The following is a 72,089-nucleotide window of genomic DNA, read 5'->3' as shown; positions in this document are numbered from 1 at the left end:
TAAATCATAATGTGAGTGCTGGGCTGTGCTGTGCTTGCGTAAGTCTTCATACCCCTTGTCTGTGGTAAGATGGCCGCCCTGTGCGGACGTTCTGGAATACGCGGTGAGGAATCTAGTCTTCTATGTAAATCTATGGCTCCACCCACCTGGTTTCGGCACCACTGTGGTATCTGACCAGGTGGGTGGAGCACAGAAGCACAGCAGGCTAGAACTGAGGTCACAAAAACTCTTTTTATTCTTAGCTTTTCAGCTTTCCCACACTCTCCCAGCCATGCGTGCACACAAGTGTTCTGGTTGGGGAGAGAGCTCCCTTTCTCTACTCTCTCTCTCTCTCCTTTTAAAGGGCGCGGTCACTGGGGAAGACACACAAACACAGGTTAATTCCCATCAGGTGCAATGATTCCACCACTTACCTTCCCTGACTCCGCCCTCCATTCACAGACCGACGCTTGGTCACGCCCCCACTGCCACACTTCCATAATACGCTTGCTTTCAATGAAGCCAAATGGGCCCCACAGTCTTGCCTTCCTTTCTAGCCTGCTCAATTTTTGGCCACAGTGCCTGTCTGGACCGCCAGTCTTCTTGGGTCAGGTCTTCAGCAAAGCGGATCCCTTCTTTGCAGACTGGGGAAGTTCTCATTCGCTTCCAGATGTCATCCCTCACTGCCCGCCTTGCAAATAGAATAATGATTTGTCGATACCTGGTTTCCATCGCTCGACCTACTCTGTGGACAATGTTGACCGCATCATCCATCTTCGCCTCCAAGTCAGGCGCAATTTTACCCAGGAGCTCCAGTGCCTCTGCTCTGATGTTCTCGATGGCTTTTTCCTTTTTTCCTTTAATGGGAAGGTACCATCTTCTTTTGTATCTTTCTTGGTTCAATAAACGTCCCTTCATGTCATCATTTTCCTTTCTAAGTGTTTCCATTTGTGTTTGCAAGTGTTTTATTTTCGTCTTGCATTCTTTTAACTCTTCTGAGTTGAACTATACCGTTTTAGATATAGCGGCTAGCATGGAGCTATGTTGTTGTATCTGCTTATTAATTTCCTCCATGCGGTCGTCGACACGTTTTCCCAGTAACTCGATAGCTTTCAATATAGTTTCAGTTGATGCATTTGTTTCTTCTTCTGGAGACATACCTTTCGTTTTCTTGTCCAGGTGTGTTTTTTCAGGAGGATCTGTTAGCGCTGTCCCTCTATCCCGTTTGTTGTTGTTAGCTGTTTCCATGGGTGTAGCATGCTCACTCAAATTTCCCTTGCTTTTAAACGGGAGACTTTTTACTGCCTGGGGTTTCATGTTAATATTTTTCTTCATTTTCAGGCTGAGTTTTGGTTAAAAGGTACAGTCAAGTGGAGTAAGACGCTTACAATAAATTATACATCGGGACCTCGTTGAGGAGCTCAGAGAGATGCAACTGCTCAACACGCCATCCCCTGGAAGACCCACACGTAGAAGTTATACGCATTGGAAAGATACATGTACAAGCATGGTGGATGGAAGATCTTCGAATTGAGTTGGAAAAACTAAATGTCGATACTTAACTGATGCTAACCCGTGCATACCAAAGACATCGAGATGATGGTGGTTGGAGACTGAAGTACTGCCCTTTGATAATCCAGAAGGGTTTACCTCAAATAGTGATCAAAACGTCGAAAACACAGCTGTTATAGGATGTTTTCAAACAGCAGCAGCAACAGCGCTTCCTGCAAGGCCAGCTTGTGACCTAAGTGATGAGCAAGTTGATCAGAATGAATCTTCTCAGCAACAGACTAGACTTGAAGTAAGTACAATTAATTTAATGTTTTATTCTATAAAAACTATATTGTAAAAATAAAGCAATTACATATAAATAAAGCTTAAAAATAAAGCATTATTTATAACGATTATCTAGGTGTAACACACAAACCTGGTTATAAATTTAATACATTTGAAGTTCTTCATACTCATATAATGTATGTAGCCTCAAAAAATAAGTCTACCCAGTTAATTCCATTGCTTATTATTTACAGGCCCCCGGGGCCATATTCTGAGTTTCTTTCTGAATTTGCAGATTTTATCTCAGATTTGGTTATTTCCTTAGACAAAGCTTTAGTTGTCGGAGATTTTAATATTCACTTTGATAACCCAGAAGACCCTTTAAAAACAGCGTTTGTGTCCATCTTAGATTCAGTCGGGATTAAGCAGAATGTCATAGGACCGACCCATAATGGTGGTCACACCCTTGATCTAATACTAACATTCAGATTAAACGTAGACAATATAGTCATACTTCCACAGTCTGAAGTTATCTCAGATCATTGTCTCATCTCATTCAAAATATGTCTGAGTAATAATATATGCACCTCACCACGCTACTGTATTAAACGTACTTTCACGTCAACTACTGCACAGAGCTTTATAAACGATCTCCCAGAGCTGTCAACTTTGATTGGGTCACTGTCAGCCCCTGCAGAACTCGATCAGGCAACTGAACGCTTAGAGTCAACATTCCGCCATACTTTAGATAATGTAGCTCCTCTAAAAAGGAAAATGGTCAGAGACAAAAAATTAGCACCCTGGTATAATGATGACACTCGCACATTAAAACAGACCACTCGAAAATTGGAACGTAAATGGCGTCAAACAAAATTGGTAGTGTTCAAATTGGCGTGGAAGGAGAGCTTCCTGAAGTATAAAAAAGCTCTTAGTGCTGCGAGATCAACATATCTCTCCTCCCTAATAGAAGATAACAAAAATAATCCTAGATTCCTATTTAATACTGTAGCAAAATTAACCAGGAATAAGTCCACTATAGACACATGCACACCTGCAGTATGTAGTAGCAACGACTTCATGAATTTTTTTAATGACAAAATTGAGAATATCCGACAAAAAATTCAAACTACTAATTTAAGGTTAGACAATGAAAGTGAACTTGTAGTTAACAATATAACTGTATCAGATCATCAGTTAGAATGTTTTACTCCCCTAAAAGAAACTGAATTACTCTCATTAATCTCTACATCTAAAGCCTCAACTTGCATACTAGATCCCTTACCAACACATCTATTCAAACAGATAATGCCTGGAGTAATTGAACCGCTTCTAAAAATAATAAATTCTTCTCTTATGATTGGCTATGTACCCAAATCCTTTAAACTAGCAGTTATCAAACCCCTGATTAAAAAACCTGACCTTGATCCCTGTCAGCTGTCCAATTATCGGCCAATATCAAACCTCCCCTTTATCTCCAAGATCCTTGAAAAAGCTGTGGCACAGCAGTTATGCTCATATTTACATAGGAATAACATCCATGAAATGTATCAGTCAGGATTTAGACCTCATCATAGCACAGAGACAGCACTGGTTAAAGTAGTAAACGACCTACTGTTGGCGTCTGATCAGGGCTGTGTCTCGCTACTTGTGTTGCTTGACCTTAGTGCAGCATTTGATACCATTGATCATTCCATTCTTCTGGATAGACTAGAAAATGTTGTGGGAGTTAAGGGAATGGCCCTCTCCTGGCTCAGGTCTTATCTAACTGATCGTTATCAGTATGTCGATATAAATGGTGATATTTCTAGACGTACCGAGGTAAAGTTTGGTGTTCCACAAGGTTCTGTCTTGGGTCCACTGCTTTTTTCTCTATATATGTTACCTTTGGGCGATATTATTCGTAAACATTGTATTAGTTTCCACTGTTATGCTGATGACACACAGTTGTATGTCTCTGCAAAACCTGATGAGAGACACCAGCTTAATAAAATTGAGGAATGTGTTAAGGACATTAGACACTGGATGCTTATAAATTTCCTTCTGCTTAACTCTGACAAGACTGAAGTACTTGTGCTAGGACCACATAAAGCTAGAAGTAAGTTTTCTGATTACACAGTAACTCTGGATGACATTTCTGTTTCTTCACGTGCAGCAGTAAAAGACCTCGGAGTGATTATTGACCCCAGTCTTTCATTCGAAACTCACATTGATAACATCACCCGGATAGCTTTCTTTCATCTCAGAAATATTGCAAAGATAAGAAATTTAATGTCATTGCATGATGCAGAAAAACTAGTCCATGCTTTTGTTACCTCCAGGTTGGATTATTGTAATGCCTTACTGTCTGGATGTTCCAATAAGTGCATAAACAAGCTCCAGTTAGTTCAAAATGCCGCAGCAAGAGTCCTTATTAGAACTAGAAAATATGACCACATCACGCCTGTCTTATCCACACTGCATTGGCTCCCAATCAAATTTCGTATTGATTATAAAATACTACTATTGACCTTTAAAGCACTAAATGGTCTCGCACCACAGTACCTGAGTGAACTTCTGCTCCTCTATGACCCGCCACGCCTACTTAGATCAAAAGGTGCAGGCTATCTGCTGGTACCTCGTATAGTGAAGGCTACATCAGGGGGCAGAGCCTTTTCTTACAAAGCCCCACTGTTATGGAACAGCCTTCCAAGTAATGTTCGGGAATCAGACACAGTCTCAGCATTTAAGTCTAGGCTGAAAACATATCTGTTTAGTCAAGCCTTTTGTTAATGGTGTTTATGAGGTAAAGGAGTAGATCTGGAGGGTCCTCAGACATAGAGTGTTTTGGTAAACTGGGATGTATGGATGCTGTCAGTCCCCACTCGCTTGCTCACTCGAGTTTGTTGACGGTGCAGTGGCTGGCTGCTTTATGTCCCGGGGCTCCCTCATGCCTGTGTTACCTTCTGGCTCTCTCCTTTTAGTTATGCTGTCATAGTTAGTTGCTGGAGTCCCTGCTTGTACTCGGTGCAATATGTATACTGTTCCTACTTATTCAGGTGACATTGGGCATACCTAACCACCTGTGTTTTCTTTCTCTTCCCCCCCCCCCAAAATCTGTCCCTCTGAGTTACATGGAGTCAACAGGAAATCTTTTGGTGGAGACGGTGGGGACCTCGACTGGCTATCGTAGCCTGCAGGGAATCGGCCGTCAGACGTTCTGTCGCATGTCCCAGACCCGGTGAAATGTAACTGAATTGTCTTGGCCAGGCCTAAGGGTCCCATCTGCATCTCATCATTGCTGAGGAGTGTGCTCCCATCACCCAATCAAGCATCCAGCCAGAGCAGGTCATGATATATTTTTTACCATATTAACATGCCATTGTGCGTCATGCCTGATGTAAAGACTCTCGTCTCTGCGAGCCTACCACACAGATTTAATACTTGTCATTTTTAGGGCATACCTAACAACGTGTTTTCTTTCTCTCCCCCCCCATCTGTCCCTCTGAGTTACATGTTGATCCTGGGATTGAGATGCTGGCCTCTTCTGCCCCTCGGACCTGCTTGATCCATCCTGGTGCCCTGTGTCTGGTCGGAGTTTTATCGCCCCACTCCTGTGAAGGACGGCCCCATGAGGACAGTTGAGGGTTATACCTGTTAAAACTGTTAATATTATAGTCAGGCTGTCTGTTGTTGCCCAAATGAGGATGGGTTCCCTTTTGAGTCTGGTTCCTCTCGAGGTTTCTTCCTCATGTCGTCTGAGGGAGTTTTTCCTTGCCACCGTCGCCACAGGCTTGCTCATTGGGGATAGATTAGGGATAAAATTAGCTCATGTTTTAAGTCGTTCAAATTCTGTAAAGCTGCTTTGCGACAATGTTTATTGTTAAAAGCGCTGTACAAATAAACTTGACTTGACTTGACTTGACATGGAAATACTCAAACGTATTTCCATGTAATTGCTTTATTTTTACAATAGTGTTTTCACGTGACGTTATCAAACTGGAAGTCGGCCATATTGGAGGCACTGGACACAATGTGTCCATGGCCGACTTCCAGATTGATAACGTCACGTGAAAACAGACACGTGTCCGACACATCAACAGCAAAGCAATCTTTGTGAATTTTTTGATGGTGAATTACTGCAGAGTTTTGGGTTGCCATAATCACTCAGATCATGAAAAACATCTGCAATTCTACCGATTACCTAAAATAATCGAAAATCAGGGGGAGGAACCAGCTTCTGTCTTGCAAGGTTCTTTGGCGGATGCCATTACAAAAATTGCGATTTTTTTTTCCTGTTTGGAATGTAAGCGTTATTTGTTTACAGAAACCAATGCTGCCAATATGGTGCACATGCGGGACTTTCGTGTTTTGGTGACGTCGGTGAAAACAATAGAGGAAGACAAGCTCACGTCATAGCGGCTCAAAACAATGGAAGGCTGTTCAATTTCCCTCCCTCTGCAGAAACTGACTGGGGGTAGCCTATTTAGCAATTTTGATATTTACATATAAGTTAACTGACAATATTCGGCTGATTATACTTAAACTGAGAGAATGTGTCTTTTAGATGTGTTTTAATAAGCAAATTTCTCATTTCTGCCTGTGTTCCCCCAATGCTGAGGGAGTAAGGTTGTTGGAACAGCCAGGTTTGCCTTCCTCTATCCGAGGCAAGCATTATTGTGGGAGGTTTAAAAGCCCTTTATTTGCTGTATGCCGTACAGAAGATTACATCGCATATTATATGATGGCAGTGCCAGTATTATTTCGGGAAGAAATCTACATGCGGAGTGCGGGTGGCAAACGTGACCTTTCACATTTTGCAAGACGACGGTCACCATGTTCAGATTATTAGTAAAATATAAATAGCTCATTAATATGCTGTTGAAAGAATATATAAGTTAGAACTTTTTTTTTTATTTCAGCTCTCAGTGGAGTCTTATGATGAGAATAAGACTCGTCATTCCGATGAATGATGAAAATGCCGATCGAGATTATCAATCTGCAGACCCTCAGGTACATATCCACATGAAGCATTGACACCTAATAATATTTTAGTAGTTTAGCTACATGTATGCTAATTAAAATAACTTTATATGGGATATTGTTTATTCACTCAATGGATGACGAGAATTATATTTTTGTGTTTGAAACAGTTATCAATCGTCAACAGATCTGCAAAATACATAACCACTAATACTTTGTGTATTGTTTTTTTACAGGATGATTCCTCAAGTGGATCTTCATATAATGAATTTCATGATTTCACAGATCGTAATTGTTGGGAACCGGACATTCCAGATGCTGACACTCCCATTTATCAGGGTTCCAGTGTAACCAGAGGACAGGCTATTACAACATTAATAGCGTTCATTCTACGGCATCATTTGACTGATGCAGCAGTTGGTGATATTAGACATATCGAGCTCTAGACCCTACAGAATCGCTGGCAATTAGTAGGTTGTACGGTGAACAGCCTAAGAATTTGAAATGTCAGGTTTATGATAGCACCTCACATAACTCCATGTACCTATGTTCATTCGGTTGTAAAACATCAAATTGACACTGTGATGATACTATACAACTACGAGATAAATCTGTTATTAAGATGCACTGTTGGAAAATTTATGTGCACCTGTGGTTTTTAATGTAGCAATACCTGTGAAAATGTTTTATTTCTGGTTAATACTTTGGAGAAATCAGCCGAGAGACCGATAGTATCAGATCAGCAACTTCATCTGTCCTGCAATACATTTTTGATTCACACAATTCAAAATCCTGCAACTGTTTGTATTAAATCATCACACTTAATGAAATGTTTTTGATATCAAAAGAACAGTCATTTTGTAATACCTATACCAACAACACAGGAGATGGATAGATGATTAGCTTTTTAATTTTGTTAGTTACACTGTTTCTACGCTCAGTGACTTTAATACAGCTTTTCTCAACCGGGGTGCCGTCTGGCTTCATTAGGGGTGCCGTCAAAAAATTATATATTCTAACATTGAAATAAATAAAATGGATTAAAATTCCAAAAAACGATAGTTACACTAATGCAGATCATCGCCGCCTCATGCATCATCAAAATTTGTCTCGCGGCCCCCTTTCCCATGTCACAACGTCACTGCCGGGTTCAGCGTATGGTCAGCGTGACTGCGTATATTTTATATGGGGGTGCCGTGACTAAAAAAAGGTTGAGAAACGCTGCTTTAATATGAACTCATTGACTAGATATAAAAGTTATATTGTGGATGATAGTCCCAAAGACGTACTGCTTTCACTGTGTGTGTCCGATCTTTGGTTAAAATTTTTTGGTTGCACTTTTTCAAGAGCTTCCTGAAACATTTATCAACAAAAGTGACATCTTATTGGATGGAATAGGTCTTTGGCTGCAATCCTATGTAAAGTTCATGCCTTTTAGTTTTTTTTTTTCAAATTATAGCTGTTTTGGGGCGGCACGGTGGTGTAGTGGTTAGCGCTGTCGCCTCACAGCAAGAAGGTCCGGGTTCGAGCCCCGTGGCCGGCGAGGGCCTTTCTGTGTGGAGTTTGCATGTTCTCCCCGTGTCCGCGTGGGTTTCCTCCGGGTGTTCCGGTTTCCCCCACAGTCCAAAGACATGCAGGTTAGGCTCTAAATTGACCGTAGGTGTGAATGTGAGTGTGAATGGTTGTCTGTGTCTATGTGTCAGCCCTGTGATGACCTGGCGACTTGTCCAGGATGTACCCCGCCTTTCGCCCGTAGTCAGCTGGGATAGGCTCCAGCTTGTCTGCGACCCTGTAGGACAGGATAAAGCGGCTAGAGATAATGAGATGAGATGAGCTGTTTTGGACTTAGACCTATTCAGGCTATTTGCTGATATAGTAGATGCAGTGGTTTATTTCTACCAAAATACAGTTATTGCAGGTGGTGTGAAGTTTCAACTAGTACGAAATGTATAAATTTAATAAATGACCATATTTTCCCAAAGAAAATAAACCTACAACTAATTTTTGTTGTTTTGATTTAATATGGGGTCAACTGTGCAGGAAAATGGGGGCTGCAATAGTGAGGTGAGAAAGAGAGTGCAGGCAGGGTGGAGCAGTTGGAGAAGGATTTCGGGAGTCATTTGTGATAGGAAAGTGAAAGGTGAGAGGTATAAGACAGTAATGAGACCAGCTGTGATGTATGGATTGGAGACCGTACCCTTAACGAAGAGACAGGAGGCAAAGTTGGAGGTGGCAGAGTTGAGGATGTTAAGGTTTGCAATGGGAGTGACAAGGTACAAGCACATCAGAGGGACAGCACATGTGGAGAGCTTGGGAATTAAGCTAAGAGAGATGAGATGAGACTGAGATGGTATGGGCACATCCTGAGAAGAGATGCAGAGCATGTGGGAAGGAGAATGTTGAGGATGGAGCTGCCAGGCAAACGAAAACGAGGAAGGCCAAAGAGGAAATATATGGATGTGGTGAGAGAGGACATGAAAGTGGCAGGTGTGGTAGAGAAGGATGTGGAAGACAGGGAGCAATGGAGACGAAAGATCTGCTGTGGCGACCAGGCCAATTGGGATTGGGAGCAGCCAAAAGAAGATGATATTTTGATTTAATACATCATTTCATGATTTGTGCATCTCTTACATGTAAGCTCTTATTTGTTAATAAATCCATATTGTATTTAAAAAATTCCTACTCCAAATAATTCTGGTGATTGAGTTAAGTTGAAAACAGTTGGCTGAGGCACTGAAATTTCATGACATTTTAACCATACTTACAACCTAAAGTTCAAAAAGACAAATCATATTGCATGCCAGCAAGCTGTATATGGTCTAGGGTCCTCTGGATTCTCTCCAGTTCCTTTCGTATGGTTTATTCAACAGTGGTGCCACCACTGTCATATAAAGGAAATATGCTTGAGCAGACACAAAAACACCAAGCCAATAAATAATGTTCAAATATAGATTTCCTATATAACTTGAGTTTTAATAGAAACTTTCTGTCTGAAAGAACACACTTGGCAAGTTCTATAAAATGCTGAGAAAAGCCTATAGAAACTCTTCCTGTTCTATAGGACACAATTCAGTCTCCTATAGAACACCAGAGTTCTATAAAAAGTCCTATAGAGGTCCACTGAGTCCTACAGAGATTCCACAGGACATTTTTGCATCAAAATATAACCAGATATGGCTTTTGAGCTCTTCCTTAGTGACTTGAAGTTTATATTAAATATAAACATCTGAATAGTGAGCTCTATATTCAAATACCCATGCACAGCCCTAACAAACGCTGGATATCCAGCCCTGCAACGTACAGTGGTGCTTGAAAGTTTGTGAACCCTTTAGAATTTTCTATATTTCTGCATAAATATGACATAAAACAATCAGAATTTTGCACAAGTCCTAAAAGTAGATAAAGAGAACCCAGTTAAACAAATGAGACAAAAATGTTATACTTGGTCATTTATTTATTGAGGAAAACGATCCAATATTACATATCTGTGAGTGGCAAAAGTATGTGAACTTCTAGGATTAGCAGTTAATTTGAAGGTGAAATTAGTGTCAGGTGTGAGTGGGCACCCTGTTTTATTTAAAGAACAGGGATCTATCAAAGTCTGATCTTCACAACACATTTGTGGAAGTATATCATGGCACAAACAAAGGAGATTTCTGAGGACCTCAGAAAAAGCATTGTTGATGCTCATCAGGCTGGAAAAGGTTACAAAACCATCTCTAAAGAATTTGGACTCCACCAATCCACAGTCAGACAGATTGTGAACAAATGGAGGAAATTCAAGACCATTGTTACCCAGTTACCCTCCACAGGAGTGGTTGACCAACAAAGATCACTTCAAGAGCAAGGTGTGTAATAGTCGGCGAGGTCACAAAAGACCCCAGGGTAACTTCTAAGCAACTGAAGACCTCTCTCACATCGGTTAATGTTCATGAGTCTACCATCAGGAGAACACTGAACAATGGTGTGCATGGCAGGGTTGCAAGGAGAAAGCTACTGCTCTCCAAAAAGAACATTGCTGCTCGTCTGCAGTTTGCTAAACATCACGTGGAAAAGCCAGAAGGCTACTGGAAAAATGTTTTTTGGATGGATGAGACCAAAATAGAACTTTGTGGTTTAAATGAGAAGCTTTATGTTTGGAGAAAGGAAAACACTGCATTCCAGCACAAGAACCTTATCCCATTTGTGAAACATGGTGGTGGTAGTATCATGGCTTGGGCCCGTTTTGCTGCATCTGGGCCAAGATGGCTTGCCATCATTGATGGAACAATGAATTCTGAATTATACCAGCGAATTCTAAAGGAAAATGTCAGGACATCTGTCCATGAACTGAATCTCAAGAGAAGGTGGGTCATACAGCAAGACAACGACCCTAAGCACACAAGCTGTTCTACCAAAGAATGTTTAAAGAAGAATAAAGTTAAATGTTTTAGAATGGCCAAGTCAAAGTCCTGACCTTAATCCAATTGAAATGTTGTGGAAGGACCTGAAGCAAGCAGTTCATGTGAGGAACCCCACCAACATCCCAGAGTTGAAGCTGTTCTGTACAGAAGAATGGGCTAAAATTCCTCCAAGCCGGTGCACAGGACTGATCAGTTATCAGAAACTTTTGGTTGCAGTTACTGCTGCACAAGGGGGTTACACCAGACACTGAAAACAAAGGTTCACATACTTTTGCCACTCACATATGTAATATTGGATCATTTTCCTCAAATAAATTACCAAGTATAACATTTGTCTCATTTGTTTAACTGGGTTCCGTTTATCTACTTTTAGGATGTGTGAAAATCTGGATTGTTTTACATCATATTTATGCAGAAATATAGAAAATTCTAAAGGGTTCACAAATTTAAGCACCATTGTACTGTATGCTTCACTCACCCCCTCCAACAGATGCTGGTTTGTGTATTGCTTGACTTGTGTAACACTGGATGAAGTGCGTCTGCAAAATAAAGTTTTTCGTGGTATTGAATTGTCCTTGGTGGTTAAAGGTAATGTAGAGGGTTAACATGTTTAATACACAAGTTAAATGGCATGTCCTGTCCTTCTGAGCGTTTCCAAAAGAATAGACAGAAAATCTTGCAACATTTATTAACAACCTTCATTTACTGCATCTGTAGCATACACACAATTTTCCCTGACAGGAAGTTTTTCCCTTTAAATGAGGAAACATTTACTTGATCACCAATAATGGAAGCATATAAGCAGTTTTTTACACTTGACTGGACTGCAAACTTAAAACTACAACAACTGTTCTCAACTTTCTCAACAGTGAAACAATATAATAAAACACTCATTCTGGTCAAATATGCTTTCCTTAAGTTTTTATTAAGCATTTCTGACACCATTCTGCAAATATGCATCACAAACATTAACACTTTTCCACTACTTTTAGATTTCCAGTAGGAGGAAGGGTTCAGTTCTCAGTACAGAGGAAATTGTGTGCATATATACTACAGATGCAGTACAGATATTAAAAACTAGAGTATTCCTCTATTAAAAAGGGAACATCAGAACACCTTAAATATAAAATCCAACAAGAATACCCTCCAATAATGCAGCCATGCAGGCTGGTACATCTCGTCAAACAACAATGTTCATGTAGTTATTTTACAACCACAAATCAGAAAAAAGATGGGACTATGCTGAAATTGAAATTAAAAATGATCCGTAAATAATCTTTGACCTAGATTGCACCAAAATTCCTCCAGATTCCTTGAATCGTTTAAAATATATATATATATATATATATATATATATATATATATATATATATATATATGATACACCATAGAGGGTGACATATACAAGTTCCTTCCTATCCGTTTTTGAGGAGCATCATTTTTCAAATTTCAATAAATTTTCCTTACACATTTGTTGACAAACTGGAGATCCTCAGCCCACCTTTGCTCCTCAAAGATTAGGCCTTTCCTGGCTATTGATTTTGTACTAAATCATGATTACAAAATCACCTGTTTCAAGTCACTAATAATAATAAAAAAAATTTACTACTACTACTATCACATTACCAGACCTAAATTGCCCATGTCCCACCTTTCTTTTGGAAGGTGTTGCAGACCTGACACGCAGGAATGGATGTATATTAACAAATAAAATGAAGTTGACCGAACAAAACAGGAAATATTTTGGGTTTATACTATATGAAATGAAGTCAATTTAGAAAATCACTAACATTTGCGTACCATCCCAACTTTTTCTGATTTGGGGTTGTAGCTTTAACTGTAACAGGGTATAAAGCTTGGGCATAACTATATAGAACAGTAATAAATCAGTAAAGGGGAAGCAAAAGAATGCTAAATTGCACATAAACTGTCTCCAGTGGATTCGGTGAAATAGAGTGTTGGTAGTGATGTGTTCATCTCCCACACTCATCCCAATACAAGAATCTATCAATAGGGCAAGTAAAAGAATGTACTGTACAGCCTGTCACTATGCAAAGACCACAGACACAATCCTTATGCCGGTATTTTTTTTTCTTCAACCTGTCAAACAAATACCACATACATACAGTATGGACTTTTCCTTTTGTGTGTGCCAGTTAAGTCATTAGCAGACAGTAAACCAGAGTGAAATAAAAAGTGACAGATCCAGTGGACCAGGGAAAGGAGGTCATCGCGAGGAGCTACGCTCTTTGCTCACACAGTCATCTTGGCTTGTGCGGTCTCCATTTTCCATTATGACACAGGTTCTTCGCTTCTTCCTGCGGTGAGTCATGGCATCACCCTCCGAGCCTGATTCAGCCTTCAGAGTATAGAGAAAGTAAATCACATACAATTCACAATAATATAGTAGAAGTTAAGATAACCATACACACAATGTTATATTTGGGTAGAAATTATATTTCAACAAAAATACAAATGAAAACACACATGCCCATCAGTTTATTCATTCATTTTCTAAACTAATTATCCATTATATGTCACAGGTGGGCTGGAGCCAATCCCAGCTGACATTGAGAGAGAGGCAAGCTACACTCTGGACAGGTCATCAGTCTATTGCAGGGCTAACACAGAGACAGTCATTCACACTTCCATTTACAACTATGGGCAATTTAGGGTAACTAGTTCACCCAATTCGCACATCTTTGGACTGTGGGAAGGAACCGGCACACCCAGAGGAAACCCACACAGGTATGGAGAGGACGTGCAATATCCACACAGAAAGGCTGATCAGCAGGTTCAAACCCTAAGCCTGCAGTGAGGCCACAGTACTAACCAATGTGCCACCCATCATCAGTTCACATAAAGCAAATAGCACAATGGCTACAACATACTGTAACTGAAATAAAAGGTGTTAACTGTAGTACACATACTTTACCTACAATAACTCTCCACATATTTTAGACCGTTTATTTTAATGATCATGTCTACTGAACAAGGAATGAGGAGAAAGAGGATATCATTTTAGGTCTAATGTAATAACATAGGCAGCATGGTGGTGTAGTGGTTAGCAGTGTCGCCTCACAGCAAGAAGGTCCTGGGTTTGAGCCCAGCACCTGCCGAGGGCCTTTCTGTGTGGCGTCTGCATGTTCTCCCTGTGTCTGCGTGGGTTTCCTCCACAGCCATGCAGGTTAGGCTAATTGGTGGCTCTAAATTGACCGTAGGTGTGAATGTGAATGGTTGTTTGTCTCTATGCGTCAGCCCTGCAATGACCTGGCGACTTGTCCAGGGTGTACCCCACCTCTCACCCAGAGTCAGCTGGGATAGACTCCAGCTTGCTTGTGACCCTGTACAGGATAAGCGGCTACAGATAATGGATGGATGTAATGTAACAACGTACTAACACGTAAACAACAAAAGTAAATGACTTTAGTTAAAACATAGGAATACCCAAGTGAAGCAGGAACAAAAGAGGAGAACAAGCAAAGTTTTCAAGAAAGAATTATCTACTTATTACTGGATGTGGTGCCATCACCAAAATTAGTTGAAATACCCATCAGTAGTGTTTGTACAGTACAGGGTTCTTCAGAAAATCTGAAGTAGCCAGCTTTTTAAAAAAAACAAAACCCCCGGTAAGCGACTAATGCTAAGGGGGTCTGGGGGCATGCCCCCCCCAGAAATTTTTGAAATTTACATGCCTTCTGGTGCATTCTCAGCTAATAAATTACTAACCAGTTCCCTGTAAAATACAATATGTATGAAATTTCTCTCCAAATGTGTGCACGCTTGGCTTTCTCAGTTTCCTTCTGTAGTATGCTGCCTGGCTTGGTAACTTGACTACATACGCAATGGCGTGCAGTGGTTGCATTAGACTTTTTCATTGTCTGTCATTTTGACGGACAGGGTCGTAAAAATTCCGTCACTGTCCATTATTATCTGTCATTTTATTTTAACTTTTAAATGACAATGTATATAGGCTATAAATGCTATACATTTAATAACTTGTGTTTTCATGGACTCCTTTTCATTTAAAAATTAATTCACAGAACAAGCTTGTATTATTTAATAATTTATGTATTTATGATGCAAAAAGATGAACAGAGATTCTGACATTCGGTCACTTGTGAACCCATTTTTCCTCCGCTAAAAACATTGCGGCTGTTGTGCCTTAACGGGCATATGAACAATGTTATTTTACAACGTAGCAAGACAATTGCAGTTAAAATATGAACAGTCCACTACAACGATTTAAGTGACAATCTAATTTGACCTGTTTGCGTGAGCTCTTCTGGCCCGCATGGATTTAAATTGGGAGCTCGCTTGTGCATAATCAAAGTCGTCAATGGAGACTGCTGCCGAGGCAACGGTAATTAAATTTTGCGTCTTTGCCTCGGACAGACGACTTCTCATTGACGTTTTAATTTTATTCTGAAGGCTGAACCCGCGCTCTGCTGCAACACTGGAGACTGGAATAACCAACGCCACTTCAGCCAAAGTTCTGAAGTCGGGAAACATTTCTCCGAGGGAAGTGATCAGAAGCCGGCAAGAGCCTCTGAAAGTTGGATTTCCCGACCCTGCTAGTACTCTCTTCATAGGGAGGAAATCCTGCAGCATGCGGTCTTTCTGCACCAGTGGTGCAGCTGCACCCCGCGGTGACCCGTAATGGGCTGACACGGAAGGTCTTAAATAAAACGAAGTTATGTTTAAATGTTAGTTTGTCTACCCGTGCTCTCATTAAAATGATAGTTTAGCAGATATTCGAGCAGTGATGTTCCTAAGCTTGCTGGGGAAGAATACAATAAATCGGCATTTGTTCCATTTTAAAAACAAGAAAACAACTAGCCTAAACGAGCGCTATTGCATTAAGACGTACAGGCAGGGAAACGACAAACAACCCAATGCATCTCTTTTTTTAATAGCAAAAATGACGTGTCTTCTGCAGAGAAGGGAAACATTAATACATCTCACTGTGCTAGTGGTTAGAAAAGTCAGAGCGCGGTCAGGAGCGCGATAGGGGGAACAGCCTTGCGCAGTGGCTACAATGTATACATGAGTAGCCTATGCACTGAACATCAAAACTGCCGCAACGTCGGCTCAGATTGAAAGTGACGGCAGTGAAGGCTATGTATACTGTATGTAAGAAAACTCTGCCACAACTTGCCAATCATTTCAATTGTGTGTTTCATTACGTTTTATTATTGTTATTATTAGGCTATTATTGTTATTGGTAATGGTAACGGTAAACATCCGTCAAAATGACCAACGGCCTTCAGATTTTTCCGTCATAGCTAAAAAAAAATCCGTCAATGACGGACAATTGTCGGTTAACGTGACCTACGATGGCGTGGTCATGCAGTCTGGCTTAGCCAATCAGAGCACCCCCCCCCCCCCCCCCAAAAAAAAAAAAAAAAACCCAATCAACAAATATGGCATCGCTTCCGGTCATGACCCAAATCGAAGACAATTTTGTGGTGAAATAACTGGATTTACAGCAAATTATGGGCAGCTGCCATGATATAAATCGCCTGAACATTGAAAGGCAAGTTGTTTTTTTTTCCTGGAATTAAGTAGCCAGCGCAGACCATCTATACAGGCAGAAAAGACCCTTGGTCGCTGGCGCTTGTGGACATCTCGGACAGTATATACACAAGATGTGCATTTTTCCTTTAAATGGAGTGATTCATCTAACTGGTTCCAATAAGCCTAACCTGTCACCCAGGCTTTTTAACTTCAGCCAAAGATTTAAGTGAATAAGAGACTATGTGAGTGTAGAGTAAAGCATAACATACCTCTGAATCTGAATCAGAAGAACTAGAGGAAGAGGAGGAAGAGTCACTGGAGCTGTCTGAAGCAATGCCTGTGGACTCCTGCAGGTCCACCTTGTCTGCCAAAGCAGCTAAATCTGGCCTCTCCTGTTTTAGAATTCTGGAAAAAATTAACTTAAAAAAATTACATACTGAGTAAAAGTTTAAACCATGCTGTGTAGGCTTCTGGAATAAACATGCAAACTTACACACCTGTACCACTTCCTGGAGAGTTTAGGTCGCCCACGTACCGTCTTATGCCAAACAATTGGAAAGTTTGTGATACTTGCAAAGTTCTGAGTGACTGCAATGGTAGTATCCAAGTTGAGGACAACATGCCACCAGCCACCTAAGGGACATGACATGAACCTACTTGGAGCACATCCACATGAATATATGTTTTCGTTTTAACATGAAAATCTCCATCCAGACGAATGTATTAGCTCGATCATAAATCTCCATCCATACTAACATGCCTGAAAAAAATACATCACAGGACCATTCACGTACACTGGGCATGTTTATAAAAACAGGAAGCAGATTGTCTACTCTGCACTTGGTCATTTCATTGCTGATAATGCCACTGGACAAAGGAATTCTCAAAGATCTCATGCATAATAGCTTGCCACCTGTCCATGTGAGCAGATGTAGCATTATAAAATGCAGAATTTAATTGCTACTAGAAAAGACAAAATGCTCATGTAACACTTGTAATTCGTTATCCACGTTGCATTCAACACTAATAGTCAAGGCTGATGCTGTTTGTTTTCTTCTGGAAAAGGGACATGAGATAGGAGCATGATGAATCAGAGAAGGATACATTGACTACGTTTACATGTACATCCAAATCGAGCTGCTGTCGGTAATCGAGCTGAAGGTCCCAGCAGGGTGCCAGAGAAATCCAATCCTACATGCACACAATGAAATCGGGCTATTGTGTGAGGTGCATTGTGCACCCGAGCCACAGGTGGCGCAACATGCCCCATCGTGTTGGTACACTTCCGGTTGTCGTCACGAAGAGGAGCTATTCAAGAGTGTAAACAAAGTTATCAGTTCCGTGTTCTCCATTGCGCGTTTTTCTCCCGTCCATGAATTTTAATATATTCAACTCCTTAAGCTGAATGAGCATGAACTCTTTCTCCTCATTGCTCCAGAAGTGCACGTTTCTGCTTGCCTGTGGCAGTGGGGGCGTGGTCAAGCGCCGGTCTGTGACAGGAGGGCGGAGCCAGGGAAGGTGAGTGGCAGAATCACTACACCTGACGGTAATTAACCTGTGTTTGTGTGTCTTCCCAGTAACCGCGCCCTATTTAAGGAGGCAGAGGGAGAGCAGAGGGGACAGCTCATCCCGGGACTAGAACACAGCGCGCGCGTGCGTGTGTGTTTTTCTCTCAAGAATAAAAGTAGGCTGTTAAACTGAAAAGTCTGACAATAAAAAGCCTATTAGTACCAGAAGCTTTATCCTGCCGTCCTCTGTGCTCCACCCACACTTCAGAGAGTTCTACATCGCCATTTTCTCTTCTTCGTTTGTTCCTCCTGACCTCTTCTGCTGCTCGCTACTACTGTTGTCATGCCGACCGAGGCTGTTGTGTTTCCCGCTTGTGGTCTCGTCACTCGTCACTTCCGGAAGTAGCTCGACAACTAGCTCGATAGGGTATACATGCACAAAGTAGCTCGGCAGAAATCGCATAAACTAGGTCGTGTAGCTCGATTCCGAGAAATCAAGTTCGGTTCAATTTCAGTCGAATTAAGGTGTATACATGGCATTTTGAACTTCGATTTCAGTCGAGCAACGGCAGAAATTCGATTCTCTCTATGTGCATGTAAACGTAGTGACTGACTGATGAGACCAAATCTGGAAGCTAACATGAGTGTCATCGCTTCCAGAAGTCTCAGTTTCTTCCTGTACAGACTAAAATGCAACCCCTGAGTTTTCAAAATGGGGCCAGCAGCATTTCCAAAAGTCTCAGTTTTAGGGGATCAAAAACTCTGGAGTAGCATGGACGCCATTTGTAACACAGCAAAAGTGATGCGATATCAATGTGGGCATAGTCATAGTTTATCACTTGTAAATTTGTAGAGCTACTGGCTTTGGATTTATCCCAAGAATTATATGCTTTAAAAGGCATAAAGGTAACTGATATACTAGAACTTTGATACACAAACTTTTAACAAACTTTTTAAAGAAATATTTCCTCCAAAACCACAGCTTAGGCTAGAATGCCCAAAAGCTAGTGGAAGAAGGGGAGCTTCTTGTATTGACAGGAAACATGAAAGACAAGTAGCAATGCCTCTATCATGAATGGTTGAATATTGTAGATCATCTCTGTTCTTTTTCTTCTGTCCACAGAGCCTCACCCTCAACAAAGGCCAGGGCTTCTCCTCCATCTCACTATTTTATTGAAAAATCACAAGACCCATGCTTTACAGTTTCTTGTACATGTGTTGCAAAAACTAAATTGACACTGTGGTTATGAACAGCATTGCTCCTACATTTGTGAATAGAATTGTTTATAATAATAAAAAAAAAAACAAAACCACACACACACACACACCTCACCCAACCCCACCCACCTCCTAAAAGTATAAGAAAATTAGACCCAGGATTAAACAGGATATTAAATAAATTCAAACAATACAGGTGAATTTTTGGATATGGACAACTTGTCCGTCACATGCACTGAAATAGGTCCTGCAGAAACGCATAATATGAAATCCACATTGGCATACATCTGTCTTTTCACCAAATAACTAAATTATTTATTTGTTTAAAAAAAAAGTACATCTGATTTTTTACCTGACTGAGATACACCGTAATAAACTGCTAGAGGTGCTATACACTTTAAATATATTACCTTCAGAGCAGTGCAAGCTTCAAACGTAAAAAACTATGCATGTAACGATTCACCCTAGTCATGATTTGAGTCAAGATATTGGGCTCACAAAATTATTTTTTGAATTTTTTGGAGGAAAAAAAACAAAAAAGTAACATTTATTTTTCTATCATCAAGGTCAATATTCCTCATTAAATTATAATTAAAAAAAAAAAAAAAAAGGTTTTGTTTCATTTTCTTAATAACCAAAAATAATTTACCCAAATTTGTGAAAGCTGGAGTAAAATATAATAGCCTATTAACTAAGATATTCCTTTTATTAAAACTGAAGTGTGTTAATAGGCCTTTTCTTAATAAACTTAAATACCATTTTTCTTTTCTTTACCTTTTGGCAGTCTGTAAAAAGATAACTGACTTCTTGTTAAATGTATTTGTGCAGTCAATTACAGAATAGCTCTTTCCCATTTTAGATCTTTTTTTGATAATGCCTGTGGAAAACCGAGGTGTTACTTCCAACTACAGTGAAGTCATGTATTCCTGTTATTTTACATTATTTCCCCCCCTGCTGTCTAAACAAAACAATTACAGCTTACACAACCTGATAATAATTAAAATTCATCTTTTCTTTCATTGACTCGAATCATCATAAGTTTCGACCATGATTTACCTTCACACAATACACCGTTACATGCTTAGTAAAAATTATTTCAGGAAGAATTAAATCAGTAACTAACCGGGAACAAAGACAGTTTCCCCTGGGCGCTGCAGAATCTCCAGTGGCCTGAATTCAGCAGGCCAGGAAGGTACCTGTGTGCGTGGGTAAATCACACGGAACCAGGTGATGGCCTCATCCTGCTGGTTGCCACCCTCTTCTCGTGTCACCTTGATAAGCTCACGTGGTGTGTGTGTGGGGAATAGGCACCAACGCTTATGACCCTGTACCAGGGCATTCCATGCACTTGTGCCCAGTGGGTCAATGTGAATGCCTGTTCCAGAGCGTGCAGGGCCCATCACGAACCACCTAAGTGAAAGGACAAGGGAATTGAACAAAATTTTCAGGTACATAATAAAGTAATAAAGAATGCACTCTCTTGCTCACCCTATGAAATGTTGATTGCATTATAGAGATCATAAAAACAATTTCAGCCCCCCCCCCAAAAAAGTTGTTTTCCTTCCCCATTCCTTCAAATGGAAGGAAACACTCAAGTTAGAAAAACACAAACAATTTGAAATACAAAAAAAAAAAAAATCAACAAGTATGAAAATGTTTGCGGATTACAAATACATTTCAAGTTTTTACTTGGTGCACTAATGCTTCTAAGACTTCTGCTTTCATCTGTAATAGATTAATGAATGGTTCATAAGTATTCACATAACAGTGTATATTATAATAATAATAATAATAATAATAATAGCAGCTTGGTAGTGTAGTGGTTAGCACTGTCGCCTCACAGCAAGAAAGTTCTGGGTTTGAGCCCAGTGGATGGCCGGGGGGGGGCCTTTCTGTGAGGAAATGTTCTCCCTGTGTCTGCGTGGGTTTCCTCCGGGTGCTCCGGTTTCCCCACAGTCCAAAGACATGCAGGTTAGGTTAATTGATGGCTCCAAATTGACCGTAGGTGTGAGTGTGAATGGTTGCTTGTCTCTATGTGTCAGCCCTGCGATGATCTGCCGACTTGTCCAGGGTGTACCTCTCACCCACAGTCAGCTGGGATGGGCTCCAGCTTGCCAGTGACTCTGCACAGGATGAGCGGTTACGGATAATGGATGGATGGATAATAATAATTAAAATACAATTATTTTAGTTTATGTGTGTAACACTCCCTACGTGTGGGTGGAGCACTGAGGACGGCAGGACAGAGATCAGGTTTGGGAAAAGGCTTTATTGCCACACTTTTCAGTGAACAATCGTTACGGTGACTAGACAGACACACACACACAGCCAGCGTCTAGTCCGGAGATCCCCTCTGCTCTCACTCTCCCTCCTTAAATAGGGCGCGGTCACTGGGAAGACACACACAAACACAGGTTAATTGTTCTCAGGTGTCGTGATTCTGCCACTTACCTTCCCTGACTCCGCCCTCCTGTCACCGACCGGCGCTTGACCACGCCCCCGCTGCCACATACCCCCACCGCCCGACTCAGGCCGGGCGCCTGTCCGGCCTGCAGCCGACTCCCCCCCCCCCTTGACGGGAGAGGAAGTCCGCCACGACCATCTGCGCCCCCGGCCTGTGGACCACCTTGAAATTAAAGGGTTGGAGCGCCAGATACCAACGGGTGATCCGCGCGTTGGCATCTTTCATGCGGTGGAGCCACTGGAGGGGCGCGTGGTCCGAACAGAGGGTGAAAGAGCGCCCCAGCAGGTAGTACCGGAGGGCGAGGACCGCCCATTTGATCGCCAGGCACTCCTTTTCAATCGTGCTGTAGCGCCCCTCACGCACTGACAGCTTCCGGCTGATGTATAAGACCGGGCGATCCTCCCCCTCCACCTGCTGGGACAAAACGGCCCCCAGCCCTCTGTCCGACGCATCCGTCTGTAACATAAAAGGGAGAGAGAAGTCAGGGGAGTGTAAAAGTGGCCCCCCACACAGTGCAGCCTTTACCTCCGAGAAAGCCCGCTGGCACTGCTCCGTCCACTGGACCGGATCTGGCGCCCCCTTTTTAGTGAGGTCAGTCAGCGGGCTGGTGACGTCCGAATAATTAGGTATAAACCTACGATAGTAGCCAGCCAGCCCCAGGAACTGTCTCACCCCCTTTTTGGTCTTGGGCCTCGGGCAGGCCGCAATCGCTGCTGTCTTATTAATTTGGGGACGCACCTGCCCGTTGCCCAAGTGGAAGCCCAGATACCGTACTTCCACCCGCCCAATCGCACACTTCTTTGGGTTGGCAGTGAGCCCCGCCCGTCTCAGCGACCTAAGGACGGCCCTCAGGTGTTGCAGGTGCCGCTGCCAGTCGTTACTATAAACGATAATGTCGTCCAGGTAGGCGGCCGCATAGGTGGCGTGGGGCCGGAGGACCCGGTCCATCAGCCGCTGAAACGTAGCGGGCGCCCCAAACAGCCCAAACGGAAGTGTGACGAACTGGTGTAAGCCAAACGGTGTGGAAAAGGCCGTTTTCTCCCGGGATAATGGAGTCAAGGGGATCTGCCAATATCCCTTCGTTAAATCCAGTGTCGAGTAGAAGCGAGCCGTGCCTAGTCGATCGAGCAGCTCATCAACACGAGGCATTGGGTATGCGTCAAATTTAGACACCGCGTTGACTTTTCTATAGTCCACACAGAACCGGACCGAGCCGTCGGCCTTGGGAACCAAGACCACCGGGCTGCTCCAGTCGCTGTGGGACTCCTCGACGATGCCCATTTCGAGCATGGCCTGAAGTTCTTCCCGAACCACCTTTTTTTTGTGTTCGGGTAGTCTATAAGGGCGGCTACGCACTACCACCCCCGGGGGTGTCTCTATGTGGTGTTCTATGAGGTTAGTGCGACCGGGCAGGGGCGAGAACACATCCGAAAACTCGGCCTGCAACTGGGCGACCTCCGTGAGCTGGGTCGGGGAGAGGTGGTCTCCACAGGGGACCGGAGAGGTACGTGATGCCAAACTCTCTTTTTGAACCTCCGGCCCCAGCTCCGCCTTCTCCGGAACTACCGACACCAACGCCACGGGGACCTCCTCGTTCCAGAGTTTGAGCAGATTGAGGTGGTAAATCTGTGGCGCCCCACCCCTGTCTGTTCGCCTCACCTCATAGTCGACGTCCCCGACTCGCCGTGTGACCTCAAAGGGTCCTTGCCACTTGGCGATTAATTTGGAGCTCGACGTGGGCAAGAGTACGAGTACTTTATCTCCCGGTGTGAACTCTCTAAGGCGCGTACCCTTGTTGTACAGGCGGGCTTGCCGTTCCTGGGCCTGCCGCAAGTTCTCCTGAGTTAGGTGGGTGAGCGTGTGGAGTTTTGCGCGCAGGTCCATAACGTACTGAATTTCATTCTTACTTTGTGAAGGTCCCTCCTCCCAATTTTCCCGCAGCACGTCCAGGATGCCGCGCGGCTTACGCCCATATAATAATTCGAACGGGGAGAACCCCGTGGAGGCTTGAGGGACCTCTCGCACTGAGAACAGCAAGGGTTCGAGCCACTTATCCCAATTACGTGCGTCCTCACTTACGAATTTCTTAATGATATTTTTGAGGGTGCGGTTGAACCGTTCTACTAAACCGTCCGTTTGTGGGTGATATACACTGGTGCGGATCGGCTTAATCCCCAATAACCCATACAGTTCGCGCAGTGTTCGTGACATAAACGTAGTGCCTTGATCAGTCAGAATCTCTTTCGGGATTCCAACTCGGGAGATGACGCGGAAGAGTGCCTCTGCAATACTGCGTGCTGAGATATTGCGCAGAGGCACTGCTTCCGGGTATCGCGTTGCATAGTCCACTAGAACTAATATAAAGCGGTACCCTCGTGCTGACCGATCTAATGGCCCGACGAGATCCATCCCAATTCTTTCAAACGGGGTCTCGATTAACGGTAGAGGGCGCAATGGCGCTTTTGGAATGGCTGCTGGGTTTACTAACTGGCATTCGCGGCATGCCGTACACCACCTACGGACATCGCCGCGAATCCCCGGCCAATAGAAACGGGCCATTATTCGGGCTAGTGTTTTATCCTGCCCTAAGTGTCCAGCCATGGGATTAAAGTGAGCCGCCTGGAATACCAATTCCCGGCGGCTTTTTGGAATCAAAAGCTGCGTGACTCGCTCCTTAGTTTGAGTGTCCTGCGTCACTCGGTATAATCTATCCTTCATAATCGCGAAGTAGGGGAAGGACGGGGTGGCGTTCGGCTGGAGCGTTTGACCATCGATTACTCTCACTTGGTCAAACGCATGCCGCAGAGTCTCGTCTCGCGACTGCTCTAATGGGAAATCCGTGAGGGAATCCCCAATAGAGAGAGGAGGGGCCGGCGGCTCCTCACTCTGACGCGGAGATGACGTAGACGGCTCTGTGACAGCTGCTCCCGCCAAAGCGACACCGGGACCTCCCCCTGTCAAATGGCAGGACCCACTCTCGACTAGGCGTGTCATTAAACCCCGAAATCCCGGCCAATCCGTCCCCAAAATTAACGAGTGGGTAAGGCGAGGATTAACCGCCGCCTTCACTATAAATTTTTCCCCTCTGAAAATAATGTGAACCGACACCAAAGGGTAGCTGTGAACATCCCCGTGCACACACAACACCTTCACCCCCTGTGCTCCCCCCAATGCCTCGTTTTGAACCAGGCTTTGGCGAATTGAGGTCTGATTACAACCAGAATCCACCAACGCCTGATATGTAGCCCCTTGGATACTCACCGGTATGCGATACGCTCCGGCCCGATCGAGGGCGGCCTCTGGCGCGTCGGGGATCCGAACCACCGCGCCCACTTCCATTGCTGTGCACTGCTCATGAAGGTGGCCCGGCTCCCCGCAGCGCCAGCAAACCGGCCCGGGCTTTCCCTCTGCACCGGTGATCTGGGGCTCACTCACCTGAGATGGGGGAGAGACAGACACAGAAGGGAGACACGGGAGGGCACCGCGGGTGCGGCGGGCCGGCTGGGGTGGAGCCGGCCCCCGCCTCCGCGGTGGGGGAATGGGGCAGGGACGGGACACAGGAGGAGAGGGAGAGAGAGAGAGAGAAGAGGAGAGAAGAGACGATGCCATCTGCTGTCCTGCCGCCGGGACAGCCGCCAGATGATCCTCCGCCAGCTCGACTGCCTGATCCAGCGACGCCGGGCGGTGGCACTGGACCCACTCCGCGGTTCCGGCTGGTAAGCGGGCGACGAACTGTTCCAGTACCACCTGGTCGACGATTCCCTCGGCGTCGCGATTGTTGGCCCTCAGCCACCGCCAGCAGGCGTCCCGGAGCTGCTGGCCGAACGCGAACGGCCGGCCGACTTCCTCCAGTCGCAGCGCGCGGAAGCGCTGGCGCTGTTGCTCCGGTGTGCGCCCCACGTGCTGGAGGACGGCCCGGCGGAGGTCCGCGTAGGCCAGCCGGCGGTCGGCGGGGAGCTGTAGCGCGGCCAGCTGCGCCTCTCCCGTGAGCAGGGGGAGGAGGCGCGCCGCGCGCTGCTCGATCGGCCACCCCGAGGCTTCGGCGACCTGTTCGAACAACGTGATGAACGCCTCGGGGTCGTCCTGCGGGCCCATCTTGGTGACAATGAGGGGAGACGGGCCCGCGGCCGGAGCGCTGGTGGACCCCGCCGACGCGAGAAGATGCCGGAACGCCTCGCGATCTTCCTGCTGGGCCAGCACCAGGGCTTCGAAGCGCTGCTCCTGCTCCTTTCGGAGAGTGACGAGTGCCTGGTGCTGGCTTTGCTGAGCCGTGGCGAGGGCGTGGACCAGATCGGTGAACGGGGAGGATTCCATGGGGCTGCTGGTTTGGTGCTCCAGGTCCCGGGTTTCGGCACCACTGTAACACTCCCTACGTGTGGGTGGAGCACTGAGGACGGCAGGACAGAGATCAGGTTTGGGAAAAGGCTTTATTGCCACACTTTTCAGTGAACAATCGTTACGGTGACTAGACAGACACACACACACAGCCAGCGTCTAGTCCGGAGATCCCCTCTGCTCTCACTCTCCCTCCTTAAATAGGGCGCGGTCACTGGGAAGACACACACAAACACAGGTTAATTGTTCTCAGGTGTCGTGATTCTGCCACTTACCTTCCCTGACTCCGCCCTCCTGTCACCGACCGGCGCTTGACCACGCCCCCGCTGCCACAATGTGATGTTTGAAAAACCTTGATTCTTATTTTTACACTAAACATCTGTCCTATTATGTTAGATGGATTCAATAAGTGAAGTTCTTGAATCTGTTTTGTAAAACGTGTTGATTTTTATTGCTTATGCACACATTTATTAGCCCACACTGTTCATACTATTATGTGCATTAAAATTAATCATAATGCTGTTTGGCTGTGCGAAAAAAAAAAAAAAAAAAGGACAGAACTGGTAAAAGTTGGTTTTTAAATCGATGCATTTCCAGCTTTAAAATGTCTCATGTCAGTGGTATAGACTGGTATTTTTTTTTTTCTATTTTTGTAAACACCACAATTACTGAACAGGCCATTGGTCATTATTTTAGTCTCTGTAACATATACTAGTACTTGAGTAATTGTTAAATGACTTTGAAAAAGATACATGTTTGTCCTGCAAGTTATGACAGGTGTATTTTAGTTCATGAAATAAGAATGACACGATTCATTATCTTTAATGCATGTTTTATTGAAACTATAGGCATGTAACATTAACGTATAATAATGTGTGCTAATTTTGAAATGTTGACTCCTTTGCACTCTTTATATAGCTCTAAAGTAAATTAGAAGCCATATTCTGTGGAATATTATGTGCTGGGGCACTAGGAAACAAAAACATATTTAAGATGGACATTTTTGACACACCACCCAGTCAGATCAGTGGTTCACTGAAAATAAATAAATAAAAATAAACAAGTTACAAGCCCTCCATGTTACCTGTAAGGTGGTCGGCGCTTCTCTCCAGCAAATTGAAAGAGATCATCTCTGAAGAAGAGGGGCACCTGATAATCTTCAAGCAACTTGCGGCGTTTTGCGTGTTCGCCATAACTGCTGTCGAAGATGTAGAGTGGACTATCATCACGTGTCAACTCCATATATTCAACATAATACTTCATCTTCATCTTCACAGAGTAGCCATCATTATCTTCCCCACACTTGAATTTCTGGTTACGGTACTTGCGCTTCAGGCGTTCCAGGGTCCATTTCTCCCGGGCAGGCCAGAACTCCTGGCAATTAAGGAGGACTACAGGCTTGTAGGGCTTCTCAAAGCGTCGAATGAACTCTTCTTGGCTCAAGTGCAGGGCATCCACCCGCTCCACACTGTCCTGGAAAGAGGGCAAAAGTGTCAGTTGTAGCATGTCTAGGGGTCGTGATTACATTTTCATTTCTGCTTTTTTGGGGGGGTGGGGGGTGGGGTTTCTGTGTCTAAGGTGAATATGGGGGGGGGGGGGGGCGCAATTTTTTTTTTTTTTTAAATATACACAAGCTAATATACACAACAACATTCGGTAAAAAAGTTAATAACACCAGTTATCGCACAACAAAGTAAATAAGATTTACGTACAAGAATTAAAATGATGAAATTGTCAGTTATTGTCCAACATGGGAAAACAAAAGTCTCATAACTTGAAAACAGGCCTAAAGCTCATCTAAATCAAAAGGGAGTTTTGTAATCTGTGTTTGAAATAATCTGTTGGAGTTAGTTCATGGTACAAAGCATTTTGACAACCACAACATGACACAGCTCTCAGAAACTTTCCGATATTCTAAAAGTTATTTCTATTAAATACTATATTTTAGAAAATACTGTTTTCTTGATCGACTATTCCTGCAATTAATTTCCAAAATAAAGTTAAAAAAAAAAAAATTCCCTGACATTCACTACCAAGGAGAACATAAGGTATCGAAACTACGTCTGTTCCAATTAAAAAAAAAAAAAATCTCCCACGGAAGAAAAAAAAGCCAACTACTGTGGATGATATCTAGTTATTTAGCACAAAAGTCTTTTTAGAACTTGTGCTCAAGTCTCTTAGCACAATATATTCTTTAGCACAACAATTGGGGGGGGGGGGGGGGGCACTGTCCCTCCTCCTCTTGATATAGGAAGGAGTTTATGATCATTGCTTGGGGACTGGAAGCTGGAATTTCTGCTGCTGTGCATGTTAAGTATCAGTTGTTGATCCCTGAAACGTGGACTGAAAAATCTAATTCTTTGGCATCTTTGGACATTTGTAGTCAAGCCATAAATTGTGGCACCTTCACAGATACAGTAACTTCAGTCACTTCTGATCATATCACAAATTCAACTGACTGTCAATAATTACGCGTTTGGCGACTAAGAGCAGAATCTATTCCTAAAAACTTACTCAAATTATTAAAACGTCCATATCACATTACTCTTTTCATATGCATTTGACTAATAAAGCTACACAGTCTTTAACCGAAAAAAGACCAAATTTCAATGAGAAAAATGAGAAGTCATGTCTCCTCAGTAAACAGTCGCAATATGTAAACAAACAAAAGAAACTTCCACTAAAACAAATGGCAATTAAATAAAAAACACAATATAAAATGTTCAGGAATGACAAAACAATCAAAATACACACATTGTTTATAATGCGGCAATCGTGAAGCAAGATGATGACAGATTATGCCACGATGTAAGGATTGTTTGATCATCAAGACAAGTCTCCAAGCTGTGGCTAGTTTACAGGGAAATTCACCTTGTTGCAGCATGTTCATATTTGATTTCAATATTTCTTTTTTGTTCAAATGCTATCAACTGCTTTAAAAAAATTATTTAACACTAAATCAACTCAAACCACAACACACTCATTTGTAGATTGTACAAAAAAAACAAAAAAACAAACAGTACACAGATTACAGACAATTCGCACAAGTCGATCAGATCAAGAACAGCTTGCACTTTATTTGAATAAAAAGTCTGTGTTTTTGCGTCGTTCTTTAAACCTGCAGTGGAAATAACCATGGGACAGATAGCAAAATTTTTCACTTCTCTTATCCTATTGTTTTCTTTTCATTGAGCGCACTGAACAGAAATGGATGCATATACACTATGATATCCACAGTAGTGAGGAAATAAGTGTTCTTGGATCTTGTGCTAAAGAACTTCGAGTTCTGCTGAGATTTTAGAACTTGTGCTTGCTTTTCTCCCATAGAGAGCTCTCTGGCCTGGTCTGTTGATTTTATCCTTTTTAACAAATAATGCAGCCTTCACCAGTAAACCCAGAGTAGACATTAGAGCTATTTAGATTAGATAAAACTTTATTGATCCCTTTGGGAGGGTTCCCTCAGGGAAATTAAGATTCCAGCAGCATCATTACAGATAAACAGAGAAAAGAAATGGAGAAAACTTCTAGATAAATTAAGTATTTACATATACAAATATAAAAGAATAAGATATGGGGAAGCTGTGATGACCTGGCGACTTGTCCAGGGTGTACCCCACCTTTCGCCCATAGTCAGCTGGGATGGGCTCCAGCTTGCCTGCGACCCTGTAGAACAGGATGAAGCGGCGAGAGATAATGAGATGAGATGAGAAGATATGGGGAAAAAAGAGAGGGGGAGAAAAAAAAAGGGGGGGTGCAGCAGGAAAGATATTGCACTTTATATTGCACATTGTCCAGTATTGCTTATCATTAGGCTAGGCTACTGCTCCTTCCCATCCTCTGTCCTCCTGTTACCCCTCCTCCCCCCCAGAGAAGAGTTGTACAGTCTGATGGCATGAGGGACAAAGGAGTTTTTGAGTCTGTTCATCCTGCACTTGGGAAGGAGCATTCGGTCACTGAACAGGCTCCTCTGGTTGCTGATGACGGTATGCAGAGGGTGACTGGCATCGTCCATGATGTTCAATAGTTTGTCCATAGACCTCTTCTCTGCCACCATCACCAGAGAGTCCAGCTTCATGCCGACCACAGAGCCGGCCCGCCTGATCAGTTTGTCCAGCCTGGATGTGTCCTTCTTGGATGTGCTGCCCCCCCCCAAGCACACCATGGTGTAAAACAGGACACTGGTGACCACAGACTGATGGAACATCCACAGGACTTTCCTGCACATGTTAAAAGGACCACAGCCTCCTAAGGAAGTATAGCCTGCTCTGTCCCTTCCTGTATAAGTGTCTGGTGTTGCAAGTCCAGTCCAGCTTGCTGTCCAGCCACAACCCGAGGTACTTGTAGGAATCCACAGCCTCCACCTTGACTCCCTCGATCAGAACTGGTCGTGACCTTGGTCTGGACCTCCCAAAGTCAATGGTCTTTGAGGTGTTGAGCTGCAGATGGTTCCTGTTGCACCACACAGCAAAGTCCCTCACCAGGCTCCTATACTCCTCCTCTCTGTCGTCACTGATACACCCAACGATGGCTGTGTCATCGGCGAACTTCTGAATGTGACACAGCTCCGAGTTGTAGCAGAAGTCCACGGTATACAGACGTGATGTCCTTCAGCCTGACGTACTGCGGCCTGTCAGCGAGGTAGCTGGAGATCCAGGTGACCAGGCAGGGGTCCACTCGCATCCTGTTCAGTTTGTCCTGAAGCAACAGGGGCTGGATGGTGTTGAAGGCACTCGAGAAGTCCAAGAAGAGGATCCTCACTGTGCCATTTCCCTTATCCAGATGCGAGTGGGCTCGGTGTAACAGGTAAAGGATGGCGTCTTCCACACCAACACCTGCCCGGTACGCAAACTGCAGACAGTCCCAGGTTGTACCTGGGGTCTGAGGAAGAGCCGCTCCAACGTCTTCATCAGATGTGAAGTGAGTGCCACCGGTCAGAAGTCGTTCAGCTCGCTGGGCTGATTCTTTTTGGGAATTGGAACGATACATGCTGTCTTCCAGAGGGTTGGCACTCTCCCCAGCTGCAGCCTGAGGTTGAAGATGCGTTGTAGTGGTTCACCCAGTTCAGCAGCGCAGGTCTTCAGTAGTCGTGGACACACCTTGTCCGGGCCTGGGAAAACTGGGTGGGAAATTTATATCTAGATATGTTAAACCACTTAGAAGTAATGTCACCTTTTGTGTGAAAAGACTTTTGTGCTAAAGATGTTTGCTTTTCGATAAAGACATGAATGAAAACTTAAATTTTCTTAAGTTGCACATTTTACTTTTTTTTTGGGGGGGGGGGGGGGGGGGGGGCGGCGCACAGAACAGACATAATAGTTGCTGTGCAAATTACCAGTGTTAAAACGAAAATAGGACACCTGGTACATGTAAAGTTGTGATTAATCCTCAGTGATGTCTGATGTTTTCAGTCAACAAAATGATCACATAAATTGAGAATACACACGAATGCTGCAACAAGAGCAATGTCCAAGTGTCCACACAATTTTAACTTGCTGTAAAAAAGCTAGATGAGCATTGGTATCGGAGACGTTCAAATTTGAATGTGAAGCCGATGTGATTGATAAAAACTGTGTTAAACCATGTTCTCCCGCTACGTTTGTATGATGTGATGCAAATTATTTACTGGTTGCCTGGTACAGAAGAACAAACAACATTGATTTTATTGTGGTATATTTTTTCCCCCCCAAAATTAGATTTTGGAAAGATCAAAAACAGCCATTTCTGCTTGAGTGAGTGAACTCCACCAATTCCGTCTGCTCGCTGCAACCAGGGAAAAATCACTATGCCTGCATGTCAGGACATTTAAAGGATATGAAGCACAAGTGTGGGTATAGGTATCAACAGGACAAGGAGACAAAAATCTGTAGTCACTTCAGCAGACTTGAGAAATTCAGTCCCCTCTGAAAGCATTGGAACAGCAAGGCCAATTCTTTTGTTTTTGCTGTGCACCAAAGACATTTTGGTTTGAGATCAAAAGATGAATATATGAGACAACAGGTCAGAATTTAAGCCTTTAACTGAAATTAATATCTAAATCTGTTAAAATCACTGAGAAATAATGTCACCTTTTGTTTGAACCCACCCCAAGTGATTTTGGAAATACTGGAACGTGACTGAAGCGTTTCTTGCTACCCAGGTGTGCCTTGTGGAGTTATTGTTTAAACAAATTAATAGTTCTAATGTCTACTCTGGGTTTACTGGTGAAGGCTGCATTTGTTGCTAAAAAGGATAAAATCAACAGACCAGGCCAGAGAGAATGGGAGAAAATTAAGCCATTTTGGGAGCTGAGAAAAGAAGGAAAATTGTGCAATGGCTTTGATCAAACATTAGGCACAGCCAATACAACATTTAGGAATGGAATAGTCTGAAAACAAAAGAAACCAGTGGTGTACTAACAACCAGAACAGGTCAGTCAAAAATAACTGATGATCATGAGAGCGGTGGAGAAAATATCACTGACTTGTTTTTGGCATCACCAACAACCTCCACAGGGCAAGGATGAAGGTATCGCAATGCACCGTTCAAAGACAACTTCAAAAAAGAGGACTAACACAAAATGCAGACCACTCATCAGCAGTAAGAATCAGAAAAGACAGACTGCAATTTGTAAAGAAACAGATGACCCACAGAAGTACTGGAACCAAGATTAACCTCTATCAAAGTGATAGAAAAAGGCCCAAATGTGGAAAAAAGATCTGCTCATGATCAAAAACATACAAGCTCATCTTTCAAGTACTGTTGAAGTAAGAAGCCATGGCCTAATGGTTAGAGAAGCAGCCGATTCAATTCCCTGGACCAGCAGGAATAGCTGAAGTACCCTTAAAGGATATACACAGAGCCATGGCCTCAGTTTCATTTATAAATGCCTTGAGACCTCAAGAATGGCACAGGAATAGTTTTAAGCATGAACAATAAGTCTAATATAGTAATTTTTATGATTAAAATGATTTATGTAGCGGTCTGAGAGAATGACCTTGATGTCTGTAATATCACAGCAGGAAGTCTATTGGCCTCATTGCCACTTCCGCTATACTAAAACACAGAGCTGAGTGCAATTCCGAGCCTCCATTTTGAGCTAATTTATTGTCATACCACATAGATGTGTTTTTGGCTCGTACAGCAACATGACAGAAGCTGGATTTATGTTGCATTCATGGCCCAAGAATGTTCAAACTGCAAAGACTGACGCATTTCACGAGATGATCACGGGCACATTGGGCGCCTACGAAGTGGTCTCTCCTCTGCTCTGCACATTTTACTGAAGACTCATACGAGACCTCTGATCTCTTGAGAAGTGTTGGCTAGGAGTCTGTATTGAAAGAGGGTGCAGTATCAACAATTAAAGGAAAAGAAAACTACAAGAAAAGAAAAGAAAAGTGAAAGGAAAGAAGTGAACGAACAGAGAACTGAACGAACAACTGAAAGTCAGATTGTTTCAGAAACAATTGGCCTTCAAGAAGCAAGAACATAGATGGGTAAGCTCCGACTCATTTGGATTAAAAAATAATAATAACTCGTCGTTTACCTGCATTTACAACCTCGATTCCAAAAAAGTTGGGACAAAGTACAAATTGTAAATAAAAACGGAATGCAATGATGTGGAAGTTTCAAAATTCCATATTTTATTCAGAATAGAACATAGATGACATATCAAATGTTTAAACTGAGAAAATGTATCATTTAAAGAGAAAAATTAGGTGATTTTTACATTTCATGACAACACCACATCTCAAAAAAGTTGGGACAAGGCCATGTTTACCACTGTGAGACATCCCCTTTTCTCTTTACAACAGTCTGTAAACGTCTGGGGACTGAGGAGACAAGTTGCTCAAGTTTAGGGATAGGAATGTTAACCCATTCTTGTCTAATGTAGGATTCTAGTTGCTCAACTGTCTGAGGTCTTTGTCGTATCTTCCGTTTTATGATGCGCCAAATGTTTTCTGTGGGTGAAAGATCTGGACTGCAGGCTGGCCAGTTCAGTACCTTCTTCTACACAGCCATGATGCTGTAATTGATGCAGTATGTGGTTTGGCATTGCCATGTTGGAAAATGCAAGGTCTTCCCTGAAAGAGACGTCGTTTGGATGGGAGCACATGTTGCTCTATAACCTGAATATACCTTTCAGCATTGATGGTGTCTTTCCAGATGCGTAAGCTGCCCATGCCACACGCACTAATGCAACCCCATACCATCAGAGATGCAGGCTTCTGAACTGAGCGCTGATAACTTGGGTCGTCCTTCTCCTCTTTAGTCCGAATGACACAGCATCCCTGACTTCCATAGAGAACTTCAAATTTTGATTCGTCTGACCACAGAACACAGTTTTCCACTTTGCCACAGTCCATTTTAAATGAGCCTTGGCCCAGAGAAGACATCTGCGCTTCTGGATCACGTTTAGATACGGCTTCTTTGAACTATAGAGTTTTAGCTGGCAACGGCGGATGGCATGGTGAATTGTGTTCACAGATAATGTTCTTTGGAAATATTCCTGAGCCCATTTTGTGATTTCCAATACAGAAGCATGCCTGTATGTGATGCAGTGCCGTCTAAGGGCCCGAAGATCACGGGCACCCAGTCTGGTTTTCCGGCCTCGACCCTTACGCACAGAGATTCTTCCAGATTCTCTGAATCTTTTGATGATATTATGCACTGTAGACATGTTCAAACTCTTTGCAATTTTACACTGTCGAACTCCTTTCTGATATTGCTCCACTATTTGTCGGCGCAGAATTAGGGAGATTGGTGATCCTCTTCCCATCTTTTATTCTGAGAGCCACTGCCACTCCAAGATGCTCTTTTTATACCCAGTCATGTTAAATGACCTATTACCAATTAACCTAATGAGTTGCAATTTGGTCCTCCAGCAGCGGTCTCAAATCGCCGGCTATGGCTTGTTATGCCGTCGGCTATTGTCAGTCGAGTCACAAAATTTAATATTAAATATTTCTGACAGCAAAAAAAGTTGTGAACGTAAATTACATCCACTATGTCATGTATGTCCGTTGCCGCGTCAACTGTGTTTACATCCTCAACACAAGTGCAGCCATTACTGCCGCCTGTGTTGCCAGATTGCGCGTTTTCCCGCCCAATTTGGGCAGTTTTAAGTGCATTTTGAACATATTTTGGGCTGTAAAACGTCAGCAGTATCTGGCAACATATTTTTTTTTACTTAATACAAGAAATTAATGGATGCCAACGTTTTTGCCAAAATGGTATTTTATTTTCCATTGTTTAGGCAGCTTCAGCATCATACTGTGTGAGATTCTGTTCAAATTTTTTTCTTCTTCTATGAAGCCTGAGCCATTTATTTTATTAGTTTATAATTATTGTTTAATTTAGTCTTCAGGAGAGACTGCCTGCACACAGCAATAGTATTAATAGTTTTTTTTCTTACATGAAAGCTGAGGCATTTATATTATATTTTAAGGTAACTTCATGTTGTGCTGTGAGGTTCTCTGCACTTTAACTTTTGAACCAACAGGAGCATTTGGATAAGTAAAGCCTATTTTTCTGCATTTTTGTAGTCCTGGTAATCTTTTATATTGGTAAAGTTGTTTATAGGACCATTTCTCAGTGTCTGGTTTTTTAATCAATAGTTTTTCAGTAATAACTTAATATTTAACATATCACTCAATTTTAAACAACCCCCGCGCCTCCCCCATGGCTTGCCCCCATAGTCTCCAAAATTTCTGTGGGAAACACTGGCGTGCGTAACAACGCTAATCAGGCTTAAGCCAGACGACCCGCCTCAAATACCCGTCCCGGGTAAATGTTATCCCAATTTTAGATGGCCTGTTCCAAACCATCCCGCCCCATGAAAAATTCGTACTTGCATATCTCTCTCTATATCCCTGCACGCTTTGCATACATTATGTCTGCCGTTGGCAGACATTTTACCATTTTGCACCCTGCTGTAAATTATTTGTACCCTGCTATTCTCCCAAACTTTGAAGCCCCTGCTCCAGCTGTTCCTTTTTTGTACCTTGAACTTTTCCAGCCTCTTATTGCCCCGGTCCCAACTTTTTTGAGATATGTGTTGCTATCATGAAATTTCAAAATGTCTCACTTTCAACATTTGATATGTTGTCCATATTCTATTGTGAATACAATATCAGTTTTTGAGATTTGTAAATTATTGCATTCTGTTTTTATTTACAATTTGTACTTTGTCCCAACTTTTTTAGAATCGGGGTCGTAGATTAATACATGTAACTTGTATTGTGAATTTAAGTTACCAGTATAAGATTATTTAATTTGCTTCAGAATGTGATTGTCTCAGTTCATCTGATTATTTAATTAGCCTTTTACGTTTTATCAGTGAAAATGCATGCATGTACGTTGCATAAGTTATAACACCCATCCTGTTTTAATGAGAGTCAACCCACAATCAAGGAAGTCAAATCAGTCTTAGTTGAGCAAGTCGGTAACAGTATTTCTTACTTTCACCATAAATTTATTTATATGACTTTGGTCTATAGCTGTCAAAGGCCTCGGCCTTAAAACCGGTTCCTGCTGTGACGTCACGCACTCAGGGCTGGCTAGCTCAGCGGGGCAGCTCGAATGCCAACTTTGCGGTCGATTTTAACTCTGAAAAATATATTTTTTTAAATTCCCATTTATGCAGCATACAAGAGTCAAGGACGGAGATACTATCCACTCAGAAATTTATTTAAAAATAAAAGGCTCTGCGTATCTCCTTTAAGCAAGGCACCTATCCCCCAACTGCTCCCCAGTTGGGGGAGCTCCCCAGGCTGTTCTGGGTATGCTGTACGTCACTCTGGATAAGAGCGTCTGTTAAATGCCTGTAATGTAATGTCATACATGGCTGCTTCTGGAATAGGCTCAGTAATCATTATTGATAATGTAATTCATGAGGGTAGCAGGAATATTACAGAATGTCTACAGAAACATTCTGTTGACAAAACTTACAGAATCTAATTGGGAGGAACTTCATCATGCTCCAAGACAATGATCCAAAACACACTGCCAACACAACAAAAGACTTTATCGGGGGGGGGGGGGGGGTGTCAAAGGCTTTAATAGTACTGACCAGATGAATCTGAGGCTTTGAAGCATTGACCATCAAGTATTGGAGGGACTGCCAAATGAAACCCTGCTTCAAGACATGCATCAAGTTGCATAAAACCACATGATCAATGACAAATGAGGCCTTGTGGAACAAGAGTGATGCTATTGTTTCTCCGAAAATGTTGAGTACTACATATAAGGAACTGAAATGATAAAAACTTGTCACACAATCTGTTTTATAGGTGTTTTACACAGGTACAGTGGGGAAAATAAAGTATTTAATACACTGCTGATTTTGCAAACTTTCCCACTTACAAAGAATGGAGAGGTCTGTAATTTATCATCGTAGGTACACTTCAACTGTGAGAGACAGAATCTTTAAAAAAAAAAAATTCCAGAAAAATCACATTGTATGATTTTTAAATAATTAATTTGCATTTTATTGCATGAAATAAGTATTTGACAGAACAGAAAAAAAACAGAATTTAATATTTGGTACAGAAACCTTTGTTTACGATTACAGAGGTCAGACGTTTCCTGTAGTTCTTGACCAGGTTTGCACACACTGCAGCAGAGATTTTGGCCCACTCCTCCATACAGATCTTCTCCAGATCTTTCAGGTTTCAGGGCTGTTACTGGGCAACAAGGAGTTTCAGCTGCCTCCAAAGATTTTCTATTGGGTTCAGGTCTGGAGACTGGCTAGGCCACTCCAGGACCTTGAAATGCTTCTTACAGAGCCACTCCTTAGTTGCCCTGGTTGTGTTTTTTTACGGTTGGTATGGTGTTCTTGGGGTTGTACTCATCCTTCTTCTTCCTCCAAACACGGCGAGTGGAGTTTATACCAAAAAGCTCCATTTTGGTCTCATCTGACCACATGACCACCTCCCATGCCTCCTCTGGATCATCCAGATGGTCATTGGCAAACTTCAGATGGGCCTGGACATGTGCTGGCTTGAGCAGGGGGACCTTGTGCACGCTGCAGGATTTTAATCCATGACAGCATAGTGTGTTACTAATGGTAATCTTTGAGACTGTGGTCCCAGCTCTCTTCAGGTCATTGACCAGGTCCTCCCGTGTAGTTCTGGGCTGATCCTTCACCTTTCTCATGATCATTGATACCCCACGAGGCGAGATCTTGCATGGAGCCTCAGACCGAGGGAGATTGACAGTCATCTTGAGTTTCTTCCATTTTCTAATAATTGCGCCAACTCACCAATTGTTGCCTTCTCACCAAGCTGCTTGCCTATTGTCCTGTAGCCCATCCCAGCCTTGTGTAGGTCTACAATTTTGTCCCTGGTGTCCTTAGACAGCTCTTTGGTCTTGCTCATGGTGGAGAGGTTGGAGTCTGATTGTGTGGTCAGGTGTCTTTTATACAGGTAATGAGTTCAAACAGGTGTAATTAATACAGGTAATGAGTGGAGAATAGGAAGGTTTCTTAAAGTTGCCGGAGTCCCTGCTTGTACTCGGTGCAATATGTATACTGTTCCTACTTATTCAGGTGACATTGGGCATACCTAACCACCTGTGTTTTCTTTCCCTCCCCCCCATCCCAAATCTGTCCCTCTGAGTTACATGGAGTCAACAGGAAATATTTTGGTGGAGAGGGTGGAGACCTCGACTGGCTATCATAGCCTGCAGGGAATCGGCCGTCAGACATTCTGTCGCATGTCCCAGACCCGGTGAAATGTAACTGAATTGTCTTGGCCAGCCCTAAGGGTCCCATCTGCATCTCATCATTGCTGAGGAGTGTGCTCCCATCACCCAATCAAGCATCCAGCCAGAGCAGGTCATGATATTTTTTACCATATTAACATGCCATTGTTGTGTGTTATGCCTGATGTAAAGACTCTCGTCTCTGCGAGCCTACCACACAGATTTAATACTTGTCATTTTTAGGGCATACCTAACAACGCGTTTTCTTTCTCCCCCCCCCCCAATCTGTCCCTCTGAGTTACATGTTGATCCTGGGATTGAGATGCTGGCCTCTTCTGCCCCTCGGACCTGCTTGATCCATCCTGGTGCCCTGTGTCTGGTCGGAGTTTTATCGCACCGCTCCTGTGAAGGACGGCCCCATGAGGACAGTTGAGGGTCATACCTGTTAAAACTGTTAATATTATAGTCAGGCTGTCTGTTGTTGCCCAAATGAGGATGGGTTCCCTTTTGAGTCTGGTTCCTCTCGAGGTTTCTTCCTCATGTCGTCTGAGGGAGTTTTTCCTTGCCACCGTCGCCACAGGCTTGCTCATTGGGGATAGATTAGGGATAAAATTAGCTCATGTTTTAAGTCGTTCAAATTCTGTAAAGCTGCTTTGCGACAATCTTTATTGTTAAAAGCGCTATACAAATGATTTGATTTAAAGAAAAACTAACAGGTCTGTGAGAGCCAGAATTCTTGCTGGTTGGTAGGTGATCAAATACTTATTTCATGCGATAAAATGCAAATTAATTATTTAAAAATCATATAATGTGATTTTCTGGAATTTATTTTAGATTCTGTCTCTCACAGTTGAAGTGTACCTACGATAAAAATTACAGACCTCTCCAGTCTTTGTAAGTGGAAAAACTTGCAAAATCGGCAGTGTATCAAATACTTATTTTCCCCCACTGTATAGTTGCTCATTTATGCATTTGAATATATTGTAGGAGTTTGTAATGTTAAAGTAGAGTAATGCGTCCTCTCTCTCTCACACACACACACACACACGTCTTGCCCCCTGGCTGCATCTGAGACACAAAGTGTTTTGAGGACACAACACTCTGATTTGAGATAAGTAACGTTAACTTTACAGGATCCACTAGTCCAAACACAATCTTAGCATAGTCAGTCTAAGACAGGAAATACACAACATCAGTGCAGAAGTTATCAGTGATGCATTTATTTTATCTTTAATTAGGGAACATTAAAGGTCCCATGGCATGGTGGTTTGTTGATGCTTTAAACGGGCTCGTGGAGGCTTCCGGATGTTATATCCGCAGCCTTTCTCGAAATGAACCCTCGGCACGTAAATATAGCCTCCTGGGAGAAAGCCCCATTTCAGCGCTTTTCCCAGTGCGTTGTTTTACTAATGAGAAGCAGGAGGCGGGGAAGGTTAGAGGGTGGGGGCGGGCCATGGGAGGAGGGGGAGGGGCTTGACCAAGCTGCGCGCACACATACTCACTGCTATCAGTGCCTGTAGCCACGCTGCTAAGACAAAACCCCGTTCTACCTCGGACTCCTTTCGTAAACTTAACATGACACAGAGAACAGAGTGTGAGAGTGTTCGGAGTGGTAGTTTACGAACGTATAATACCCTAGGCTTGAACACGCACTCCATAACCAAAGAGGATAGAAGCAGCAACTACAGCAACATATCGCTTATCCAACAGAAGACATGTATTGCGGAGCAATAGTCAAACATAAGCTCATAAGTTACAGTCAATTTCCAGACTAAACTCAGTTTAACAGAGCATGCTGCATGCTCTTTAGTTTTGTAGCGCAGATTACCTGGCTAACTGCAGGAAGCGGTTAGCTGCACAGCTAATGTAGCCATTGCTAGGCTAACGCACCGATTTTAAAACACGGCAAAACGACCAGTTATACACTTACTTGTTCGGTGTTTGTTGCTGATGCGGCAGGGATGTTTGGTACGGACCCAGGCTTCAGTGACAGTTGATGTGCAAAACCTGCCCTGTACTGTCCCAAGTTGTGGAAACATTCCTCAGGAAAATGCTTCCGACAAACATACACCGTCTTAGGTAGACTCGACAGCGTATTATTGAAGTAAATAAAATTAAGCCACTGCATCTTCAGGGGCTCTCCCGTCGGCAGTAAAAACAGACTCTTTGTGTTGTCACATCCATGTACAGCGCAATTTCCATGTTTCGCTCGCTTAGGTGATGCCATGTTGTTGTGTCCTCTATGGTCTCCTCACTACAACTGGGCAGGGCAATCCATACAGTGGGTGGGAATTCGGGGGGGGGGGGGGGGGGGGGGGGCGTAGGGATCATCTCCCTTGCTGACGTAGTAAAGGGAAGAGCTTATCAACGCGCCGTTTTGACGCGCCATTCTCAAATGTCGGGCATAGTTTGGTTTACACATTATGAAATTTCTAGCCACTGGGGTGACTTAAGGAGGTCAGAGGAACTCATTTTAACGTTAAAAAAACCTCAGAAAGTGAAAATTTTATGCCATAGGACCTTTAAACATCAGTGTGTCCAACGCTAGTCTCCTCGCTGTAAAACAGTGCGCTGTTGAATTTGCAGTTTTAGCTTTTTTTTCCCCTGAGTCAGAAAAGCTGATAATCACATCCAGTAGCATATTTTCATCCTTCAAAATACAACTACATTCTCTAACAAGAGGTACCATACTGCTGATATTTCAGCGAGTTCTGAAATGTGATTCTTTGTAAAAGTTCTTTGCTGCAGCCCGCATGGAGGCAAACATACAAGATTATGTCACACATGCTGTGACAGTGTAACCATTTTCAGCCTCTGAGGGGCAATCTGGCTCTTCATGCAATGTTAGACCATTTGTATTGTTAATTGATCAATTTTAAGTAGGAGTAGCTAATCAAGTTTATGTTCTAAATAATTAAATTTCTGGCTTAATTGCACTACACAAGTGTACGACATGGAAATGTACTAACAGAAGTACATGAATTGAGACAGCACATGCTTTGTGGGTGTGACCTTTTTGCTGCCTATCCCATTCATACGTACACAACCAGTGTGTTTATGATTAAATTATGAAAGCACAAAATTGTTTAGGACACAAAAGTTCTTCATAGCTCTAAACTCTTAATTCTGATCTTAAAGTGCACAAGATTGATGTATTTAACTTTAAAATATACAAAGTTTTCTTATGGGGGAGCATGCCCCCAGACCCTCCTAGAAGGTCTGAGTGAGGTCCATCCACCAAAGTCTCACAAAATCCTGTGGGAAACACTACAGCAGTATGAGCATCTCAAAGCACTCAAGTGTAACTTGTGTTTAAATCCACAATTCTATCATTATTGATTGTCCAGTGTTTCCCACACATTGATGAGACTATGGCGGCCCGCCATAGTCTAATTTGGGCCGCCATAGTCTCAGTCTGCGCCCGCACGCACAGCGACACTGACACACCCGGCCTGACATTGCATGCGTTGCCTAAGACAGCGTGAGGAGACAACTCCAATAAGCCACAGCCTGTCTGCATCTACATGTTAAGGTAAGTTTATACAACTTTATGTAGCCTTTGACACGATTGAGGTGGTGACATTTAGGCTATGCTATTGTGCTGTATAGGCGTATGGAGAGCGCATTGATCAGACCCTCCAGGATTTCACGATGTTGCGATTTGCAAATTCAACCAATCCCCGCGAATTTAGGGCAGTGTTGCAATTATATCCAATCACTGCAACTTTCCTACAAATTTGACCAATCGTTGGCGTCGTCTTGAGGTGACGTCGACAAACTACCTTCCGCCTTACTTCCGTGTTTACGTTCAAGAGAAGCAGCATGTGTGCAGTGTTGCCAGATTGGGCGGTTTTAAGTGCATTTTGGCAGGTTTTGAACATATTTTGGGCCGGAAAAACGTCAGCAGTATCTGGCAACACTGCATGTGCAAGTCAGTGTTTATGTAGGCTTAAATTCTGTTACTGAAAGTGTGTTGTGTTTACAGTGAAGGACTGTGTGCACTTTACTTTTTTTTTTAAACTTAATACAAGAAATTAATGGATGCCAACGTTTTTGCCAAAATGGTATTTTATTTTCCATTGTTTAGGCAGCTTCGGCATCATACTGTGAGATTCTGTTCAAATTGTTTTTTCCCCCTCTTCTATGAAGTCTGAGCCATTTATTTTATTAGTTTATAATTATTGTTTAATTTAGTCTTCAGGAGAGACTGCCTGCACACAGTACGAGTATTAATAGGTTTTTTTCTTACATGGAAGCTGAGGCATTTATATAATATTTTAAGGTAACTTCATGTTGTGCTGTGAGGGTCTATGCACTAACTTTTGAACCAACAGGTGCATTTGGATAAGCCTATTTTTCTGCATTTTTGTAGTCCTGGTAATCTTTTATATTGGTAAAGTTGTTTATAGGACCATTTCTCAGTGTCTGGTTTTTTTAATCAATAGTTTTTCAGTAATAACTTAAATATTTAACATACTCAATTATAATCACAAAAAGAGAAAATTGCAACAATCTCTCGCAACTTTCACTTCCTCCCGTAATGTAATCGCAACAAAAACCTAAAAAAAACACTGCAACTTTCATCGCAATTTTTTGGAAACCCCCCCGCAACATCAGGCATTTTAGCCCGCAACAATCACAAAAAAGGCCCGCGAAATCCTGGGGGGACTGACTGATGGATTACGTTAAGTGTATTGTTTCAGTAAAATTACTTTGTCCATTTCGTACTGGCAAACCTACCTTTTCTGTAAGGCAACAGTAGGCTATTTTGAGGCAATATTAGTTAGCCCTACATAGTTATCTAATTTGTCAAATTAACTTTATCATCCTACCAGGATCAGGTCGTTTCCAAATTCACCGGTGAAGTGCTTCCCGCTTGACACTGTATGTGCGCAGTCTATCCAAGTGATGGAGACGTGAAGTGACAGCAGTGATAAACTAATCTAGGTCTGCATGTACATGTTAAAAGGGAAAAGTAGTCTATTCTAACAGAGAGCGAACTTCGATGCCACTTTTGAGAATTAGTGCTAGTAGCCTTAACGTGATGTTACTGGTGAGACGGAAGACGTCAAATTATTTTTAACAGGTTACCTTCTAAAGGTGAAGCTATTAGGCCACATAATTAAGGGAATGTTACCTACTTAATTAAATTAACTTCTTGACTCGAATTTGATCGTTTTCAAATTTACTGATGAGTGTTTCTCCACTAACGTAGGCCTTAATGCAACGCGTTGAATGTCAGGTGACGATGTCAGCCTTATTGTAGACGCTACAGCTATAACAGAAAATCTCCGGTCCTTATTAAACTGATGCTAAATTTGTTTTGTTAATTCAGATCATGAGCATTTTGAATTATTTCAAAAAGAGGGATCGAAATTCACCTCAGGATTCAGAGGTAGTGACTGATGTAGGCCTATCATCAACTGCTTGCTGTCTTTTGTCCCTTTTCTACTACCCTTTTTCAGCTCACTTCAGCTCACTTCAGCCCGACACGGCTCGCGTTTCGACTACCAAAAACCAGCACGACTCAGCTCGCTTCAGCCCTGCTTAGCCCCTAAAACTCGCACCGTTTTGGAGTGGGGCTGAAGCGAGCCAAAGCGAGCTGAGTGAGGCTGGGGGCGTGAGCAGACACTCCCCTGTGCACTGATTGGTGAGGAGGAGTGTCCTCACATGCCCACACACGCCCCGCGAGCGCGCTGGGATCTGTAAACACCGCAAACCCGGAAGGAGAAGAATTACGAATTACGAGAATTTCTGAAGCCTTATGCGCCGCCTCGCCTCATCTATACGCTCTTGCCAGTATCTGTCTGCGTTGTCGGTGACAACAAGCCACAGCACCAAGACCAGCAACACTAACGACTCCATGTCCTCCATGTTTATTGTTTACTATTCGGGTCGTGAGACTACCGCTTAAAAGCTCACTGATGTCACTGTTTGCGCTGCTTAACGACATCACCTGACGTCCACCCACTTTCGCTAACTCCACCCATTGTGTCCACCCACTTCCAGCCAGCACGGTTCAGCGCGGTTGTAGTCGAAATGCAACTCCAACAGCCCCGCTCAGCTCGACTCAGCACGGCACGGCTCAGCCCGACTCAGCCGCGTTTGTAGTGGAAAAGCGGCATTTGTCAGTATAGGTTGAATTGGGATTAATTAAATTATAAATTATGTAATAATTGATAATTAAATTAATCAATTTATAAATAAAGATCAGTCTCATAAAATCTTAAATTATTAATCTTAATACTCACCGTGAATGGTTACATTCAAGATTAATGGTAGCTCTGTATTAGATGGGAAACCCAGTTGTATACAAAAGCTAAATTCTGAAGGAAAAAGGAGTTCTAAATAGTTGACCTTGTGAATAAACAACAGGAACAAGTAAAATGCAATTCAATTTTATTAGCTTTTATTTGTCTACTACTCACTAATAATAATAATAATCTCAAAATACATTCAATGTCGGCAAAGGTAATAACAAGACAAAACAATGGAACAATTACACCTGGACTATAAAGTTGAGGGAAAGAGAGAGAGAAAGAGATAGAAGAAGAGAATCCCTTGTGTGTGCGTGTGTGTGGAGGTGTGTGTGTGTGACCTAGCTTGTCGTTAGCTAAAACAAAGGAATGTTAGCTAAAACAAAGGAATGTTAGCTAAAACAAAGGAATGTTAGCTAAATAGAACAAAGGATTAGCTCTGTGGCTAATGTGTGCTTTGTGTAGGTATCTGTGGGCAGATGCTAATGACTAGCCACTCTGGCAATGCTTAAACAAAATGGCGGTCAGTGCCTAGGTGTCGTATCACAGGTAACTCAATGAGGGAGGTAACAAAATGGCGTCGGAAAAATGGCGCCTGCAGGCCTAGTCGAGAACACAAGCCTACGAGCTAGCGTATCACCCTGAGGTAGCTAGCAATAAGTTGCTAAGGAGAATCTGACCACGCTACAGCTGGATCCAAACACTGCACTTAACAACAATTTCCAACAGACTATCTAGGCAAAGAACTCAACGCGAGAGAGAGAGAGTGTATGTGTGTGTATAATAGGTGTTGGATGGAGAGAACTAGGCCTTGTAGCGGTCTAGCCTCGGAGCTTAAAATAACAAACTTGTCGCTGCGCTGCTAATCAGATAGGGAAGCTAGCAATGGAGTTAAGGAAAGATATCATGCAAGATACCCTGTCTAACAAGTTCAAAGAAAAAAACAGAACCAAAACAAACAATAAAAACAAACAAACACCTTCCGTGTCTGAGCGGGTATGCTAAATAGCTCAAAGCTTAAACATGACCCTAACAACCATCTGAATAAGCTACAAATTAAAAATTTGCCCAAGTGCCTACTCAATGCGATGGAAGTTCTTTCTCCGATGTCCGCGCTGAGGGTCGCAGTCCGAGGAGAGGAGGTTAGCGGCGCGTTGCGTCCAACCACGGCTAACGAAGCAGGGAGATGGAGGCCTAGCTGGCCCACGGTGCTTCAGGAGAAACCTCCGGTGATGCGTCGACGAGAAAAAGCTGAGAGGAGCGAAGCTGTCCGCAAATGCCTCTTAGCGTGGAAAACTACTTAACTGTAGTTAAACTTTGCAAAAGTTTAGAATCAAAACCACTATATCGCTGAAACTTAGCGGGTCGTTCAAAAGTTCGGCCGAAACTAATTTGAACAGGCTGTTCTCAGACAATAGCGGTTAGTCTCAACACTGTAGGCGAGCGTGCCTACAGTCCGTCCGACCACTCCAGTAGTCAGAACATGAGAGGACGAATCGAGGCGCTCTCGATACAGTTAAAGCAGTTCCACCTTACGTCACATCCGGGTGGAGCACGCAAGGAATTGTGGGATCGTTATAGGGGGCGCTGGCGAGTTACCAACATTCCCCCCTTGGCCATAGGCGCTGAAAGGAGTGATACCCTATGGGCACATGGTGTTTAGTCTGCGGCCCACGGTCCCTAGTAATCCACAATGAGGTAGTTCCACAATGAGGTAGTTCCAAGGGTCCTTTCTGTGAAAAGTCTTTCAGACACAGTTCAACAGTTCAATTCATTTCATACAGTCCATAAGATGCATAGGCACTTGGGCATGAAAGCATAGGCACTTGGACATGAAAACAATTACACTATGGCTACTTAACTACCTTCTACATACAATATTTCACACAGCAAACAAAAATAATCAAAACTCCATAAAGGAAAATGGAAAAGAGGGGTTAGTTAGCGTGTTAGCAAGCCTACTCTTCAAGAAAGTTAGTGGAGGCCTTAGGCCTGATGGAGAATCGGACAATGCCACGATCTAATTTCTCAGGTGCGTAGATCGTTTTGTCCAGTTTGCGGTGTAGTGTCAGTATGTACCTATGTAGAGTGATGGCTATGAAGACTGTGATAACCCAACCGCTAGCTAGAAATCCCAGCGCAATTCGGCTTATTAAAGATCCTTGATCGGACGAAGGGTTTGCGCGGTTATTCAAGAAAGTGGTAGCGATGCCAGTGGGCTTAAGATCGAATTGCACGGTTTTGGTCCCTTCCAGCAGTAGTTGTGCTTGGAGGGTGGAGTTTATCTCAAGTTAGTGACCTGGGAAGGCATCGGGCATTTCTATCTCGGTCTCATACTGGTCAGCGCTAAGGTGATGGAGGGTGATGTCACCCACGTGAACAGTGGCTCCTAGTGGGACACTTAGGTTTCGTTAGGGATCTTCATTCTAGTGGCAGTGTTATGTTGATCATATGATACCAGAATCTCAGTTTGGGGAGTGTTGATTAGCCACCGATTACCAGCTCTTTCTACTCTAGTTCCTATTCCTTCATCTTTAATAGACAATTTGCCTGCACACTTCTGCTCGGGGACTTTTGTCAATCCACAGAGGCGGTCTGTGGTGTCTCGGATAAAGGGATTGCTGGGGCAGACCCAGTGGATATCTTTGGTAGAGGTGCACATGTCTAAGTTAGGGACGAGGTAGATAGAGGGGTTGTCATCGTGATAGGCTATGGTGGGAGGTGTCTGCAAACGTACGTGTACGTCATTGTTCCAGAAACCTACATTAAGGACAGATTTGATTCTGTATATGTTTTGCCGTTCAATAACGGGGAGATTGAGGATGAAGCCTATTTCTAGGTTTTGAGGGTTCACAAAAATGGGGATAGCACTGCCAAGACTATAAGCCAGATGAATCTGTGATGAGTAAACGTTAGTCGTGGTAGTAGATCGGAGTATGCTGTCAACCATGCTGAGGGGTATCAAATATGGTGGGATTTTACCTCCACTCAGGGTGCCGAGAGAGCTACTTACTTCTCTCATCAGGTCCTGCATTAGGTCTCGGATTACTCGGACATACTTGACTTCGCTTCTCATGATTGCTGCTAGCCTGTCTACGGCATGTACTGTGTTCTTGATTAATGTAGAATGCATGTTAACGGTTAGTATAGTTCCCTGCAGGGTTTTGCCTAGGCCCTGCAGCTCCTCCTGTTGAGTTAGTAGTCTACCCTGGATTTCTGGCATTTCTTCCTTAAGAATGTTCATTTCTCGTTTGACCGCGGTCAGGCTAACGGTGTTAACGGCAGACAGGCCCATTGAGAACAGAGAGCCAATGGCGGATGCAGCAGTAAGTAGTCCTCTGAGGAACCGTTTAGGGCGTGTTTTGCCGCTGAGTTCCTCCTCAGTGACTATGAACTTCTGTAACTGTTCGAGCATGTGAACTGTGGTACGCTTGGCGTGTTCGATGTTGGACCCAATCTCGGAGTCAGGCCCGGTTTCGAGGTTTGTTTGTGTGGGCGATCTAAAATGCTTACGGTACACGTCCCAGGGATCGAGGCGGGTGTACACGCGCTGGGTATGGACGCGGCAATTGGTGAGGAGCAGTCCTGGGGCATCTTGGAGAACAATGCCACTCGGCGGACCTGGTTCCACTATGTTACCGGCCAATGTGGTCTGCAGGACTAGGAAGATGCCGAGGATCCAGAGAGGGGCCATTCTGCAACATACAGGAGTTTGTTATTCCGATTTGAGTGGTAACAAGGGTGGTTACTTATAGATGCACGCTTATGGATTGAGAGGCATGCAACTAAGTTGGGGAGGCTATAACTTATTGTTTGTCCACCCCCCTATGGAGTGTGGACTGCTCAAAAAGCTTTATTTGGTTGCTATGGACCCATCTATACGAAGGCGCCTGGCTGGGCTTCGAAGTTTTGATGCGGTAGGCGACGGGGGACAGTTTACCGACGATTTCGAAAGGGCCGGACCAACGGGGTAAGAATTTTCTGGCTACTCCTACCGGTTTGGTGAAATTGAAGTATAGGACTCTGTCGCCTACTTCGTACTCACGATGTGTCGCCTTTCTGTCGTAGTAAGCTTTCTGTCCTTTCGCACTCTTTTCGAGGTGTTCCTGGGCCCACGCAAATGTGGCCTGCAAGTGGCGTTGCAAGTCGGTGACGTACTGGTGTGCGGTGTACGCAGTGGCAACGCTTAGGTCCTCTGGTCGGTAGAGGAGGTGTAAGGGAAGAACCATTTCACGGCCAGTCATCATTTCGAACGGGGTGACTCCGGTGGTGCGGTGAGGAGTGGACCGAATGGCCATCAGCACCAGAGGGAGTTTGATGTCCCAATCTTTGCCATGGTGACTCACATACTTGCGAAGCATGCTCACGATGGTTTGGTTGGCGCGTTCGACCTGACCGGAAGACTGAGGATGATACGCGATGTGGAGTTTTGCCTCGACTCCGAGCATCTCCCACAACACTCTCATGACCTCTGCGGTGAAATGAGTACCTCGGTCGGAATCAATGGATAGGGGCAAGCCCCAACGGCTGAACACATGGTTCATAAGAAGGAGAGCGGTGGTCTCTGCGGTTTCGTTTGGGGCGGGCAAGCATTCCACCCACTTCGTGAACGCGCAAGTGACGGTCAGGAGGTACTTATTACCTCGAGCCGATTTCGGCACCGGTCCAACCCAGTCTATCTGGAGATTAGACCAGGGGAATGAGATGCCTTTGCTTTGCAGTGGGGCGCGGTTCAACGGTTGGGCTGGTCGGAATTGGCAGCAAATCAAGCACCCTTTAACATACTCGGTAACGTCCTGAATCATGAAGGGCCAATAGACAATCTGTTGGAGTGTCTGGTAGGTCGCCTGAGCGTTCCTATGGCCCCCGCACGGGCTGTCGTGAGCGTACTGCAACATGACCCCCCTATGATCTGTGGGCACGACCCACCGGGGAGGTCCCTGGTTGCGTGGTGTGTACACCAGGAGTCCTTTCTTGAGTTTTAAGCCGTTTTTGAGATTGTGAAGGTGATTTAAGTCTCGGGACTGTTGCAACTCTTGTGGGGAAATTGGGGACGCCACGGGGTCCGCAAGGAACTTACGGATCTGGTGGATCACGGGATCCCTTTCCTGCATAGACACCAGGTCGGCATCCTGGGGCAGTCGGCCGAGTTGCACTGTTCCTGCTTGGGGTACTGCGTCAGTTTGACCTGCTCTAGCCTGTCGGCGAGTAATCGCGGTTACGTCATGGCGTGGCGTCTCGGGAAGCCATGACGGCTGGAATTCCCAAAGGGGGCCGTCTACGGCTCCCGCTTTGGCGAGGCCATCTGCCTCATCGTTACCGACTTTGTCAGGTCCTGGGACTTGAGAATGTCCCTTCACCTTCTTCCAATAGACGCACATTCCCTGTTCGGTTACGAGTCGATCGCATGCTAGGAAGAGTTCGGAGTGTTTCACTTCCTTGCCCCTTGCGTTTTTCATGTCCTTCACCTTCCACGAAGGAAAGTGTGAGACGAAGCTATGCCTGGCATAATTTGAATCAGAGCAGAGGACTAACCGCTTGATGTTCTCACGGGCAGCTTGTTGCAGGACGATGAGCACGGCTGCTACCTCCGCATATTGGCTAGTCTTAGCCCCGAGTCGATGTTGGTATTTCCCTTGTATAGGGCCGTTCGCCCATACGATACCGACACCGGCTTGGACTTTGCGTTCAGGATGGAATGAGCATCCATCTATGTAAGCGGTGGGGAGGTCTTTGCAGACGTTCTCGTCATAGTAGTGGTGGTCGGAGGGGAGAGCAGGTACGGTTGTTAGTTCGGTTTGATCCGGACTATTCTCGCAGTCGCAATGCTGGCATTCCGCCAGGCCTCGGCCAAGCGCCATCTTGTGGTTCTGGGCGTACTTCACCTCGACGTCGTAGCCCTGTAATGCCATCATCCAAGCTGCGATGCGACTGTTCGAAACTCTTCCCTCTCTCAGCCTCTGGCTGTTCAAGAACGAGACCGGTTGATGATTGGTCTCTATCACCACCTTCTGGCCACCAATGTAACTGCGAAAGTGTTCAACGGCCCAGACCGTGGCCAGCAGGGCTTTTTCACAGTCTGAAAATTTAAACTCCACAGCACTGAGGGGCCGACTGGCGTATGCTACGACACGGCGATCTTTGTCATGCTGCTGTGACAGTGCAGCGCTCAGGCAGTGGGTGGAGAAACTAGCCTCCAAGAAGAACGGTTTGTCTTTGTCGGGATACGCGAGGCAGGGAGCAGAGCAGAGCTTCTGCTTCATGCTCTTGAACGCGAGTTCTTGAGGCTCACTCCACTGGAAGGGTTTATCCTTTTGGAGGAGCTCGGTGAGCGGTCGTGCTATCTCCGCGTAGTCCTCGATGAACTGTCGGGAGTAGTTGCAGACCCCTAAGAAGCTCCTGAGTTCGGGTACGTTGGATGGGGCTTTGATGTCTTGGATAGCCCGCACCCTCCCCGACTGGGGTTCAATGCCATCTGGCCCAACGCACAGTCCAACGTATTCAACTTTGGTGCGACACCACTGCCCTTTGGTGACCGAGAGCTTCGCTCCTGCTCTGGACAGCTGAGACAGAACATGGCGTATCTCTTCGAGGTGTGCATCAAAAGTCTGTGACCTAATGAGGATGTCATCGACATAGATCAAGTTGCCACGAGCTGCGGCATCGCTCATTGCCTTATGCAAGATGATGTTGAATTCAGCGGGGGAGTTCGCGTAGCCGAACGGACATCGGTTGAAAGTTAGCTGGCGGTTCCCAAAGGAAAAGGCCAGCTTGTGCTGGTCAGCTGGATCCACGCGCATGGTCCAGAATCCACTCGCCACATCGGTGGTGGAGAAGAACTTTGCACCCTTCACCTTGGCAAGTTCTTGATCCAGATGGATCATGGGCCATCTTGACAAGGGCACTTGCTTGTTCAGCTGCCTATAGTCAATGGTGAGACGCCACTTGCCGTTCGGTTTCAGCACCGGCCACAAGGGGGAGTTGTAAGTCGAGTTACACTCACGAATGATCTGCTTTTCCAGCAGAGTGTCCAGTGTTTCTTGTATTGAGTCGTATGCGGCTAACGGGATTTTGTATTGCCGCACGAACGTCGGTGGAGCGTTCGGATCTGTTGGGATTCGGACGGTGTGGATGTCCGTGACTCCGCAGTCATTAGAATCTCGCGCCCAGATCGCCTTGAAGTCGTAGAACAGTTCACGGAGCTGTCGTCTCTGGGCGTCCGTGGTCAGGCTGTCAGCTTTCACCAGCTGTTGTTGAACTTCTCGTTCGAAGCCTGGGTACGGTTCGCCTAAAGCTGAATCAACGACCTCAGTTGCAGGGGTGACGTTGCTCGATTGCGTGGCAAGAGCATACACCAGCATGTGTTTCGGGGTGTCAGTTTTGGTCATGACTATGCGCTCGTCGCGAAGCATGTCGTGAGGTTCGACGCGGATCATGTGGAAAGGAAGAGTGATCCAGGGAGGTTCCACTGGATCGGAATGAGTGTCCGGCGTTGGCAGCTCACCGATGACTGGAATGGTGAGTTCAAAGTCATGGAATGCCTGGTCTATCAGAAGGCCTAAAGGCCGACGGGCGGGGATCATGATGGCGTCCCGCGTGGAGTTTTGAACCAGGAGGTAAGCGGAACGATGACTCACTTCAAGCAGCGGAGTCCCACACACGGCTAAATCGAGCTCCATGAAGAATCTGAGAGGCTGGAAGAACGCCTGGGGGCTACGAAACTGTTGGTCTTTCATGATGACCAGCTTAAGAGGGGAACCAGCAGTCCTAGCGGGAATGACGATGTCAAATTCGCTAGCGACATGGCAGGCTTGGGGAATCGTTTGTCCTGACCGCATTTGTTCCGGGTCAGCTTGGAACGGGTGCTTAGCAGCGTCGGCTTGGGTCCAGATGACCCGGTTGACTAGGTCCAGTTGGGCTCCCAGTCTGACCAAGATGTCTGCCCCAATGACCAGTGGGTCAGGAAGTCCGGGGACGACACTCAAGAAATGAAGGAATTCTCTCTGACCGATGGCGAGCGACACGGCGCAGACGCCCGTGGCTTTGATGGGGCTCTGTGGTTGTTCGGCTGACAGTAGCCGGTGGCTCTTCTGCACAAAGACAGGGGAAGGAGTGCTCTGACGCACTATGTCAAACCACGTTTGGCTGATGGCTGACTTCTCTGACCAAAGCGCTAACCTGACGCCCGGTGCCGTGACGCCGTTGACAGTAATGTTGCCAGATATCCAGGGGTAGTACCTGGTTGGGGCAGATTCGCCAAGAAAGCAAAGGAAAGACGGGTGGTCATCAAGCGCGTTGCGGTTGAGAAGAGTGTCGGTTGAGTTTGGTGCGTCTTGACTCGGCTCAGGGTGGAGCGGAGTGGTCTCGAGGTTCTCGGGGACCCGCCCTGACTCAGCTATCGGTGGAGTAGCATCCACGCTAACTTCATCGCAACGGGCTCGATCATGACGACGAGGATCTGGGGTCTGTGGGGACGCGACCTGGGCCCACAGTTGCCCACGACGACAGTCAATGAGGGGCGCTAGCCTATCTAGTAGGTCTTGGCCAATGAGGAACGGTTCTACCCCAACAGAGCAGATGTAAGTGGGGTGAGTGATGGACATGCCCTGGAAGGTGAGTTCTAACCATGCAATGGTTGTTACTGGGGCTTGATTCTGGGTGAAGCTAACCAAGTTGACGTCACAACGTTCGGTTCTGATGGGTCTACCTTGCGCGCGCCGCGCATCAGAAACCTCTGCGAAGACTTTGGAACACATCAGGGTGATTTCTGACCCGGTATCCAAGAGAGCTTGGAGGGAAACGTTGCCTTCTACCACCACTGGGCTATAGATACGCTTGGCGTTGCCTTTCCTAACCAAATCTCCAAGAAACTGCGTCAGGGGTGCATCCTGCGGGTCAGGCTTCACTAACGGAGGGGGTGGTTTCAACTCATCGCTGCCTATTGGGCAGGGGTCCTTTCCCCACCCCACGAGGTAGACACGCGGTGGTGGTGGGGATGGGTCCCGGCCTAGTCATGCTGACGGTTTGTCCCTGTCCTTGCTCGGCTTACCCTTCCTGTTCTTATTGTTCAGCAGTTGTTTAACCCGTGCTAATTCGGTCCTCAGTTCTGCCATCCCAAGCGGCTCTTGGTTGGCTTGTTTAATCCGTGCTAATTCAGCCCTCAGTTCTGCCATCCCAAGCGGCTCTTGGTTGGCTTGTTTAGCGGTAGCTAGCTTAGGGCTCCGCTCCCTTCGAGAGGAGTTGCGATGGGGCCTTGACTGTCCGCTATTCTGAGATTTAGGGCCGTGACTGCCAGGTTTGCGGTTACCTTGCCCGTGGGCGTTGGGGCCCTGTTCCCCTTTGGCTCCAGCTTGTCGAACTTTCCAGTTACCTTTGGGTTGACTCGACGTCTGGTGGCCGGGGTTTGGGTTCGCCCAAGGGGGCCCGCGGTTTGGGGCTTCACCCCCTTCTAGGCCTAAGGACTGACCTTCCTGCTCATATAGGCTGAGGACTCTGGGATCGTCCTCGTGGCGGTCTGTGGGTCGGACGAACGTCTCCCACGTTAGTTGTGCGGTGCGACGCATTTCTCTCATAGTATGGGGGCGCTGGCGACACGCGAGTGTTACTTGGTTACGGATGCACGGGTGAAGGTTATGGAGGAAGAGGGACTTGAAGTTGCGATCTTCCTCTAGCCCGGGCTCGCTTCTGCCCTGAAAGTACGCTGCGCGGAGCCGACGGTAGTACTCGCGAGGGTGTTCGCTTCGTTTCTGTCTGATCAGAATGGCACCCATCGTCGCAGCAGTCTCGTCCTCGTACAACGAGTATTCCTCTTTCAAGTACTTACGTATTTTCTTGTAGTTGTCGAGGACTGACTGCGGTAAGGTCTCAACGAATGCTCGTACGCCACTACCTAAAGTTTTCCAGACTAGTCTGGCCTTTTCATGCGATGTAGCCTCTGGCAGGTCCAGGAGGCTACGCTCGATTTCCCGGAAATAATCATTAACGCTTCGGTATCTATGATTTTCCGGCTCAAAACGCTCTATGTCTTTCGCAAGGACGTCGATTTGGCGGATCCTAGTTTTGCGTTCTGCGACGAGGCGTTTTGATTTTGACCCGTAGGGGTCCTCGCTGTCTTCGCTATTTGAGCTGCTCTCATATCGCCTATGTCTGCGTTTCGGCTTGTAGGCGGCCTCTCCGTCAGAGGAGTCTGAGGGTACGTAGCGCGGCGTTTTCTGCGGGCTAGAGGCTGCAGCGATATTGAAGCGCGAGGGGGTGTAGTGGGGAGTAAAGTAAAAACTCCCAGCGCCACGAGGTGGCGATCGCGCGACTTTCACGCGAGTTGAGCTTGAGTGCGGTGTCTGATCTACCGTTCTAAGCTCAGGTTCTTCCTCCTCCAGAGCGGAACTCTGTTCTTGGGAGGGTTTGGCCGATCCCTCATCTGAGCGACGTGCTTGCGTCACTTCTTCTCTGAGGTATTCTATTTCGCGCTTTAGTTCATCTTGTGTGGCTCTCAGGCCCACGAGGCTACTCTCCGCGCTTTCTGCTCTCCTTTGAGCTTCGGCCAGTTGTCGTTTTAGTGTTCTTTTCTCTTGTTCGAGGGTCATACACACATGTTCCATTTCCTTATAGTAGATCATGAACAATTTGGGTAGCCCTTCTGGGAGAGTCATAGTACGCTCCTTAAGTTCCCTAACGGCTATGTGTATTTCATCAAAGCGAGCCTTTTGGTCCAGATCACAGAAGTAATTTCTCCTATCCTCCGGGACTTGGCCTAAATCGCCTACAACGTCGAAGAGAGAGAGGAGGGGCCCTTCTGACTCCCTTGATGGGGAACGCGACATTTTGTTCGAAATGTATTAATTAACTTAAAGGAAATTAATACTAGGTGTTGATTAGGTTAGAATTTAATTCAATCCAAGTTGCTAAATAATTGATGTGGTTTCTTAGCTACTTTGTTTTTCACTAATGTTTCACTTGTATTAATTAGCTCAATTAATAATTAGTTAATAATAATGATTATTATTAATAATATTAATTAAGTACTTGGATTAGATATTACTCTAATGTACTAATCAATTAAACCAGTTTATCAGCTAACTGTGGTTGGCAGCTGAATTTCAGTTCTGTGATTAACACACTGTTAATGATTCACCATTAAAGTCATCTGTGTTATACCTTGGCAGTTGATTTTGGGTATACAGCAGTTTACAAGTTATTGTTGAGAAATTCACAAGGTCATTAAACTAGTCCTCACACGAGGCACCACTTTAATGTAGGTTGAATTGGGATTAATTAAATTATAAATTATGTAATAATTGATAATTAAATTAATCAATTTATAAATAAAGATCAGTCTCATAAAATCTTAAATTATTAATCTTAATACTCACCGTGAATGGTTACATTCAAGATTAATGGTAGCTCTGTATTAGATGGGAAACCCAGTTGTATACAAAAGCTAAATTCTGAAGGAAAAAGGAGTTCTAAATAGTTGACCTTGTGAATAAACAACAGGAACAAGTAAAATGCAATTCAATTTTATTAGCTTTTATTTGTCTACTACTCACTAATAATAATAATCTCAAAATACATTCAATGTCGGCAAAGGTAATAACAAGACAAAACAATGGAACAATTACACCTGGACTATAAAGTTGAGGGAGAGAGAGAGAGAAAGAGATAGAAGAAGAGAATCCCTTGTGTGTGCGTGTGTGTGGAGGTGTGTGTGTGTGTGGAGGTGTGTGTGTGAGACCTAGCTTGTCGTTAGCTAAAACAAAGGAATGTTAGCTAAAACAAAGGAATGTTAGCTAAATAGAACAAAGGATTAGCTCTGTGGCTAATGTGTGCTTTGTGTAGGTATCTGTGGGCAGATGCTAATGACTAGCCACTCTGGCAATGCTTAAACAAAATGGCGGTCAGTGCCTAGGTGTCGTATCACAGGTAACTCAATGAGGGAGGTAACAAAATGGCGTCGGAAAAATGGCGCCTGCAGGCCTAGTCGAGAACACAAGCCTACGAGCTAGCGTATCACCCTGAGGTAGCTAGCAATAAGTTGCTAAGGAGAATCTGACCACGCTACAGCTGGATCCAAACACTGCACTTAACAATTTCCAACAGACTATCTAGGCAAAGAACTCAACGCGAGAGAGAGAGAGTGTATGTGTGTGTATAATAGGTGTTGGATGGAGAGAACTAGGCCTTGTAGCGGTCTAGCCTCGGAGCTTAAAATAACAAACTTGTCGCTGCGCTGCTAATCAGATAGGGAAGCTAGCAATGGAGTTAAGGAAAGATATCATGCAAGATACCCTGTCTAACAAGTTCAAAGAAAAAAACAGAACCAAAACAAACAATAAAAACAAACAAACACCTTCCGTGTCTGAGCGGGTATGCTAAATAGCTCAAAGCTTAAACATGACCCTAACAACCATCTGAATAAGCTACAAATTAAAAATTTGCCCAAGTGCCTACTCAATGCGATGGAAGTTCTTTCTCCGATGTCCGCGCTGAGGGTCGCAGTCCGAGGAGAGGAGGTTAGCGGCGCGTTGCGTCCAACCGCGGCTAACGAAGCAGGGAGATGGAGGCCTAGCTGGCCCACGGTGCTTCAGGAGAAACCTCCGGTGATGCGTCGACGAGAAAAAGCTGAGAGGAGCGAAGCTGTCCGCAAATGCCTCTTAGCGTGGAAAACTACTTAACTGTAGTTAAACTTTGCAAAGGTTTAGAATCAAAACCACTATATCGCTGAAACTTAGCGGGTCGTTCAAAAGTTCGGCCGAAACTAATTTGAACAGGCTGTTCTCAGACAATAGCGGTTAGTCTCAACACTGTAGGCGAGCGTGCCTACAGTCCGTCCGACCACTCCAGTAGTCAGAACATGAGAGGACGAATCGAGGCGCTCTCGATACAGTTAAAGCAGTTCCACCTTACGTCACATCCGGGTGGAGCACGCAAGGAATTGTGGGATCGTTATAAGGGGCGCTGGCGAGTTACCAACAGTCAGGATGTCAAATTGGTATAACACTCCTAGCAAGTGAGTGCGATGAATGGGGGCAGATATACCCATTACTCAGCCACTTAGCAGCGATTGCCCTTGTTGTGCCAGTGTCAAGCATGAATTGTGAAAGACTTTTCCACAATGAACAGGGTAAGGACATCTGCAGGCAAACCAGTGATGTGAATTTCAATTTACATTTACCCATTGTTTTTATGCTCAAATCCCACCTAAGTTCAATCTCACTTTCACTTAATTAAATATTTCAGAGTGAGCTCTACAATCACTTGACTCATTGTAGTATTAAGTTGTTTGCCATTTTAGGTCAAAACAGACCTTCGGAACAGACTGCAAGGAGAGCACCTGGCCGCCTGCTTGAGGATTTCCATTAACGGGCCACAACCAGAAGATATAAATTATGAAAGGGCACTCGAACTCTTTCTCAAAGCCAAAAAAAAAAAAATCAAATGCACAAGTGCAGGGTGTGGTCTTTGTAAATAGGGCAGGCATTTGTCAGGGTCACATTTGACATGCAGCAGAGCTAGAAGTCCTTGTTTTGTAGGACTTTTTGTAGGAGTTCAGGGTGTGAAGTATTGTAGGATTTTTGGTTTGGTTTTGTTGCTATCCGTAATATGTTCTTCTTGTAGGACTGCCCTCTGTAGCAACATGCTAAAATACAAGGTGCATAACCAATACCAACAAATTTCTTCTTTGTTAGTCTTAGTTTAGTAGTATTAGTAGGCTAAACAACCCCCCCCCCCCCACACCCCTGCAATTCAACCGGACACGCGCGCCGCGCGCTGAACAACCCCCCCCGCACCCCTGCAATTCAACTGGACACGTGCAACACGCCCCCATAGTCTCCAAAATTTCTGTGGAACACACTATCAGATGCTTTATTTTTATTGAGCCATTATGGGAAACACCTACATGGTTTGTTTACTAGGAATCTGTTAGAAGAAAATCGATAGAGGGGAAGGGGGGGGGTGCCTGCATGATTATACTGGCCTTATAACGCTCTACAGTTGCTCGTGAGCTTCACACTTAATATTTTTATATTGACAATATTGTGAAAGTAGATTTCCTATTTTCACCAAGAAGAAACAGCAGCCAGAAATGCGATGCTACCACCAAGCAGACCAATCAGTTATTGCAGTCTGCGTCACCTACTGACATTTTTGGGGAGGTGCACGTCAGGCATAGGGCAGGGGTTCTCAACCTACTTTAAGGCCCACCTATTCATATTTGTAACGAGTCGGGGCCCATTTAAAAAAAAAAAGATCCCCAATGACTTTGGCTCATCTATTCTATTATAATCTACTGTAAAATTGTATTAATCAAATGCAACATCACTCCCAGTTACAGAGGGGAGCACAGGAATTTTAAAAAATGCAATAAAAACAAACTGTTTTTAATTGTAGGTATTGTACTTAAAACCGTATGTATGTGCCAGAAGCCAACATAAAAGCCTGCATGCAGGGTACTCTCAGTCAAAAGGGATGAATGATCCAAAAGTGGAGTCTGGTCGATTAACACAAGAACTTATTGCCATGTTTGTGTACAGGAAACAAGCAAGTTATTAAGACCAAGGGGTACACTCAAAAGAAGTGGATATAGAAACCACTCAATAGGACCAATCCTTTCACATTAAAGATTTTTCCTAGGAGTTGGAAAAGTATCCATCCGTTGAGTTACCCTGATATCTCAAACTACCTAGTGCTGCAGACTAGAGGTCTGTGCGGGACAGAATTTTCAGTCCCGCCCGCAAAGAATTATGATTTTCAGTCCCGCTCCCACCCGCAAATCCCGCATGATGCAGACATTTGTGTTATTTCTCACGAAAGTTCTTGTCATTGGCTTGGGGAATTAAACATGCTGAGGTTAGCTGAGCTCTCCACTGACCGATCCTTCACCTAGTGCACATAGCTAGGGTGCGCGTTGCCAGGCGGCATGCGCAGCTGAGGCTTTACAGAGATACCCAACACACCTACCAAAATCTACAGTGGATATTAAGAATATTGTACATTGCACATAGCTTGTGTCACTCCTCACATTTACATTCTAGGAAATACAAGTAGGCCTATAAGAAATTAATATAATTTAAAAGACACAGCGTGATGGTGCCCCGCCCCCTACTTTGAGTGGATTTGAGCATAAATATCTACAGCTCACGTTCAGGGGTGCGTTTCCCAAACAACCAACCAAGTTAGCATTAAACCAATATGGTACGATGCAAGTTTGAACTAACTAACATCCAAAAAAACAACCCGAAGTTGGCTGACAGTGCGAACAGCATTTCACCATTAAATGACCATTAAGCCAAATTTGGTGCGTCCATAATCTTCCCCTGATGCTTGCAACTTGGTGTAGATGTTCATTTAGACTAATATAAAATCGCAATACCCCTCATTTGGAAATCACGTGTAAACAAAAGGCATCTCCATAAATTAAAGCATCATATACTAGTTTTGGCTATAAGGCTATTTGCCCTGATTAAAAATAGCTAAGCAAACTGCTGTGAGATGGCACAGATAACGTTATGTAGATCTACATGTGTATTTATAGGTGGCATTGTTAGGTTTATTGTAAGTTTGTTTAGACTCTGACATTCTGCTGACACATTCCAAGTTGAGCGCTGCATGCGCTCATGATTGACAGCTCTCGCTTTGATTGACAGCTCTCGCTTTGCGCACTCGCACTCCCGAGTCTGTGGCGTTATGATTCCAACCGCGATTTCATTCTCCTCTCATATGAAGTGTTGCGCAACCACAACCAGCTCCTCAGATTATACACTGTTCAATTTAAAGCGAGAAATAGACAGACAATCTGTGCGATACACCGTCAAACAACAGATATTTAAACATCGAGACATTCCGTCCGCCATGTTGAATGCAGTTGACACCTTCAGACAAAGTTGGTTAGGTGAAACTAAGCACTGAGAGGTGCTGAAACTAAGCACTGAGAGGTGCTGAAACTAAGCACTGAGAGGTGCTGAAACTAAGCACTGAGAGGTGCTGAAACTAAGCACTGAGAGGTGCTGAAACTAAGCACTGAGAGGTGCTGAAACTAAGCACTGAGAGGTGCTGAAACTAAGCACTGAGAGGTGCTGAAACTAAGCACTGAGAGCGGAAAGGAATCGGAAACGTACGCGAGATTAGACCACATCCGCAAATTTAGGCATCTTAAAATGTTTTTATTAATGCCAAATAAAATATCCAGCACAAGTTATATATGATAGACATAAATTAATAACTTATAAATTTTATTTTAAACACGTTTTTAGTTAGCAGGACTGCAGCTTATCACCTCCCCCGCCCGCTCCCGCATTGTGCACTCCCCCTCCCGCCCGCGCCCGCAATGAGCTTTCAAAATTTGTCCCGCGACGCACTGCTTTGCGTCGGGTCCCGCGGGAGTGCAGGACACTACTGCAAACATCCTTCTACACGGACAAACAGACGAAAACCTGGAAGAGCATGGAAGCGTACAACTTTTTATATGTGGCTGGGTTAAAGATCTGGGGATCAGGACACTACAAGATAGAGGTCAGTAGATGGATCCAAGTACAGAAAGTGTGTTTATTAGCAGGTGTGATATTAACAAAAGCAGAATCAAAGTAGCATACTTAGTGTTATAAAAATGGTCAACAAATGTGACAGTGATATTTCACAAAGCCTCTGTAAAAACAACATCCGTATCTGTGCGTGCTGACTGCGCTCAAATCAGTCTCAGGTGTTTCCCATAACGACTGGGTCCCAAGTGCATACAATGCACTCCGTGAGCACAGCCACACAAGCTGCGCCAGATTCAAGCGTGTGACGGCCAAGTGTTCACCTGCTGTGAAACCATGACTTTTAGCTCACGTGTACATTGTCACCAAAACGCCTCACTTTCATTGATAACCCATCACAAAGCACCGCAAGCTGTAGTGTAACCGTAGCTTAATGAGGCAAATGCGACATCAGATGCAACCACATACCCTACTATGAGTAAAAATTAGCTTCAACTTGCGAAAAAGATTTGCGGCCCAGCAGTTGAGAAACAGTGGCATAGGGTACACGGCTACGCCATACTCTACGGTGTCATTTTTTCTGTAAAGCTGCTTCTAGAAAACAGATTTTTTATTTATATTATACACACACGTATATAAATCACACACACACACTATATATATCACACACACCAAAAAAAAAAAAGGTATATATATCAGACACTCCAGGATTTCACAATGTTGCGATTTGCAACTTCAACGCAAATTCAACCAATCCCCACGAATTCAGGGCGGTGTTGCAATTATATCCAATCACCGCAACTTTCCCGCAAATTTGACCAATTGTTGGCGTCATCTTGGTGACGTCGACAAACTACCTTCCGCCTTACTTCCGTGTATACGTTCAAGAGAAGCAGTATGTGCGCAGTGTTGCCAGATTGGGCGGTTTTAAGTGCATTTTGGCAGGTTTTGAACATATTTTGGGCAGGAAAAACGTCAGCAGTATCTGGCAACATTGCATGATGTGCAAGTCAGTGTTTATATAGGCTTAAATTCCGTTACTGAAAGTGTGTTATGTTTACAGTGAAGGACTGTGCACTTTAAATTATTTTTTACTTAATACAAGAAATTAATGGATGACAACATTTTTGCCAAAATGGTATTTTATTTTCCATTGTTTAGGCAGCTTCAGCATCATACTGTGAGATTCTGTTCAAATTGGGGTTTTTTTCTTCTATGAAGCCTGAGCCATTTATTTTATTAGTTTATAATTATTGTTTAATTTAGTCTTCAGGAGAGACTGCCTGCACACAGTACTAGTATTAATAGTTTTTATTTTTATTTTCTTACATGAAAGCTGAGGCGTTTATATAATATTTTAAGGTAACTTCATGTTGTGCTGTGAGGTTCTGTGCACTTTAACTTTTGAACCAACAGGTGCATTTGGATAAGTAAAGCCTATTTTTCTGCATTTTTGTAGTCCTAGTAATCTTTTATATTGGTAAAGATGTTTATAAGACCATTTCTCAGTGTCTTTTTTTTTTAATCAATAGTTTTTCAATAATAACTTAATATTTAACAATTTTAATCACAAAAAGAGAAAATTGCAACAATTTCTCGCAACTTTCACTTCCTCCCGCAATGTAATCGCAACAAAAACTTAAACACCGCAACTTTCATCACAATTTTTTGGAAAACCCCCCGCAACATCAGACATTTTAGCCCGCAACAATCACAAAAAAGGCCCGTGAAATCCTGGGGGGACTGATATATATCCCCCCATATAAACACATTCACAAACCAAAAGCCCTATCTTCAGGTGTTTCAGCCCCATCATTGAACTGAACCAAGTTTGATCATAATTACACCAATAACAGTAATTTGTCAGTTTTTAGAGTTAAGGATCAAGGATTACTGCTTGTGTTTAACATCTTGTGTGACACGATTGAACATACTAAAAACTTGAATTCAAAAAATCACTCCAAATTATTACTGGCAATTGTTCACATCAATTGGTATTAAAGATGAGAATTCAACATCATGCTGAATTACTACCAGCGAACCATGATGTTTCTTAGAATGACGATCTCATCTTTAGAAAGTTCTTTGAAACTGCTCTGCTGAGCTGCTTAGATTTAAACATGCAAACCCTTGATTTGATTCAGCTAGCTAGTCAGAGTTTCTTCAACTACTTTAAAAGTGCTAGTCTTACAAAAATGACATCATAAAATACTGGGTTTTCTGTGTGCGATATGCTCAAATAGGTTGTAAAGTTCACCAATAAATAAGAAATTGGTTAGAAAGAGATTTTTGTGTCTGAATTCTGTTCCAAAAACCACAAAGCTTGTCCGCTATCTTTAGGTCACAGCGATTTACTGATCAGCAGCGCTGCATGTGGGACATCATGTGCACCACAGCCTTCTTTTGTATCCACCCTGACTATAATATTCTCTGCAATGGCATGTGTTCTTGATACTAGTTCTTTTTTTTTTGGGGGGGGGGGGGGGGGGGACCTACAAGAGGATGGTACACAAGTGTCCTAATAATATTTTATAATTTTAATAATTTTTTAGGTGCCTATAGTAGGGAACATTGAGTGCTGTTTTATGCCCTGGTCCCACAACACCGATAACTATATCTATGCCTGAATTTAGTACCAGTCTGGAGCAGTCACACAACAACTATAATCCCAACTGCTGGTTTTCATGGGAAAATGTAGCAGTTGTATGCCGTTTGTGTGCACACCCAGTGCACTAGGCAGCATGCAATGGCTGACAGCGAGAAAGAGCTGCTTTTTATGCTCATCTAGCACAGGAGGCAAAGCCAAAAGAAGAAAAGGAGAATCTGGGTGCATGAAATCCTGCAGCACATAGATGACTGCTAACCTCAGACTCCTGGCACTCATACATGTAATAGACCCACTCGGACAGTCAGTGGCATGACAAACACAGCTATACATAAAGACACATGCCCTGTGTTTTGCTTCAAGAGTGCTAATAAATGAACCTTTAACATCAACAGGTAGCCTAAACTATGACAGACACATTTTATCCTGTTTACAGTGGGCGTTCCCACCACAAAAGAAAAACCAATTGAAACCAAATGAGTGAAAAAGTGTTACCATGCGAACATTCTTTTGTGACTGCGCAAGTGGGCACTCAGCACTGCGACTCAGGTGTAAGTAAGGTGACAAGTTTTATGCTTCATCTAATTTAGGTAATTTAAAAAAAAAAAATAGTATTTGGCAGTGGGGACATAGGAAAGTGTATCAGACAGACTTTGTGCTGCAAAATTTAATTTATTTAACATGATCCACAGATAGTATTTGTGGCAAAGTGTGTGTGTAGTGTGTGTGGCTGCATGCTCTAAAATCTCTGTTTTAATCTTGCACAGCCACACACACACTTACCGATCATACCCACTCTACTGCCGATAAGCTTCCATACATCTTCCTTTTTGTATTTTTGTACAGCTTGTGCTTTTTTTTTTTTTTTTAAATCATAAAGCCTGGGATTCTTTGACACTTCTATAATCAGCTTCTCCTCCATTGATGCAACAAGGATGTACAAAGATGCTCAGGAAAAATTGAGCACGTGCTCAGACAACGTCACATGTAAACAGTTACCTGATTGGTCAGGTGTTTTATCGGATCAGACTCAGGTCTGGAAAAATTGGTCCGGAAGAAATCTCACCGATACTGATAAACCCAGGCCTGGGCTATCGTTATCGGTCTGGTGTGGCCACCAACAACAAACTGCAGAAGACTGATTTATTTATAGTTATCGGTATTGTGGAACCAAGCCTTTTGGCACACCAGATCCATTACATTATTTGGAATGCAATGGATTTGAAGTCAGATTTAATACATGAAATATATTATACATCACAAATAAAGAAATAAAACCTGTATACATACCTGCTGAAACAGTTATTGGAGAATCAACCACAGTTTTAAATGCATTCACCCAGTTGCTCTGACTGATTTGTATTTGGGTTTCCTTTTACTTTACACTCCAGCCTTTTAATTTTGGACCGCAGAGCTTTCTTATCTGATTTCAGAGTTAGGTAGTTATCACACTGTAAATTAGAAGAAAGAGGTGTACTTGATGACAATGGCTGTCTTATAAAGTCTGGTGTGAGAGTTGCAAAAGTACTTGACTGAGAGCGTGAAGTCGTAAAAACCTTTTACAGTTGCAGAGATGCAGTGATTTTAGTAAAAAATAAATAACCATAATTGCACACTGACATCCCCCCCCAATGCATCACAAAATAGAAAGGGTCTATATGGCCTTAATTAGTACTGTTAGAACCAGAAAAGACTTGTTTTATGAGCAACTTAGTTTTGGAGGTTAACCCTAACAAATTCCTGGCTGCTGCGTGCTTGCTGCACACAATGCACATGGCACAACGAGTCACCCACTTCTGCTGGCTCCAGTGCTGAAAGTGAAAGTGCCTAACACAAGGTTGACAATGTGCAGTGAGCTCTTTGGGATGGCGCTTCTGACTTTTGTTTCCAGATTGTAGGAACTGCTCCACGCAGCAGACGTTGCTCAAATCCTTCTATGTGAATTTGCCTCACAGATATAGCTTTCAAAATGTATGGAGCAGACACCAAACTGTCCTGTCCATACAAATCGAACCCATTCATTCCGTAAGGGTCCTGCCAACTTTGGGCTATAATGGATTAAAATTCCGTTTTTTTATTGGCCACACTTGAACGACACACCTCTTAGGAGGCATGCTTTGGTTTTAGTTTTGGAATTAAAAAAAAAAAAAAAGTTAAAAACGTACTACACTTTGCAAAGCAGACAAAGCCAGAAATGCCACGAAATTTCAAGCATTGCACATATGACATCACTTCCTTTGAATTAACAATAACTTACCAGGAACGAATTCATGTAATGGCGGACTCAAAAGAGCCAAACTTTAACAGCTAAATAGAACATGTTCCCATTCTCATATTAAAATACAATTTAGACAGTAAACCATTTAACATCTAGTTTTATAAGGTATAATTTCCAGGGATGATGTCATTTTTGTAAGTCTAGCACTTTTAGTTTCCATAAGTCAAATGAAAAATACAGTCAAAAACTTCAAACTTTCCTTTAAAAAAAATAAAAGCTCTGCTTGCTTTAAATCTAGAATGATCAATCATTGAGACAAGTTTGATCACCTTTATTCACACTGAAACATAGGGCTAAAACATGAAGACAGGGCTAAACCACCAGATTCCCTTTTGCTCATCTAAAATTTGGGTGGTCTGCCACCAAAGGTGCCATGGTCTAATCTGTTTAACATATCGAAGTAAATATCAGATAATTAAAGCTAAAATTCTGATCTACTGTCTCATATTTAGCTTTTGATCTCAAACCCAGAAGTCTTCAGTGTATGGGGGGGGAATGTATAAGATCTTTGATAAAATGGTTAACTGGTAGCAATATTCTGAAAACTTGTAATGGGTGCAAAATACCTGCGCCAACTTGCAAGTAAACCGGTACATAAACAGAAGGAATTTAAAAATATTACTTACAGTTGTGGTCAAAAGTTTACATAGACTCATCATGAGCATGAATGTCATGGTAATTTTGGACTGTCAATGACTTCCTTGAACTGTTTTTTTTTTTTTCACGGTAGAATGATTGTACAGCATACATCTTTAATGACTTCAAAAACACAACTTGAGTGCACAAGTTTGAATTTATTTTGGATTTTCTCTAATCCACACAAGGTAAAAATTATACATACAGCCTCAAATATATACATACACCCCCACTAATATTTGGTTAAATGTCCCTTAGCAAGCTGCATCTCAACAAGCTTCTGGCATAATTCTGGCTTGATATTTGACCACTCTTCTTGACAGAATTGGTAAAGTTCATTTAAACTGGTTGGTTTCCAGTTTAGTCCACAAATTTTCAATGGGATTGAGGTCGGGGCTTTGGGAAGGCCATTCCAGAAGCTTAATGTTAGCCTGCTTTAGCCATTCCAAAACCAGTTTTGGTGTGTGTTTGGGATCATTGTCCTGTTGGAACACCCAACTGTGTCCAAGTTTCAACCATCCAGCTGTTGATTTGAGGTGAAGTTGAAGAATTCAGAGGTAGTCCAAATGGCTCCAAGAGACCTTCTCAACTTGTGTAAATCTACAATTCTCCTTCTTAGATCTTCACTGAGTTCCTTGGAGTTTCCCATGGTTCTGAGTATTGGTCAATCCAATGAGTGCTGTCAAACAAATCCCTTTTATGCTGGCAAAGAGAAACTACCAGTTGTAGTCAATCATGATCACTAAAAGAAGTTAATAGACCTTGGCCTTGTCAAGTTAAAAGACATTGTAGAACCTTCAGCACCACTTAATAGATTTAAATGAAATGTATCATCATGTGCACTAATGCACCCTCATACCATCACAGATGCTGGATTTTGAACTGTGCACTGATAAGCCAAATGGTCCCTCTCCTCTTTAGCCTGGATGACGTAGTGTTCATGATTTCTAAAAAGAATTTCTACTTTTGATTCGTCAAACCTTGACAATGTTTCACTTCACCTCAGTCCATTGTAAAAGCGCTCAGGCCCAGAGAAGGGGGCGGCGTTTCTGGATATTGTTTATATCTGGTTTTAACTTGCACTTGTGGATGCAGTAATGAACTGTTTTCACAGACGATGGTTTTCTGAAGTGTTCCTGAGCCCATACAGTCACTACGTTTACATGCACATAGACAGAATCGAATTTCTGCCGTTGCTCGACTGAAATCGAAGTTCAAAATGCCATGTAGACACCTTAATTTGGCTGAAATTGAACCGAACTTGATTTCTCGGAATTGAGCTACACGACCTAGTTTATGCGATTTCTGCCGAGCTACTTTATGCATGTATACCCTATCGAGCTAGTTGTCGAGCTACTTCCGGGAGTGACGAGACCACAAGTGGGAAACACAACAGCCTCGGTCGGCATGACAACGAATCATGACAACGGCATGAATCTTTTCTTTTTGTGGCATTGTTTGCACTGTTAAAATTTAGCTCACTTACTGTATCACCAAATACATCTGTTGCATAGCTGTGAATTGTGTACATAAACAAGTCATTGTATTTGTGTGTGTGTGTATACATGTCCAACATCTGAAGAATGTCAATAAAAACAAAACAATTGAACTTTTTGTGTGTTTATTAAGACATAAGTTAAATTGTAAGCAAAAAAAATATATTTTTTTGTAAGCAAAAAATGGACTTTAGAAAAATATTATTGTGCAAAATAAGTTGTCTTACAAAACAGTGGTCTGCGCCGGACAGTTTGTAGCCATAGTCTGTTAGAGCAAGCCTAACAGCTTGAACACGGAACTGCTAGTGTTGCCAGATTGGGGGTTTTAAGTGCATTTTAGCGGATTTGAACATGTTTTGGGCTGGAAAACGTCAGCAGTATCTGGCAACACTATAGCTCTAATTCATGACGACAACCGGAAGTGTACCAACACGATGGGGCGTGTAGCGCCACGTGTGGCTCGGGTGCACAATAGCCCGATTTCACTTGTGCATGTAGGATTGGATTTCTCTGGCACCCCTGCTGGGACCCTTTGCTCGATGACCAACAGCAGCTCGATTTGGACGTGCATGTAAACGTAGTCAGTGATTTCCAATACAGACACGTGTCTGCTTTTAATGCAGTGTCTCCTGAGAGCCTGAAGATCATAGGCATCCAATGCCAATTTTCAGCCTTGTCTCTTGCATACAGAGATTTCTCCAGATTCTCTGAATCTTTTAATAATATTATGCACCATAGATGATGTGATCCCCAAATTATTTGCAATTTAATACTGAGGAATGTTATTCTTAAATTGTTGCACTGTTTGCCCACACAGTCTTTCACAGAGTGGTGAACCCCTCCCCATCTTTACTTCTGAGAGACTCTGCCTCTCTGGGATGCTCTTTTTATACCCAGTCATGTTACTGACCTGTTACCAATTAACCAAATTTTATTTATTTATTTTTTTAGCATTACACAACTTTTTCAGTCTTTTGTTGCCTTGTCCCAACTTTTCTGAAACATGTTGCTGACATCAAATTCAAAATGATCATATTTTGCAAAAAACAATTAAATTCCCAGTTTCAGTGTTTGATTTGTTGCCTTTGTACTATTTTCAATTAAATATAGGGTTTCCATGATTTGCAAATTCACATTCTGGTTTTATTTATGTTTTACACAGTGGCCCAACTGTTTTGGAATTGGGGTTGTATAATTGACCCTGTGTGGATTAGAGAAAATCCAAAATAAATTCAAGAAGTTGTGCACTCAACTCTTATTTTTTAAGTCATTAAAATGCTGTACCATCATTCCACACTGGAAAAAGAACAGTTCAAGGAAATCATTAACAGCTCAAAATTACCATGACATTCATGCCCATGATAAGTGTATGTAAACTTCTGACCACAACTGTAATTCAATGCCAAAAATGATCCTCTTATAAAAGATCTAAAAGGACTGAACCAGAGTCAATCTGATTATATGCTAGAAGAAAATTATATCCAAAGAGAATTGTAATTAAAATCAGGATACAACCCAAGCACAGAGCTGAGCGAATGAAGGTTAAAGTATCCAAACAACTTCAGATCAGAATGATCCGTTATGGTGAGCAGCTTCATGTTAAAACTTAATTCTTGCCTAAATTTCATTACGTTGGATAACTTTATTTGGAATGTACAGCAACAAACAAGTTATATTGCAGTCGTTTCACTGATTACTCAGTGTTCCGCATTAATTCCGCACCAGAGAGAGGCGCTGAATTGCGCACACCATCGCCTACGTGCAGAAACTAACGTAGCTGAAGCACACTGGCAACTGGAACACAATGTTGTCCGAAATAATATCGCTTCATGAACGAATATGTTAACGCGGAACTAAAAACTCAGGATTTCTTATCAGTACGTTGAACGCGTACAACAGGTTAACATGGGGGGGGGGGCCGCTTGGGCTAATTTAAAACGCCGTGTAGCCACTTTACGTAAGCGGACTGCGTTGCCCCTCGTTTCTAGCTAGCATTCAGTTACCTTCACTGTCCGGTGCGAAAGATCAAAAGTCTCGAAGTAGTTATGTTTTGTCCAGTCAAGTGAATCCTTTAGTTCAGGCCTTGCGCTCCGTTTCGCTTCTTTGATTCGTTTCTTACTTTTGTGGTTCATTCCTTCTAGGTGTTTCAAGCGGAGTCTCCAAAACAGTGGTTAGCAGGTGTTCTGTCGATTTGTGCTACCTACCGACATGTGCTACTTAGCGATTCTGCGCATGCGTGGCTTTTGGGCTCTGTTTCCACGCCCATAAATCTATCCAACCTTGTCGAAACTTTAGCTGATGCTGAGCAATAGCTTAAAAATAATTTTTCTCCACTGCGCCTTTAACCAGTAAACATGTAAATATTTGCAGGTACAATGGGCGGACGAAGCCCCGGTGAAGCTTTTAAAGCTTCTTCCTGTTTGTGGCGCAACTGATTTGAAGCTTCGGAGCACTGAAACTGGAGTTCACAGTGCCATCTGGTGGGTAGCAAATATCATAGCGACTCAATATACAAAATATATACAACGGATGCCAAAGTTCTATGAAACAGATGAATTAATTCATTGTGAGTGCAGAATGTGCTTCATAAAAGCTTATTAAATGCATAATACAGTTTCAAGTTGTATTTCTGGATGCAGCAGTGGACTGTGTTAAGTGACGACAGTTTTCCTAAGTACTCCCAAGCCCATGTGGTATATTTGTCACATTAGCATGACCGTTTCTCAGGCAGTGCTGCCTGATGGCTCGAACTTAACACACGTTCAACAGTGGTTTCCGATCTTACCCTTTACACACTGAGATGTCTCCAGATTCCCTGAATCTTTTCATAATATTATGTACTGTAGATTTTGAAAGACTTAAATTCTCTGCAATTTTGCATTGAGAAATGTTCTGTTTGAATTGACGAACAATTTTCATATGAATTTTGGTAAAGACCGATCGTTTAGCACATGCTCCTTTTCCTGATACCCTCACCCAGGGCCATTGACAGCTTTGGCTGGGCCCGGGACAAAATAATCTGAGTGCCCCCCCACACACACACACATACGCGCGCACGCACATCGCCACACAGCAACCACCCACACCCAACCCCTCTTTTCACAGTCTCCATTCACTCCAACCCTTAAATAACAGGTATTCCAAGCCCATTATAACAGTCAACCATTTTATTTCAACATTTCAACATATTTACAGTTTGAACATTTCCTTAGTCTGCAACTATTCAGGTGCGAAATGCAATGCGCCGGACTTTTGCTGTGGCAAAGTCGTCAATAAGGTCATTGAAGTCCAGCTTCTTTGCAAGTTCGCGCTCTATAGAGAGCATAGCCAGCCCATTGAGCCTCTCCTGTGACATGTTTGAGCGCAGGTAGTTGATAAACCAAAATGATTGTTTACGGGATGGAACTGGGCCTCAATGAGAACGGAGTTATGGCTTTCCCAAAATCTGAACATAGAAGCATCACCACTAGTGATGTGTACAGTGAGTTTTTCAGTGTATTTT

At 43.6% G+C, this 72,089-nt stretch overlaps 1 protein-coding gene across 2 annotated transcripts; it reads right to left on the bottom strand.

Moving 5' to 3' along the window:
- Positions 1 to 11,789: 11,789 nt before the first annotated feature.
- On the bottom strand, positions 11,790 to 70,965 carry jmjd6 (jumonji domain containing 6, arginine demethylase and lysine hydroxylase). Of its 2 annotated transcripts, none has more exons than XM_060901442.1 (6): positions 70,792 to 70,965; positions 27,244 to 27,632; positions 20,484 to 20,770; positions 17,132 to 17,267; positions 16,904 to 17,039; positions 11,790 to 13,476 (listed from the first exon to the last, which is right to left on the bottom strand). In XM_060901442.1, the coding sequence occupies exons 1-6, from the start codon at positions 70,795 to 70,797 to the stop codon at positions 13,345 to 13,347; spliced, it is 1,086 nt and encodes a 361-aa protein (XP_060757425.1). In that variant the 5' UTR covers positions 70,798 to 70,965; the 3' UTR covers positions 11,790 to 13,344. The 2 variants fall into 2 exon arrangements, with proteins under 2 accessions (XP_060757425.1, XP_060757424.1); XM_060901441.1 differs by having other exon boundaries at positions 70,591 to 70,964.
- Between the last annotated feature and the right edge of the window lie 1,124 nt (positions 70,966 to 72,089).

This window comes from Neoarius graeffei, chromosome 20 (assembly GCF_027579695.1).
Source record: "Neoarius graeffei isolate fNeoGra1 chromosome 20, fNeoGra1.pri, whole genome shotgun sequence".
NCBI lineage: Eukaryota > Metazoa > Chordata > Actinopteri > Siluriformes > Ariidae > Neoarius > Neoarius graeffei.
This window is presented reverse-complemented; position numbering and strand designations above follow the sequence as displayed.

Bases quoted from the DNA above. Each gene is read 5' to 3' on its own strand.
- jmjd6 (XM_060901441.1), bottom strand. From the start codon at position 70,719: ATGAACCACAAAAGTAAGAAACGAATCAAAGAAGCGAAACGGAGCGCA. The intron at 17,268-20,483 runs GTTAGTTACTGA...CATGTCCCTTAG, and splicing joins GGAAACTGTCTTTGTTCCCG to GTGGCTGGTGGCATGTTGTC. The intron at 17,040-17,131 runs GTGTGTAAGTTT...AATTTTTTCCAG, and splicing joins CTCTCCAGGAAGTGGTACAG to AATTCTAAAACAGGAGAGGC.